A 72,089-nucleotide genomic window follows, 5' to 3' on the forward strand; every position below is an offset into this window, starting at 1 on the left:
TACTTTCTAGCCAGCTTCTCCAAATGTTAACACATTACATAACTATTAGTACAGGTAACGAGACCAGGAAATTAACATTGATACAATACTATGAATTCATCTAAATACCATATTCAAATGTTGCACAGCGTCCCACTGATGTCCTTTCTCTGGTCCAAGATCCAATCCAGGATCTCACATTGCATTTAGCCATCATGACTCCCTCTTTGTCTCCACTCTGGGAAAGATTGTGGCTCTGTCTTTATCTTTCATGAACTTGACATTTTTCAGTCATACTGGCCAGGTATTTTGCAGACTGTTCCCTAATTTGAGTTTGTGTGATGTTTTCTTTTGATTAAATTTAGGGGATACATTTTAGCAGGAGCACTACAGAAGTGATATTGCCTCTTTCTTGGTGCATCTTATCAAAAAGCATGTGATATTGATATATATAGCCCACTCATGTTCATGTCAATGTTGAGCATTTGTTTAAGGTGCTGTCTGCCTGGTTTCTCCATCTCCATCATAAACTTTTTGTTTTATACTTTGTAATAGATACATACCTTGTGAGGAGATCTGTTGGAATTTCATCCTTTAATATTTTCATCTTTTTGTATCTTTTATAATGTATATACTTTATCAGTGCAATACTGTCGGTATATAACTTATAAACAACTGATCAATGCACATATGGAGGGTAAATGCTCTAATAATTTTTGATAAGTTTACCTAGGCAAAAACATTTTGGAATCAACTGTTCTCGACCAATTTATGTTCCTTCCTTACCCTTTAAACATGACACCCCACTCCTTCTTACAAGAAACCTTCTATGGTAGCTGACTCTACCCTGTTATATTTTTTTCCTTGTCTACATTTTATACTGTGCCAAATCTGTAGATGTTTGCAACAGTTTGCTAGTTTTTAAAGCACTCTTCATTTTCTTCTCACACTTCAGTGTCATGCAGCCTATCTAGATTCTAAGCTGGTCAAAGACAGGGATCATATATATTATATTTGTTACTAGGCTAAGTCCTCTGAGGGTAGTAACTGTGCTTGGTTTATTTCTGTACCTTCCATAATATGAACATAATGCCTTGCACATAAAAGCCTCTCAATTAGCCTTTGTTTATTGACTGCGTGAGAGGATAAACATCTGGTACAATGTTTGCATAGTGAGGAAACACAATTACTTTGGTTCAATGACTGTGGCAGATACTCTTGGGTGGCTAACCAAGCCACTATTTCCAACTTCTTTCTCGCCAACTTCCAGTTAGTGTTGGGCCCATGACATAGTTTTAGCTAATGAAACAGAAGAGGAAATCTGATGTGTAGTTCTGGGAACAGCTTTTATTTTTCTCATAAACGTACTGTTGCTTCTTCCTGCTCCCGGCTTAAAATGTCGAGGTAGTGGCTGAGCTGCAGCCTCCTTAAGACCATGAAGGAGAGAGCAAGAGAAAAGCAGAGACTTTGTTCTTTTTGTCTTTACACTGAAGAAGCAAAACCAAGAACAAGCTACTTTTGAACATCTTCTGTGTGAAAAAATAAATCCATATTGGTGTAAGGCATTATATGTGGATTTCTGCCTTCCTGTTCAGCTAAAGTATTTCTGACTTAACCTCAATAGACCAGAAAAGCAGGAATTATTCTTTGATCGATTTGAAAAAGCTTCGTTGAGAATGAGGATTTCATGATCATTTTTTTATAACAGAAGAAATGGCCTGGGGTACTTGAATTAAAAGAAATAGAAATTCCCATAGATATGGTACTGCTTTGGATGTGATCTGGAGAAGGGGATAGAATGAGCAAAATAAAAAGAGCTAATTGCTGGGCTATGCCTATGGGTGGAGGGTTGTGGGGTAGCCAGAGATGGGCCAGACGCAGACCCCCCAGGAGGGCTTTGAGAGCTGGCAGTGTGAGGGAAAACTCATAATGCTACAAGGAAAGGTAGGAATTAGGTAAAGATAATGCAGCAGGCAGATCAGAAACAGGGCTACACTTATGAAAATGGAAAACTGAAGAGGCCACCAGAGATGTGATGAAATGAGGAGCAGCGGGATGTAGCAGATAGCTCAGGATGTGTAGGCTCAGAGGCAGGATTTCAAACCTCACTTCTGCTATATCCTAGCTGAGCATGCTGGCTAGTTCACGCACTTTCACAAGTGCATGTCCTGTGTGACAGTAATAGAAGAGGTTTTATTATTTTGTGAGGCATATACCTCAAGAGAGGTATGAAACAACTGCCCCAATAGGAAATGGTAGAAAGTAGTAAACACATGACATTTGTTGATACCAAACTGTAGTTTGGCTTGAGTGTGATTTTGTGCCACATGTTCTCTATCAATATGGAAGAGAATTCTTTGCTAGGCATTTTGTCCCTTTGACTGAGGCTCAACCAGTGGAAGGGATGGCTTCCAATATGATGGTGGACCTCAAATCTCAGGGTCTCTGATATGCTTGGGTTTCAGTGGTCCCAAATACAAACTTCTGGCACTCCGCTCAATTTCAGAGGCAATGGCAGGAAAGTTTGATGCAAACAATCTTAGCAGTTTAAATCCCTAATAGTTTTCAAGCCAATAGTAGCTAATGAATGTTACATTTTTGTCTTTTCACCTATTTTAATTGGGGGACCTTCTGTAAAATGCTATTTTGGGTTCTAGCACATTCACTAGTAGGGGTTACTACTCAAAGCCAAACTCATTCAGCCAACAGCACTAAAAATACTCTTGGTTTCTGCCAGTCAATTTTCTTCTATTTTCACAATTAGTGGTTCTGCCTGGAAACTGCCTGCCAACATGCAAATCTCATCCAAGGGCTGATGGAAATTTGAGAATGTGCTAAGCTGTGTTAAGGTTTAAGAGCAACATTATTCATTCACTATTTGAAATATTTAAACAAATGTAAATCAAAAAAGGGATGAAATCTCATTACAAGAAATGAATGGCTGCTTTCCACTCTTTCTACAATAGTCTTGATACCATTTACATACCATTTGTAATATTAATATTATTGTAGTAAAATAAATCACATCCTTCACTTTTACATTTTTAATTACATTTTACTGCATTTGTTCTTTTGTTTATAGTTAACTAATACAATATTTATTACATCTTACATATATGGTGGTGTTTCTGTATTTTAATCAGATTTTACACATAATCTTTTCTCTCTCTTTTAGTATCTTTTTTATGGCCCTACACACCACAGGATGTTGTTTTGTGGAAAACCTCATTATTTTTTAATGCATGGCTATTTATTAATGTATTGTGTCTATAACACACTATGCATTTCTTTGAATTGATGAATACATTTACATCCACTTGAAAATAAAAATTCCCTTAAGGGCCAATCTCACATTTCTCTCGCTGTGCTGCCAGAAGCCTATACTGATTGTTTTTCTTATTTTGTTGAGAAGTGGAAAGTGAAAAGGAGAGAAAAAGATGCAGAAAAAAAGAGAGATACAATAATCAGCATTTTAAAATTTCATTTTCTGGAAAACCTTTCTGCTGAGGTAAAAAATTAATGCCTCATTGCAAAATGGAATTTTTAGAGCATGCAAATTAATTTACCCTTTGAAAAATCCTATATTTGATGTTCGTTTTATTTTGAACAATTGACCTGCTGTTTCTCAAGTTATTTTCCATTGTATTTGTTGAATTATCCCCTCTACTGCTCCACTATGTTGCACTTAGAGGATTAGATATTAATTGAATGATGAGTGAAGAACACAGTTAGCTAGAATAGCAGGTACCACTGAAGATAATTTTAAGCTGTAAAAAACAAAAGACTTTTTCTTATTTAAAACTCTGCTACTAACCGTGAGCCTTACTCCCCACAACTCAGAGAGTCTATGTAAGCTGGCAGACTAGGTTAGAGAGAAACAATACTTCCCTCCAGGTGTGAGGAGCTGGACACAGCTGCCCAGTTAATTCATCCACTATTTGCACTATTTGTGAATTTCCCTGGGGCTTGCTGGGTGTGGGCCCTGGGCATTCATCATGCTAAGTACTCTTCCCCTTGATCTTGGAAATCTTGAAGGGACACTTATCTGGATTCATTTTTGGAAATAGTACAGAAAAGTGGCTAGCATAAATGACTAGGAAGACCAGAGGATTTGACCTCAGCAGAAGTCTCCTTTGCTCCAGTGAATGTGAGCCAGGTTTAAAGGGAGGAAAGTGAAAGAATCGGGAGTACGACTGAAGCTCCATTTTCTACAGAAAGCGTTGTTTTGAATGCTGCAGAGAGAAAACATGATACAGGCAGAAAAGTGTCCCTCTGTCATTTTCTCCCTGCTGCCCCACTGTACAGCTTTGCTTGACATCATCAATTACCTGCACACTCACAGTGCTCTTGGAGGCATTTCCACCATGACTCTATATTTTAAATGCTTCTCTGTTTCCAAGAAATACATTTAATTTTCATATGGTTTGAAGAGGCTGCTGAGCAGGAAATTTATTGTGACCTTTAATTTCAAAAAGTAAATGTGTCCATTGTGACTATGTGTTTAGCAAATAGGAATGTGAAATGCTTTCTAAGAGAATATACTAGAAGGAAGTGTTTCCACCTAGTCACAGAGAGACACCACGCTTCTCCATCTTCTGAACAAATCAGACACACGTACCTCCATGTGGGCTGGATGCAGGACCTCTTTGGCAATTAGGGGCACTCTTGATACTCTCTTACAAGCTGTGGGAGATAGTCCAGGAGCAGTTAGGTATCAACAGCTTTTCAGGCATCACACTGACATATAACTGGTTTAGGGATGCTCTCAGAGGTCTAAATTAACACCCTTGTCACCTCTCTGCTCTCCTAGAGCCTAAGCAATGGGGAGATAGTTTTTTATTTTATTTTTTAATGAATGACTAAGCACATATTTAAAGATAATTGTTCCTAGTTTTCTCAAAGATCTAGCAGTAAGCTGGATCTGTGGGTCATATGATATTGTTCATTTGCTATTAAGTCATTCAAATTCTCAGAGCCTTAGTTTCCTCATGCTAAAATGGGAACACAATAATAAAGGCTTCACAAATGTTAACTGCCAGTAACAAACACTTCTGAGACTACCTAAATGCTAAATATCTTCTTTGTTTCTCTCTCTCTCTCTCTCTTTTTTTTTTTGTTGTTATTGTTTTTGACAGCATCTCGCTCTTTTGTCCAAACTGGAGTGCAGTGGTATGATCATGGCACACTGCAGTTGCACATTTTTAAATGTTTAAGAGACAGGGTCTTGCCATGTTGCCCAGCCAGGCTGGTCTCGAACTCCTGGCCTTAAGTGATACTCCTGCCTCAGGCTCCCAAAGTTCTGGGATTACAGGCCTGAACCACTGTGCCTGGCCTTCATTCTGTTTCTTTGTTCCTTCCATTTGTCCTCTGCCCGGCCTCATCCATGTACTCTAGTTTCCTACAAAAATTGTGCCTTGACACTGCTTCTGACACTTCTGCTTCTCCTTTAATGGAATCTCTCGGGTTCTTTGAAGAAGAGCCTAAGCTGTCACTCTCACCTACCTTTTGCTTCTGTTCAACTCACGGGGCTACATGCTTAATATTAATTATTGAAACAAAATGGGCCTTCCTGTAATGTTGATTTGTTCTTTGTGTCTGTTCTCTTCTGTACTCAGAAATTAGCTTTGCATTTTCTAATTTGGTGGTGAATTCTGTACAATTAATCTCTGCAGCATTTCCAACACCAGCTGGCCCATCTTCCTTCCACCCTCTCTGTGGGTTCTGAACATGGGGATCCCTCTCTCTTCTCCCTGTGTGCTGGTGGATGCTACCTGCTCATGGAAGTCTTCCCCATTTTCCAGCCTGGAGTAGAGACTGAGTTATTGTCCCTCAGGGCATGGGATGCTTTTCCTATGGATGCTTTTAATAATCTGTAATTACATACAAATTTGTCTTTTTGTTTAATGGCTTTCCACTGGGAAACATTTCCATGTTGCTGCTGTTGTTGTTGTTGTTCACTGTTAGAAAGGTAGCCTAACTCGTCTTCTCCCCACCAATGGTCCTCATTGGTCTTAAAGCAGATAGTACCATTCTTCACACATAGATACTGGTGCATAAAGCTACCCAAGAAATGAATTAACAAATTGAGTGTATATACATACATAGTTATTATATTGTGTGTGTGTATATATATATATATATATACATATATTTATATAACATTATTCACATGCTTTTGGGAATTAATATTTTGTTTCTCTTTATTTTTCACTGGGACTACTGGAAGATTCCCCAAAGCTCTTTAATGTCTCACAGCAGGCCACTATTTACGTGGCTGTCTGAATCGTGTGCTTAAATAAAAGTTAGGTGATGCAATTTTCTTGCCTCCAAATTTACTAAGCTTCATCTCACTGCTTTCAGATTTAAGTGTTCACTCTTAAACATAAACTTCTAGATCCTCAAAATAGCACTCCTCTTACCTTTCCAGGCTCCTCGCCCTAAGTCAACACCACACAGTGGTCCTCTGGCTGTGAGCACGTGGTTTCAACAGCTCCAGTTCTCTGTGCATGCTGTCCCCTCTTCCCCAGGCTTCCTCTGACTTCTCGTTTCCACTTACTCTTTGATGTGCCTTGAGATTGTACTTCCTCTGTGGGTCTTTTCCCATAGCCTCTCTGTGTGATAACACTGTTGTAGACTTCTGTGATTTAGTGTTTATTGAGCATATATTTTTTTTTTCTGCACAGTGCTGTATGATTGGTATCCCATCAGACAGTAATAGCCATGAAGGCATGGACTAGCCCCTTAGGCTGGCTCCATTGTCTTTGTCACAAAGTACTATGATTATTCAACTCTGTTGAATTATTAATAAACCTAGTAACAGCTGCCTCAAACTTTCTAATATAATGTATTCTGGTATGAGAGTGCTCTTAATAGAGACATTTGGACTCATTTTAAGTGCCTTTGAACAGGTGGAGCAGGTAACAGTTCAGCCAAGTGTATTGACATCATGTAGGCTTTGTACTGTATTCCTTAAATGGAGTTTTGCATTTAGAAATTACCTAGAACCTACCCAGTACTCACATAACCACTGCAAATGAGGAGAAAAACATATCTTTACTGGCAAAGAGAATAATGGCATAGGTCTTCTATAAGGATCCTGATTCCAAAGTGAAATGTGACCGCGAAGCAATGTGTCTAAAGGCCAATGTGCCATTAATCCGTGACCAGTTCTGTTCTTTGTCCCCAGAGGGATCATCAACCATGTTTTACAGGTGGATTTCATAACAATTTTATAAGCATATATGTTTACCATTATGGAGATGATTTCTGCAGGATGGAAGTCTTATTTGGTGATGTCGTATTTCCCCCAACTTTTAAAAATGTGTGAGAACAGGGTTTATGATAGTTTATGTAAAATTATCCCAAGCATACTAAAAGTAAATAATCAAATAGTTTCTTTGCTTTCATAACAAATAGAAGGTTTGATTAATCTGTTCTCTGAGGGATATGCCAAAATGTGAAACCAAAATAACTCATTCCCCTGCACTGTTGGATATTCCCGATTGACTGTTGTGCTTGACTACATCAATTTTACTAATTTTTAAAGATTTGTCTAGACACTAAAGTTTGGCATTTACTAAGAGGTATACTTTCTTCGTCTCTTCTTTCCTGCTTAGGTGTGTTTTACAAGACTTTTGCTACTACCAATGGGTAAAAGTTCCAGAGTTTCTGGCTCCCTTCTAGTTTGTTTACAGCTCACCCATTTGTCAAAATGTGAGACTTAAGAACATCAAGCTTCAAAACTATGTCATTGGTAGTCCAGAAATATTAAAAGTATTAAAAGGCAAAACTGAATTCACTTTATTCCCAGTGATTTTCATTCTTCGGAAATGAATTAACTGAATTTACTATATATAGATGTCATCTTTAAAATATGCTTTGAATGATATATGCAAATGGTAACCAAATTAAGACGATGTTTTATGACAAAAAGTGAAAATCCAAAGTATGTACTAACCGAAACGATATAATTCATTAATTATTTTTACTCTTCCACTCTAAGTACCTTTTGAATTGGTTTTTCTTCATAGGTATCTAGCAAATAAATAAATGTACCAATCCTGCTTGAGAAGAGATAACACTGTCTCTGTACTTACATCCTGGTTTGTCAGATTTCATGAACAGAGCAAAATATTGCTTCCCTCTCTTGTATATTGTATGCTCTACAGAATGAAAACTCACAAATAGCCAAGCAGAGAGAACTTTCCCCATCTGTTTTGAAGTTTTGAAACTTTTGGGTAAGCCATGTGTAAGTGTATGGGGAATATTGTGTGATGTCAAGTTGTTCCTTCTAGGACCACGGAAGTAAGAGATATAAAGTGTAATTGGAGTGCAAATTCTTAGTGCTTGTTTACTTCGTGCTGTTAACTTGATGCTATTCATTTTGTTCTGTACCTGTTTAAATAGCCTTAATATAGTTTATATCTTTTAAAATATTGTAGATTAAGCTTAATAATTCCTATCATAATATACATTATATGCATTTTAAACTGTCTATATTGAAATTATACATAATTTTAATTATGTATTACATATAGTTATAGTATATATTTATAATATGCTATAAATGTAATGTGTAATTAAAATTTAAAATATATAAATTTTATGTAGATTTTAATTTTTTTAAATATGAAGTTTAATTGTGATATAAAGTTTAAAATATAATATAATTTATATTAAGTATTTAAGCAAGTACAGAAAAAAATAATATTTTACACACCTATGTGTAAACTATATTTCTGTGGTTGACTCTGAGGGATAAGTAAAAATAAAAACTTAGGGTTTCAAATAAGTTACTAAAATGTGTGTGTATATGACACAGATATAGATCTATCAATATGCACACACAAGCACGCACACACCCACACATACGCATGCGCAACTTGGACACCCAATCAAATCACACGTCATTTTTCATTCAGCACCTGGCTGACTGCCCTCGTCAGCTCTCACTGCCTCCTCTCTCCTTCCCCAATTACAGTGGCCTCCATGGTTGGTGCTCAGTCATTTCAAGCCTCTCTTACCTCAGGGGCTTTGCACTTGCTTAGGTCATCTTTCCCTAGGTATTCACATGCTCACTTCCTTCAAATCTCTGCCCACATGTCATCTTATTAGCAAGGTTTTTTTCTACCCACTCTATATAAACGAGGACTCCTCACCCTCTCTTCTTTAGCATTTCCTCATCCTGTTTTGTTGTTCTCTATAGCATTTTTCATAATCTGCCATGTTATATATGTATTTTCTCTCCTGCCATATCCATGCTTGAAATGATTACTCCTTCTGATGGAACAGGAAAAAGAAGATCCGTATCATTATGGCATGCTGGTGAATGATGACGAAAATGAGGGGATGTATCTGAGTTGTGTGAAGAGTCTCAACCTCCTCACCCAATTTTCATCATGTACAGCCCAATTCCTGGAAGGTGTTAGGTGCTGAATGAGCTCTTATTAACCAGAACAAATGAGGAGACAACAGGTGACAGGGAGCTCATACCAGCCATGTGGTTGCTGTTTGTCCCCCACCTATTTCATATACCTTAGGTATTTCTTCACGTTAAAAGAAAACCATATTAATTTCGCTCTCATGCATTTACACTTCAGAATCTAATCAGGTTAAATCACAAGGGAATCATAATTGTGCTCCATTACTTAAGATTTGCAAAAACTTTCCCTCAGAAACTTTAGTAAAATATTCATATTCAACTAGAAGATACTTGATATTTTGATAATTTTCTCAAATCATCAAACCTCAAAGGCATTTTTGAAAGTAATTTTTCATTAATTTTAACATGAATATCAAGAAAGCCATGTTGCAAATTCTCATCCTCTTTGGCAATAGGATATTGAATAAGATATTTTATAAGATATTATTAAATATATTATGTATATTTAATAAAAAACTTGTTAGCATAATTAGCATAAAAACAAAACAAAATAAAAATTAACAAATATTACCATTGAAAGATGTGCCCATAAGGTACAATTATGACTTTAAAATAAAATAAAGTCTTTCTGATAAAGAAATGAATGTCCAGGAACGCCTTAATTTTCTAGACTATTTTAAAGATCTAGATAGTCAAATACATTACTAAATTTATATTTCTCTTTCTATAAAACTATAGTTGAGGGAGAAATATCCAATATATAACAAGATAACTATAAATTCTCCAGCTTATGTAGTGTTGCCAAATATTTATGTCTCACATAATAAAAATGACATCTTGCAGTCCACATTTTATCTTTCTAAGAATTGCCAGAGAAAATATTGGAAAGGCATTATGGAAGCATTTTCTTGGGACCTGGCAATGTAGGAGGAGTGAAAGATGGATGGAGCCCAGTTGCCTGGCAGTAGGAAGGTCCAATGTTAGAGATCATGACATCAAGAGACAGACTTACCTGCGTAAAATATGATGAGTTAAGTTTGTACGTGTACTTTATGTGTCGGAGTTAAGTAAAATATCCAAGTGGAGGAATCTAGAATTTAGTTAGAAATGAAATAAGGCTGAGCTTAAATAGAGAATCACTTTATATATATAAGTGATTCACTTATATAGAATGGTAACTGAAGAAGAGTTTGAAGAATAAAAAAAGGGCTAAGGCTAAAGCTTTGTGGAATCTGAAACAGTCCCTTCTCTTTTCTAATTTATTGTGTAAACTGGGTCTTACTATATAATTCAGCTAGAAAATAATTAGTTCAGATAGACATAGAAAATATAGGAATTTTAAAAGGTAACAATTGACTACCTTAAGAATATTGTATGGCATAAGATAAGGCATATATATAATCCATCAATTACCAATTACATGAATATTTAGGGAAATAGGCAGTATTTTAAGTAATTCTTTGCTTTGGAAGTGTTTCCTCCATTCTGACTCTCAACTGTGTGTATACCAGCCAATTCATTTCTTACTTGCAGAGTGTGCATTTAATCAGTGTTTACAAATAAACCACTAGAGACTTAGTTTGAAATGGGAGATTAAATTTTGAAATTTGTTTCAATAAACTGATGAAGATTTAATCATTTTGTTGACTTTTAATGCTGATTTAATGGGAAGATATTTAGATGTTTAGAGAAATACAAAAAATGAGCCTGAGATATATGTTTCTAGGCAAATAAATAAAATATTTACAGCTATTTTGTGAGGACCCTCATATTGACTTCCTTTAACCATATTGTATCTGTAAGAGAAATTCCAATATCATAAAATATAAGGATAATTGTACCTCAGTGATAGCGAGCCCTAAAGTTCATGAGTAGAGAAAGTAGGTGACTACTGTAGTTCCAACTCACTCAGGTTTGTAAAGCACCGTGTTTGTCTACACTAGATTAATTGGAGGCTTCTTCCAGTAGCTTTAAGGACCCTGGGTCTGTAAGTCCTACTCTCAAATTGTCTGAGGACAATCAGTGATTGGCTCATAGATGAGCAAGTGACTCAGACTCAAAGCAGGAGATTTTGGCCAATTCTTCTGGGTAAGAGACTCTTGCTCTTTTTCATTGCATTTGAAAGTGAAAAAAATGTAAGGAGTGAAGGTGCTGTGTGAACTCGTTCTCTTGAAGGGAGAGCTTACTGAAAATGAAGCTTTATGGATGAGGGATACATGGAGTGGAATGAGTTGAATTGGGGCCTGGTAACAGTATGTGAGCCTTGGCCACATTGCCCTGAAACCAGCTCTGTCTTCGATTGTTTTTTTTTTTTTTTTTTTTTTTTCCAGTTTTGGTGCTTAGTTCCTTTTTTAATCCTAAATTCAACTGGTGGGGAGTTTCTTTGTCACTGTAAGTGTGCTCAGCGATAAGATAGTTTCCTGTTGGTGATTTTGTTTTTCTCTAAGAAATTCTTAAATATAACCTCAGAGGAAAGTCACATCTTAAAATCTAGTACCCAAGCTATGACTATACCTTGCTCAATATTCAGGAAGTCTCCTGGGTCAATCTAGTCCTCCCACAGCTCCAAGAAAAATTAGGTGCCTTCTATACTCAAATAGTTTTATGTCCTTTGCTGCTTCAGTTTGGTACCTGACTTGAGACTGCATATGGTGGAAACTGAAACCCCATTGCCTGATGTGTTCTGAGCAGGAGCCTTATTGGACTACATGGTGCTGCACGGTCCAGTCACTGGACATTTTTGTGATGTATGTTGGGATGTCTATCAACCACAAGCATGCATGGCCGAACCATTATGATTTCTCAGAATTCATGTAGCCTGTATTCCCTCTGTCTCTCTCTTGCTTGTTTTTGTTAAGGATGAAGAGTTAAATGTAGACTCCATGTAAAACTCTATTTCCTTCACATTCGTTTTAAGGCCAGAGCAGGTGCACCCCTGTGCAATCTAGTGTTGCATAAGCACTTTGTGAGTGTGTCCTCCCCTGGTCCCAATACCCAAGACTCAGTTTCTACTTGTGCCTGAGAAGATATGGTAAGGACTCTTCATTGTTGGACAGCACTTTACCAAACATTTGCAAGCCTGAATTTGGTCATAGGAAGTAGATGGTTATGCCCTTGATTTATAAATGGGGGTATTGAACCTCAGAGACATTGAGACCAGAAGGCAGGTCTTTTAACATCAAGTCTAGGCTGCTTCCATCATTCACCAATATAGCTTTGGGTGACAAGGGACTCACACAACAATCTGTCTTCAGATGTAAGGACGTGCTCTGCCTTCTCCACGTGGGAGTGTTGGAGAAAATGATTGCATCCTGTGCCTATGCTGTCACCTACACCTTTTCCTTTCCTTTGACTTTGTCCCTCTCACATCACCCCAGTGCAAGAATGTGCGTGCAGTCATGCCCAAAAGCGTGCGTGCACACACACACAAACACACTGACACTATCTCCCTCTCTCACACACACAAACACACGCAGCCTCTCCTTACTTAACTGTCTTTGGACTAGCCCTGTTTGCATTTTGTCTTTCTAACTGGGACCTGCCAAGAACCTTCAAACCAGTGAAAAGGTTATTATACATTTTTGAAGATTTTGTCCATGAAAAGGAACAAATTCTTATGGAAAACTCCATTTCTTCTTTTTTATATGAAGAGAATGGAAGACTGTAGTTGGCTGCTTAAACATATTAGAGTCTGTCATTAGTTAATAAAATATGTCCATGTTTACTGTTATTTGGGAAAATGTGTTGTGCCATACCAAATATTTTGTAGTAATTCCAAGCTGTCAAGATAGAGACGTCCCAAGGAATTATTTTTAGTGTGATTTTAAGCCCTGTGAAATTAGCTCCTTTTTGGACTCCAGTTAGTGCAATACAGCATGAGATCTTTTCCAAAAGCTCACAACTGGTGCACCTCCTGGAGCTTGCATCCTGTGTTCCTGGCTAGTCAGCATGGCACTTGTGGTCAGGTGATAGTGAGGGGAAGCCTCCAGGAACTATTTCTACTAGCTCTGCTGCCCAATAACTAAATTAGTAATGCATAGTGCTTGATCCCTTCATGGAGGGAAAGTCTACCCTAGCCTTTCCTATTGTTTGTTTTTAGAACAACTCCCAAACATGACAGCATTTCCCAGGAAATGTTTCATATTGCGTTGCACAGAGAAATAGCTAACAACGTTCTCACTTCTCATCTCATAATCTTGAGAACTCCTATTTTATGAGATTTTAAAGATTTTTAAACTTGTATTTTATTTCATTTTAGATAATTTTTAAGAATATGTCTTGTGCAAAATAGTGATTGTACTGGAGGAGAAACTTCGTTGGTTGCATTTAAAATTCTAGGAGAAGTTTGATGCTGGCTAAAGTAGGGCAGGGGAGGGCATAGCTGGGATTGCGGGCTTCTTCTTGTAGCTCAAACTATACCTTTGAGTAGATAACACAAATCTATATCTTTATGTGATTGAGGTATTTGTGCTATATTATTAGTTTTTAGAGTATAGCAGAACAATACTTATATGAACCATTTAATGGGAATTAAGTGTTTAAAGATACTCATAAATATCTTTATGCCTCTGAATAGTGTGCTATTGTTCCATGTTGCAGTAGATACTTTAAAACTAAATTTATTAGCTATTCTTACACATTTTCCTATAATGAGTATGCCTTTTCAAGCATGATTTTGATAAATATTTACTCTCTAAGAACGTATCACCCCGAGATTGTAACACACACTAGATTGTTTTGAAGAATTCTTTCAAAACCATCCTTGGTAAAAAGTTAGAAAAGGAAAAAAGTAGTTTTACTCTTGGTTATCATTCAATAGCATCTAAGTGGAATTGACGTGCTACTTTTGAGGATTAGAAAGAAAAAAAAAATGATCCACCTTTTTCTTCTCACTTGCTTTTTCTAAGCAAATACGTATGATGGATTTAATTTATTTTCTTTTCTGCAACCATTAGCTAATGATTCACCAATTTATATATTCTTCCCAGATCTTTCTCAAGCTCCAGTCCTGAATCCAACCTGCCATCTTCCTGTGAATGCTCTTCAAGCCCCTCAGGCCTATGTTGCTCCCAGACCTGCCCCTCCCGTAGCTGGCCTTACACAGTTGGTGGGCACCACCATGCACCCAGTTGGCCAAACCAGGCTTCTGTGGATTTCCTATGATTCCTAAATTTTCTCAAGGGCTTTTTCTGACCACTTATTGCCATCTTTTGGGAAAAGACTGTTAGTCCGGGCTGTTCTGTCATTCATTTTAGAAACAATCTTCATCTATTTTGGACCCAACGATAATGAGTTCTGAAAATTTTCACCCATATATATCAGCCTAGTTATGGCCAGCCAAGTAAAGACATGACATGTGAAAGAACAAGGATGGAACCAAACCACCTTCCCTGTGTTCCTTTCACCCGCATGCACACAGGGGTCTCACGGTGATAACTCAGCCTGTGTTTGAACTCCTGAGACATACACAAGGTGTTAGAGAGAAGGCACACTGTGTCTCTGTCCTCCTGAGTCCTCTTGTTTGAGTGACGGAAATGGGGAGGATAAAGGCTCATTGATCCAAAGGACTTCAGAAGAAGCATTCCATTAAGTGGGAAAAGTGGGGCTTTCTAGGTACATTGGGAAAAGAGTGAATATGCGCCTTTCATCTACCTGATTTCTTGTGCTGCCATTAATTTATTATGGCAATAGTCCAGGTGAAAAATGTTACCAAAGGCAAAGTGGTTTGAGTCCCAGTTTGTTAACAAATAATATAATATTAAAACTGTGTTTCAAATGTGATTCATAAGGTATCAACATTTAAAATATAATTCCTGGGACTTCCGGATTTCTAGAGTAAGTATGTTAAACATTTATATATTTCTCTGATTACAAGAAATTGTAAAATATCCTCAAAGTTTTAATAAATCTTCTTTTCAAATAACTTTGTTTTTCTTGAAATTCAGTCATTATTGTTCTTAGGAGTAACTTGATTTCACCCCACTTTCCTTTTTTATTGTCTCTTAAATTATAGATCAGATAATGCTGTATTTAAGCATTTAATCAGTATAAAAGCTCATAAAGAGTCCTTCTTCTCCTTCACCTCCCATTCTGTCGTAAGCTCACTACCTGCAAGGTGAAGATATGGTAGTTAACAGTGTGGGTTCCTCCAGGCCCTCCCAGCCACTGATACATTGCATTTGATAGAACGTAACGGGAGCTGCCATAAGTCTTACGAACTTTTTCTCTTCAGAACGTGCACCTCGGCCTCCATGCTTCACTGTTACAGAGTATTCTACATATGGGAAATCAAGTCATTTAACAATTCCTCCACTGCTGGTTATTTTAGTAGGGGAAATAGATGGAGACAGTAGTAACCTACCCTGTGTCAAAACTACCTCTAAAGCATCTTTTCATTTTTTTCTCCTCCTTCACAACCCTCCTGCTAGTATAGTTTAGGGTGCTATCTACTCACTTCTGAATTACTCTGACAACCTCTAACCAGTCTATCTCTTTTTCTACAGCTTTAATTCCTCTCTAATTCATTGTCACCTTGCCACCAGTGTGATTCTTTTCAATTGCAAATTTCATTATATTGTTCCCAGATTATACTCTTTCGGTGGTGTAGGATGAAGCCCCTCGCCTTAGCATGGTATGCGTGGATGCCTATGGAAGAATCTTTCTTGTGTCTCCCTTCCCAGTGCCCCTCTTTCCTTTCACCATGTGCATCCTGATGTCATATGGAACTCTTTGTTGTTTTCTGTATATACTCTGACCCTACATCAATGTTGTCAGCTTTGCTGCATTGTAAATCTGGAAAAACTTGCCCCATTTTGCCTGTCTTGTGAACTCCTCTGCACTCAATTCAAATGTCATCCTCACTTGCCTGGTCTTCTTTCACAGTTAGAGACCTCCTCTTCCCTGCTTCTATAAGCTCATGCACATATCTCTACTGTATGTATTTAAATGATTATCTCCTACAGGGACCATGTTTTATTAATTTTGATATCCCCTGGATCTGTCAAAATGCCTGAAAACTAGTAGAGATAAACAAAATAAATATTTACTCAAGGAATGAATGCATGAGTGAATCAGGAGGATCTCTGCTTTGGGCAACTTGATCACCGGAAAATGGAACTGAAAGGAAGGAGAGAGATATACAAAACATATGCAATTAATCAATTTTTTGGTCAACTGATTGAAAATCCACAGTATTTTTGAAAGACCAATAAAAATGGTTGACAGTTTAGACTCAAAACTGTCAACCTGACCCCACTCCTCCCTACCTTCCCATCACCATATCCCCTCCTCTCACAGTCTCACATGGCCTGCTTGACTTCAGGTTTTTCTGGACCACACTCCTCACTGACGTACATCAGCGAGTGTCTGCTTTCTCCTCGCCTTTGGCCTGTGCTTAACATTCTCGTGACTCTTGCCACTTTGCTCAGCCTGACAGTCTGACACCTCCATCGCAATGCTGATATAGATTGAAGAGGGAAGATGTAACATTTGTGGATATTATACCTCAGTTGAGATCCAGGGGAATTGAGATTCAATTTGGATTTTGGATGCTATTGTATATTTTTTTAATGTACAAGCAGATTTGTGTTCCTTCAAATGTACTGTGATATTTGTTGCTGTTTTTAATTTGCAAGGTTAAATTTTCAGAGTCTATTTTATCCAGGGACTTACCTAAAATTCTGGTAATTGATTCCAGATGAAGAATGAGCATGGAAATGTCTCTGTGGCTTGAACTGTGAGACTTCACATAACTGAAGATAAATAAAATGGAATCTAATACAAGAGTCATTTAGTTATGCCTTTCAATTCAGGAATTGTATTCAAACAATGAGGCACAGAAAATAGTTTCTAATTGCTAACTTTAAAAGAAATGATGTACAATTTAGGGCAATATTTTAAAAGTGTAAATGTCTGGATATTATCTGAAGCTTCATGTACATCAAGAGTTATGTGATATTGTTTATTCTAATTGTATTTAATCATATTTCTAGCTCTAAGACTAAGAAAAGAAATTCAGCTTGCAAATTTTTTAATGATAATAAAACCTGTGACTATTGTATGTAGCGAGTATTTTATTTACGTCATTTGATTTAAGCCTTACAACACGTTCTGAGGTAGGCATTATTTTCTTTGCTTTGCTAATGAGAGCATGGGCCTTCAGAGGTGACAGTTACATACCCAGGGTAAATAGCTCTTGAGTGAAAGGGCAGAGCCTTGACACCAGATCTGTCTGACTCAGAAGCCTGAACCATTGTCACTGACCCATACTGCTTGCCACCTGCCCATATGTGTTGCCTCCATGCTTAGAGTTGGAAGCATGTCAGGGTGTATGAATTTAGCTCTCCTGCTTTGGAACTTTGATACATTCTAGCATCAAACTCCTTTGTAGGTTATCTTGTGTACTGAGTCACTAGATCGGTAGACTTAAAGAGATATAGGCTGTTTTGTTTTATTAATGTTCCATTTCTGCACTCACTCATCATTCTGCTTCCATTGTGATAAACAGAGAGGAAAAGAAATAATATCTGAGGCTTGTTTTTGGAGCCAGTTAAAATGCAGATTCCAGGGCCTCATCCCTCCAGATGTGTTTTAGTAAGGCTGAGATGGGGCCCAGTTGTTTAAATTAGCAACAAGCACCTCTGGTGTTTCTGATGTAGGTGCTACATTGAACAGATTCTGAGAACCACTGTTTAGATTCTTGAACAATGCTGTCCAAGAGAAAAATTATGTGGATCATAAATGGGTTATTTAAAATTTTATAGTACTCACACTTAAAAAGCAAAAAGGAACAGGCAAAGTAAATTTGAATTATCCCATGAGTTCAAAATATTATTTAAAGTGGCATCAGTATAAAAGTTATTGAGCTACTTTAAAGTTTCTTCATGCCAAGTCTTTGAAGTATTTTGCAATTAGAGCACTTCCCAATTTGGTCCAGTCACATTTCAAGGGTTCAGTAGCCCCCTGTGGTTGGTGGATGCAATGTAGGAGAGTGCAGGTCTGGAACTAGAGAGAGGAGCATTGTTGAGATTTGGTTTCCATGGCAAATCATGACTGAGGGCCAGATGAGTTAGCAAGCGTGTCTTCAAATCAATTGCTGTGTCAAGCATGGCACACAAAGTGGAACTAAGCATGAAAACAAGTCTATTAGACTTAGGAGTGCCCTCCTGGAGGGGACGAAGAGAGGTAATAAAGCAACAGTATGAAGGAGACAGGGACTTTAGGTAAGGTGAGGGGACTCTCCCATCCTGGAGGCCAGGGCCAGGGTCCTGGGCCACATCCTTAGGTGTACTTTTGCTGGAGGGGAAGGCATGTGCGTAGGGAGAAGGCCTAGATAAATTTAGTCATTTGTACAGTGAGCGTATCAGAAAAGATTGTCTCTAAATCCTCATTACTAAAATGAGATGATTCAGTGACTATGAACTCTATGCTATGTGTACAACTAATGCTAATGTGTCATTTGTCTACCTTGAGAACATTTCTTTTGTATGATTGAGTTCTGCCAGCTCCTGGCCTTTTGAAATGGAAGTTTGAACTTTAACATGCAGTTTCCTTTGCTACAGTACACAGAAATCAAGTTTTATATCCATACCTAATTCTCATTCTTAAAGGGCCAGACCCCATTCCCCAAAAGACAGTTTTAAATTGCACCAAAACAGAAGGCACCATAGCTTTGATACAAAAATATATGGTTGGTTAGCCACAAATTACATAAAAGCATGGCTTTTGAGTTGCATAAGAGGACTCTTTCGTGTTTTGCATTTGAAGTACATGTAAAGTCCCAAACTACCAAAATATGAATAGTTGACAGAGGCATTCTGCAATTTGTGATTAATTAAATCTTTGAGTTCATAATTAGATGATAGCTCAGGTTGTTTAAGGCTGTTGGCATATGCAGTTTCATATATCAACACATTCTAATGGTTCAAATACCTACCATCTTACCTTATACACTGATACAGACACACAGATGCATAACCAATCAATCATGACTAAGCTTGTATTCAATAAGAGTACACAGGTACATTGGCCAAAGAGGGGTGAGGTAAAGCTAGCTAGATGATATAGTACTCGTAAACTATTAGGAGAAATGAAACACAAATTTTAAAAAGAGGCATATTTGCAAAGTCAAGTGTTCAGAAAAGGGAGAGGTTATTCTGGGTCAGATTCATAAGAGTAAGATTCCTAAAACCAGTGGAACTTGAATTGGGGTTTGCTGCCAAGCCTAAAATTTCTGATACTATAGCCATGCATCCACTCTATGATATAGTAGAGTTGATTTCAATAGTTGGGTAGAACTGCTGCAGGCACGGTAGCTGCCATATGCTTTTGGTGTTCCAGTATATTTCCCCCTTTAGCATGTGGTGAATGTCAACTGGCAGGAGTTTTCTTTTCTAGCTCTGGTGAGCTTGGATGCTAGACTCAAGGCCCAGAATAGCCCATGATTTCTCCACACCCAAAAGGGGATAGAGCAAGTGCTCTCCTCTACACAAAGGAAGGATGTGGGCTAGCATGTTCTGTACCAGTAAAGATAGTGGAAGGAAGAAGAGGGGAAATTATAGATTAGAAACTCAAGTTCCACTTTTTGACAAAACTGCAAATCTGTTTATGGTCGTATTAATCTTCATAAGTAGTTGGCTGTAGCCTTCTTGATCTTAATTGTTCCGATGGTCAATAAAAATATAAATTTTACTAATTTCTCAACAATAATGATGCTAATTAAGATGTTTTACAGTTCTAAAGCCCTTTTTATTGGAGCTTTGTACAAACAATGGTTCTGAGAATAATTATTAACTATATGTGGAATTGCTTTGAAATAAAGTTCCTAACACCTATCAGTTACCAAATGGATTGCCAGGGTGCCCTCAAATACCACAGATGTTGTTAAGAAGTTTGAGAAATTCTTTTCTTCACTGCATACAGATATTCCAGTTAGGTCCATGTGTTTATGAAGGAGTGGAAGGCTGTGTATTGGCATGCTTTGAGATGTTTAGGGATAGACACAACTGTTCTTTCTTTAAAACGTCTTCCTCACTGTCTATACCATGGTGTTTGGTGTTTTCTAATTCTTTCCCCTCCTCCTCCTTCCCCTCCTCACCTTCCTCCTCTTTCTCTTCCTCCTCCTCCTCTTACCAGAACCTTGTAAATACCTTTTAAATGTAAATGTTTTCTATGTGGGATAAGACGCATCAGCATTGACAACAAGCATATATTTCAAATCCACGAATCATTACATTAATTATGAGACTGGGTCTAAAAGGCATTGAATTTAGGAAAGAAAGATGCATTTTACAGAAGTTATCAACAGGGGCTAAAACATGGAGTGTGTTCGGGGAGGAGGTGCAGTGTGGGGGCTGTGAATAACTGGGTGGAATTGAAAGTATGAGGTGGTGAGTGTGAGAATTAGAGAGGGATGGTGGGTGGGCAGTTGCCCAAAAGAAGAAAAAATATGCAAAAAAGGGCAAGGTGACAGAAAGAAAATGTTGCTTAAGGACAAAATGCCATTTATCACTTACAGTGTTTCTCTTGTTACCAGGAAGCTGGCGAAGGGTCTTATGACTTATTTATTCACTGTGTCTTCTACAAAGGAATTAAAATTGAGAAGTCTCAGAAGAATATGTACATATTATTTACAAGATGAATGAAGGCAAAGAAAAAAACAAAGGAAGAAAGATAAGAGAAAGGCTAGAAGTAGAAAGCAGATAGAAAAGAGTGCTGAAAATTCTTACATGATTACTAAATTGATTGGTTTACTCTGTTCTGAGCTTCTTGGTGGCAAACACCAAAAGAGGAGTAGGGTCATTTATAAGGTTTATGTCGAAAGAAGAGACAATTTTCCAATGGAGCTATGTAAATTTTTCTCATAAAATCTTATAAAGTGAACACTGAATTAAGTAGCAGTTAAGTAAAGTCCAAGGGTTTAGCATCCAGAATATACAAAGAATTCTTACAAGTCAACAGTATAAAGTCAAACAACCCAATTAAAAATTGGCAAAAGGTTTGAATAGCTATTTCTCCAAATAAGATATACAAATGACCAATATGCATATAAAAGGATCATCATCATTAGTCACTGGAGACATGTAAATCAAAACTACAATGATATACTACTTCACACTTATTAGGATGGCTATAATCAAAAAATCAGAAAATGAATGAATGTTGTCCAGGATTTAAAAAAATTGTAACCCTTGTACGTTGCTGGCAGGAGTGTAACATTGTTTAGCCCCTGTGGAGAATGGGGTGGTGGTCTAGTTCAGAAAGTTAAACGCAGAATTACCATATGAGTCAGCAATTAACTCAGACACCAAAGAACTGAAAATTGGTGTTTTAATAAAAATTTGTACTTGAATTTTCACAGCAGCACTATTCATAACAGCCAAAGGGTAGAAACAATCCAAATGTCCATTAACAAATGAATGGATAAACAAAATGTGGTCTATCCATACAATGCAGAATTATTTGTCATAAAAAGAAATGAGGTTCTGATGCTAAAACATGGGTGAACCTTGAAAACATTAGGCTGGGTGAAAAAAGGTCACATATTGTGTGATTCCATTTATATGAAACATCTAATATAGGTAAATTCATAGATACAGAAAGTAGATTCATGGTTTCTAATCAGTGATTGCTGGAGGGTGAGTAGGGGAAGGGGAATGACTGCTCAATGGACATGGGGTTTCTTTTTGAAATGAGGAAACTGTTTTGGAAATAGATGGTCCTGGACTTCTTTTTGTTGGTAATTTTTAAATCAGCATTTCAATCTCACTGCTCGTTATTGGTATGTTCAGGGTATCTAATTCTTCCTGATTTAAGCTAGGAGGGCTGTATTTTTCCAGGAATTTATCTATCTCTTGTAGGTTTTCTAGTTTATGTGCATAAAGGTGTTCATAGTAGCCTTGAACAATCTTTTGTATTTCAGTGATGTCAGTTGTAATATCTCCTGTTTTGTTTCTTAATGAGGTTATTTGGATTTTCTTTCTTTTTTTCTCGGTTAATCTTGCCGATGGTCCATCAATTTTATATTTCTTTTCAAAGAAACAGGTTTTGTTTCATTTATCTTTTGCATTTTTTGTTTGTTTGTTTAAATTTCATTTAGTTCTGCTCTGATCTTGGTTATTTCCTTTCTTCTGCTGGATTTGGGTTTGGTTTGTTCTTGTTTCTCTAGTTCCTTGAGGTGTGACCTTAGATTGTCTGTTTGTGCTCTTTCAGACTTTTTGATGTAGGCGTTTAGGACTATGAACTTTCCTCTTAGGACTGCCCTTGCTGTACCCCAGAGGTTTTGATAGGTTGTGTCATTATTGCCGTTCAGTTCAAAGTATTTTTAAATTTCCATCTTGATTTCGTTTTTGACCCAATGCTCATTCAGGAGCAGGTTATTTAATTTCCATGTATTTGCATGGTTTTGAAGGTTCCTTTTGGAGTTGATTCTGTTTCATTCCACTGTGGTCTGAAAGAGTGCTTGATATAATTTCAGCTTTCTTAAATTTATTGAGGCTTGTTTTATGGCCTATCATATGGTCTATCTTGGAAAAAATTCCATGTGCTGTTGAATAGAATGTGTATTCTGTGGGTTGTTGGATAAAATGTTCTGTATATATCTTTTAAGTCCATTTGTTCCAAGGTATAGTTTAAATCCATTGTTTCTTTGTTGACTTTTTGTCTTGCTGACCTGTCTAGTGCTGTCAGTGGAGTATTGAAATCCCCCACTATTATTGTGTTGCTGTGTATCTCATTTCTTAGGTCTATTGGTAATTGTTTTATAAATTTGGGAGCTTCAGTGTTAGGTGCATATATGTTTAGGACTGTGATATTTTCCTGTTGGACATAGCCTTTTACCATTATATATAATGTCCCTCTTTGTCTCTTTTAACTGCTGTGGCTTTAAAGTTTGTTTCGTCTGATATAAGAATAGCTATCTCTGCTTGCTTTCGGTGTCCATTTGCATGAAATGTTTTTTCCACCCCTTTACTTTAAGTTTATGTGTGTCCTTATGTGTTAGGTGAGACTCCTGAATGCAGCAGATGGTTGGTGAGTTCTTATCCATTCTGCAGTTCTGTATCTTTTAAATGGAGCATTTGGGCCATTTATATTCAATGTTTGTATAAAAATGTGAGGTACTGTTGCATTCATTGTGCTCTTTTTTGCCTGTGTACTTTGTTTTTTGTTTGTTTTGTTTTTGCTTTTTAACTTGTAGCTTTGTTTCATAGGTCCTGTGTGATTTATGCTTCAAAGAGGTTCTGTTTTGATGTGTTTCCAGGATTTGTTTCAAGATTTAGAGCTCCTTTTAGCAGTTCTTGTACTGCTTGGTAATAGTGAATTCTCTCAGTATTTGTTTGGCTGAAAAAGACTTTCCTTCATATATGATGCTTAGTTTAGGTGGATACAAAATTCTTGGCTAATAACTGTTTTGTTTGAGGAGGCTGAAGATAGGGCCCCAGTACCTTCTAGCTTGTAGGGTTTCTGCTGAGAAATCTGCTGTTAATCCGATAGGTTTTCCTTTATAGGTTACCTGGTACTTCTGTCTCACCACTCTTAAGATTCTTTCCTTCATCTTAACTTTGGATAACCTGATGACAATGTGCCTAGGTGAAGATCTTTTTGCGATGAATTTCCTAGGTGTTCTTTGTGCTTTTTGTATTTAGATGTCTAGATCTCTAGCAATGCCGAGATATTATTCCTCGATTTTCCCCCCAAATACGTTTTCCAAGCTTTCAGAATTCTCTTCTTTCTCAGGAACACCAATTATTCTTAGGTTTGGTCATTTAACATAATCCAAGACTTCTTGGAGGCTTTGTTCATATTTTCTTATTCTTTTCTCTTTGACTTTGTTGGATTGGGCTAATTCAAATACCTTGTCTTTGAGCTCTGAATTTCTTTCTTCTACTTGTTCAATTCTGTTCCTGAGACTTTCCAGAGCATTTCACATTTCTAAAATTGTGTCCAAAGTTTCATGAATTTTTGATTGTTTTTTCTTTAAGCCATCTATTTCCTTGAATATTTCTCCCTTAACTTCTTGTATCATTTTTTTGATTTCCTCGCATTGGGCTTTGTCTTTCTCTGGTCCCTCCTCGGTTAGCTTGATAACTAACCTCCTAAATTCTTTTTCAGGTAAATCAGGGATTTCTTCTTGGTTTGGATCCATTGCTGGTGAACAAGTGTGCTTTTTTGGGGGTATTTTAGAACCTTGTTTTGTCATAGTACCAGGGTTGGTTTTCTGGTTCCTTCTCATTTGGGTAGGCTCTGTCAGAGCAGAGGTCTAGGGCTGAAGGCTGTTTTTAGATTCTTTTGTCCTACGAGGTGTTCCTTTGATGTAGTACTCTCCCCCTTTTCCTAGAGATATGGCTTTCTGTGAGCTGAACTGCAGTGACTGTTGTCTCTCTTCTGGGTCTAGCCACCCAGCGAGTCTACCTGGCTCTGTGCTGATACTGGGAGTTGTCTGCACAGAGTCTTGTGATGTGAACCACCTATGGGTCTCTCAGCCATGGATACCAGTGCCTGTTCTGGTGGAGGTGACGGGGGAGAGGGGGATTCAATGGACTTCATGAGTGTTCTTAGCTTTGGTGGTTTAATGCTCTATTTTTGTGCTGGTTGGCCTCCTGCCAGGAGGTGGCACTTTCCAGAGAGCATCAGCTGTGGTAGTATGGGTAGGAACTGGCAGCGGGCGGGGCCCTAGAACACCCAAGATTATATGCCCTTTGTCTTCTGCTACCAGAGTGAGTAGGGAAGGACCATCAGGTGGGGGCTGGGCTAGGCTTGTCTGAGCTCAGGCTCTCCTTGGGCGGAGAGCTGTAGCTCTCTTGCTGTAGCTGCTATGGGGCTTGGGGGTGAGATTCCCAGGTCACTGGAGTTGTGTACCTAGGAGGATTATGGCTGCCTCGGCTGAGTCATGCAGGTTGTCAGGGAAGTGGGGGAAAGTTGGCAGTCACAGGCCTTACCCAACTCCCACACAAACTGAAGGGTCAGTCTCACTCACACTGTGCTGCCCCCACCCTCCCCCACAACAACCCCCAGTCCGTTTCCAGGCAGAGAGCTATATGGGCTTGAAAACCTGCCCCCGGCTACCCACCTCCCAGCTGCAAAACAAAAGGGCTTGGTTCTTCCCCTGCTGTGGAGTCTGCACACTGGATTTGAGCCCTCCCCCGAATTCTGGCCAGGAGGCTTCTTAACCGGTTCAAATTATTACAAAGTTCAGCTAGAGATTTCCTTCTCCCTGTGGAGTTTTACCCCCTGCTCCTCACCCGATGGATCCTGTGGTGCCAGGCAGGAATGGGCTGCTAGGGGACCCCGCGAGCTCTCAGGGCCTTTCTGCTGCTTTCTCTACCCCTGTATTTCTCTCGGCTCTCCAAATTGACTCAGCTCCAGGTAATGTCAGAAACGTCTCCTGCAAACAGAACTTCGGCTTCTCCAGTGGGGGTGTGTGTTCGGGAGAGGAGGGTCTCCCTTTCCCACTTCCACAGTTGGGGCACTCACAGTATTTGGGGTGTCTCCTGGGTCCTGCAAGAGCAGTCCACTTCCGTCAGAGGGTCTGTGGATTCTCTCAGGATTGCTGGTTTGTTCTTGCAGTCCATCTGGAGCTGAAATTCATAGTAGACAAGCCTCTGCATGCTGCTCTGTCTGGAGCTGCAATCTAGTCCTGCCTCTTGTCTGCCATGATGATCCTCCTCACAAGAGTCTTCTTTTGTATTGAAATTAGATACATTTAAATTTAATTAAGAAAATTGATAAAAATGAGTATCATTAAAATCAGAGTACGAACCTGGTACCTTGCTATGTGATACCACCCTCACTTCCACAGTGTGTCCCCAAGAATCTTTGTGGATTCAGAAACTGGTGAATATGGTCTGAAAACCATTGTTCTAAGTTATGCAAAGCTAGTTTTAAGTGATTAAGGTACACGATGAGAGAGAGACACACTCACATTGGGTAGAACAGGCAGACAAAGTTTTGTTTTTCCTGTTTGACATTAACACTTAATCTGCCAGGATACAATTTACTCATTCTGACCCCATGTAAAAAAAATTATATATTAAAGAAAAAGTTCTAAAGAACTTTCAAAAAGTGGAGATGTCCACTGAACTCTCATCTCTACAGCTGTCGAATGTGGCCACCCATCCAAGCATCTTACATCATCTGTGAAAGCTAAAGATCCCAAGGTCCTGTACTAAGAGATTATGCTTTAGAAAGTCTAAATTTTAATGTAGTTAGATCTTCATTAAAAGAGGTTTACCATTGGGACCATCTTTTAGCCCATAACTTTTTCTTGTTTTTAGATTAATAGTGTAAAAAAATGACCATTTCAACCTGCAAATTATGTTATATTATTCTTAACACATTTCTGTGGAAATTGATCAAAAGTATAGTAATAATTACTTGTAGAACAGTTTTTTTGTAAAAAGACCTATTTGGACTTCATGTAGAATATTGAACTAAAAAACCCCAAACTTGTAACTTTTTAAGCTCTCAACCATAATTCTGTATACATGGTAAACATCTTAGTCTTTATGTTGATTTTTCTGTCTCCCTTTGACTATGAGAAAGGAGAGCTTTGATCCCCCACATACATTTATTGTGGTGCTCAAAGTCCTGGGATGTCAACTCAATCATGGTACAGAAATATAAAAAGATCATAATGATATGACTAGATAGTGACCTACTTAAGGTCCTTGCTTAAATGGAATCTTTTCAATGAGACCTTCCCTGATCCTCCCATTAAAATTCCAAATTCCTTCTCCCCAAACTGCATATCTGCCCTTCCTGCATTACTTTCCCCCACAGTGTTCATTACCACAAGTACATATTATGCTTATTTACTTTTTAAATGACTTCCTCGGCCATCAAAATATAACCTGTATGGTAGCAGAGATTGTTGCTGGAGCTTCTTGAGAAGATCCACACAATGATGGTTCTCCCATCCTATGATTCTGAGATGGAGTTCACATTCTCAGGTAGGAGAGGTTGGAAGGGCTTCTTCATAGCACTGGACGGGAGGTACAGACTGGCTGAAATAAAGGCAGAACCTTTATTCACCTGGGCCCATCCAAGGAAAACAGACTGCATCTTATGAACAAAATGACCTAAAATTTGAAGACTTGTCAGTGAGGCCTTAACTCTCGACATAGATAAGATCTCTCTGTTGGACTCTTCTCTCTCCAACAGTAACTTCCCCTTGCCTGTTGTCTTGGCAGGTTAAACATTCACAATGTTCAGACACATGTGGTTGTGTCTTCAAAACTTCCCTAGGACCAACAGTTAATTGACCACTTCCTTCTCTTTAGGTGCCAGTATTCTGTGTCACAGATCACCCATGAGGGTGTTCTCTGATCATGGATTCACACTGCAGAAGCACAGCTTCTTTTACTGGAACAATCCTGTTGTAAAATCCCAGGTTGAAACAGTTCCTTCTTGTCAGCCTTCCTGGATGAAGGTTTCTGAAGAAACTTTTGAAGGGTGATCTTTCTGTTAACCCATTGACAGGGAAGAAACTTACCAGGATGAGAGGCAGGACTGGCTATGTAAATAACAGCCTGGTAAAAACATAAATATGTGAGACTTCCATTCAAAATGTAGTAAGGATTTCAAGATGACAAAAGCAGAACACTAAAGTGCAGGCCACTGCCCTGCTGGGAGTTAAGGGAGGTGTCAAGGAGGGCTTTCTTGAAGAAGTCATGAGGCCTCTCACAGAAGAGAACTTTCCAAGGAAGAAGAGACAGAAAGTATGAAGACAGAGGCATGGAAGAGCAGGTGGTGCAGAGGCTCTGTCAGCCAGTGTATGACGAGCAGGTCCGAAGGTGTGAAACTCTAGTCAGAGGGTAAAGGGTTTGCAGCAAGGGAGGGACATACCCATTTGCATCTCAGGATTGGGAGAGGGATGGAGAAGGAACTGGAAGAGGAGAGCCTGGTGAGAAGGAGACGTTGGACACGCTGAGGCAGTGTAGGAGGTTGGATAATGGCTCCAAAGACGCCAAATCCCTGAAACCTGTAAATATGACCTTAGACATTAGCGTGCTAGAGTGGCTGGAACAATGTGCCATACACTGGGGGGCTTAAACATCAGAAATGTATTGTCTCACAGCTTTGGGGGTTGAAGGTTGACATCAGGGTGTCAGCAGGAAGGATCTATTCCTGGCCTCTCTTCTTAGCTTGTAAGTGGCCATCTTCCCCCATGTCTCTTCACATCATCTTCCTTCTATGAATGTCTCTATGTGCAAATTTTTATAGGGATATAAGTCCTTATAAAAGGGGGACATTTGCACATAGAGTGGCCCTTGTATTAGAACCACTCTAATGACCTCATTTGAACTTGCTTACCTTCTTAAAAACCCTGTCTCCAAACAAGGACACATTCTGAGGCATCCAGGGTTAGGACTTCAACACATGAATTCTAGGGGAATGAAATACAACACACAACACTTTATATGGCAAAGACATTGCAGATGTGATTAAATTAAGGATCTCAAGATGGGGGGTTATGCTGGATTATCTAGGTAGGACCTAAATGTAATCATAAATGTTTTTATAAGAAAGAGGCAGAGGGAGGTGGAAACACACAGAAGGGCAGAAGATAATGTGACTGCAGGAGAAATGAGAGTGATGCAGCCACGGGCCAAAGGATGCCGGAAGCCCTCAGAGGCTGGAAGGAGCACAGTCCTACTGACACCTGGGTTTTGGCCCAGTGAAGCTAATTTCAGATTTCTGGCCTCCGGAACCCTAACACAGGAAACGCTGTTTGTTGCTTTCATAAAACAGTGTGCAGTTTTAAGCCACCAAGTGTGTGGTAATTTGTTACAGTGGCTATAAAAAACCAATAGAAGCAGGAAAAGCTGATGGATTAAACTAAGCCTATGGCAAACCGAAAGGAATCAAAATCTGTAAGGGAGGAAATCACATGATATGGCTGGCCATGTAACATGGGAGAAGGAGCAGCTCTCTTGGATGGCTACTCGATTTCCATCTTGAATGCCTGTTGTTCCTAAATTCAGGGCATGACAGGAAGAGACAATGGTTTGGGGAATTCAGTCGTGGGTCTAGTTTTAGGGTGATAATGTTTGATTTTCCCATGGTTATTCAAGCTTAGCTGTCTATTTGATCTCATGGCCAAAACACTAAAAAAAGTAAATGTTAGACTAATTATGGAGCAGCTAATCATGTTATAATATCCTCCTTCCCACATTTTGATCATTAAAAAAATTTTGATTTTGGTCAAACTTCTGTGTTTTTATGAATTTAACACAGTCTCTGTGCGTAAAGCACCAGAGTCAAGAGCTTGACCCTTTGCCTTCAGGATAGGCGAGGGGTAAGTTGGCTATGTGTCCTGCTTTGCCCGGGCAGTGCCAGCTTATGCCTGTTGTCTCAAGGACTCATCAGATATAGGCACCCCCCTTTCACTCTGAAACGAATGGTAGGAGAAATATACTATGTGGTCATCTCGACTCCGGGTGGGGGTTGGGTTCTTTCTGTCTTGCACTTCCCAGCCTAAGGTACAAATTAAAGTCCTGAACAAGGGACTTGCCCAGGGAGCTTAACTCATTAACTTGCTTACTTTAATGTAACCTTCACGCTGCGGAGAGGGAGAAAAAGTTCATACTTGGCTATGGAGTATTAGCTCCAGTGCCTGGCAGGGCACAGTAGCTTATGCCTGTAATCCTGGCACTTTGGGAGGCGGGAGGATCCTTTAAGCCCAGGAGTTCAAGATCAGTCTGAGCAACATAGTGAGACCACATTTCTACAAAAAGTAGAAAAATTAGCCAAGTGTAGTGGCACAGGCCTGTGGTCCCAGCTACTCTGGAGGCTGAGGAGGGAGGATTGCTTGAGCCTGGGAAGTTGAGGCTGCAGTGAGCTGAGATCACGCCGCTGCACTCAAGCCTGGGTGACAGAGCAAGACCCTGTCTCAAAAAAAAAAAAAAAAAAAAAAAAAAATAGCTCTAGTGCCCTTCTTTCCTCTAAAAGAGTAAGGAGTGGCTGCTTCATGGGCAAGGTCAGGGCAATTAGGTGCTTAGTGTAAGGCTATGGAAAAAAAAGAAAAGAGATGTTTTTGGAAGCTAGCCAGAATGAGTGCAGGGAAGAATGACTCTGGGCTTTCCTTCTTTTAGGCTGGCTGAAATGCTTTTTCATTTTCTAAATATTTGCCATTATCTTGTCAACGTTTGCATCTCCATTCGTGGGCACTCAGTATTCACTTGCGAATGAGCAGACACCGCCCTCCAAATGCTCATGCTGGAGTTTTCATTTCCTGCCGCCCGCCACTAGCAGCACACCTGAGTGAACTCAGACTTGCTGAGGCTAGAAGATGAAGCATGGACATGGAGGACGTCCCCACGCCATTGCCCTGTCAGTCAGATGTGACACAGTAGACTATTGAGTGCCTGGGATGTTGCCTTGATTGTCTAACTGTGTCCTGGTAGTGAACTTGACAGTCATTTTGCCTGGGGAGTGCTGGTGTGTTCTGGTGCTGGGAGCTTTGTGTTGCGTGGTAGGAGCCTTCTCTTCTGAACATCAAGAGTGTGCATTTCGTGCTCCTAACAAATGGATTTAAAATAGAAACTTCCTTGTATCACATTGGCCTCTTGGGAACTTGTATCACATTGGCCTAAGTGAACTAAAATGTATTGAATGTCAGACACTGCTAGTTATTTCACAGATAATCTAATGAGTGGAACTTGTAAAATATTACCATTCTATTACACAGATGAAGAAACTTGTACTGTAGGGGCTAAGTTCCCAATTTGCAAAGGAAGTTCCCAATTTTACAAAGCAGGGGAAAGGCAGAAGCAGGATGAGAATTCAGGTCTTTTCGTCTCCAGAGCCTGTTCTTGTTTCATTTTATCATACTGCAAGGTGAAATGTAAACACAAACACACCCACTAAATAACAGAACAAATACGCCAACTAAATTACTGGATGATTTTCTACAGCTAACATTTGTACTACCACGGAAGTACGATTCTACCCAAATTTGCAGTACACAAGGTTGGTAATGTCAGGATTCCACCTTTTTAAATGCTAGTCCAGTGGCTAAAATTTCTGTAGAGTTTAGCTGTTACAACTTCCCTCGGCAAATTCTTGTTCAAGCTTTCATGCTCTCACAGAAGATGAAGATGAAGAAGTTAATCTTTATATTTAAATGGTGCTTTGTATTTAAAGTTAAATTGAGGTTTGAGGCCCAGTACAGAATAACACACCATCCTACAGCAATGAGACTTTATTGCTCTATTACAAGCATTATTTCATGTCCTGCTGTTGAAGTCTGTCCCTTTTCAGAGCTTAAAGCAAGCAATGCTGAGTGCTTTGTCATCCATGATATATGCTAAAATCACAGGTGGGGAGATGTGAAGAATTTTTATTCTTACAGTCTTTATGATGTTAATGATTCTCTTGACAAAACCACTTCATTTTATGTAAAATTAAAAATTCATAACCTGTGAAACTCATAAAGACTTTACACCAGCAACCATGGAGTATCACCGAAGTAAGCACGGTCAGTTTTGTTTGTGCTCTTATAGATAAACAGAAAAAAAACTGAAAATTCTTTGACCCTGCTTTTTGCCGTTTGAATGGTCATGGTTGAGTGGAAAATCAATGAAGTGCTGTGAGAATTGCACCTCAGTGTTGCCGACAAGCCACACAAAAATCCAACTTTTCACAGGAGATGAAGATTGCCTTTGCTTCATTTACTCTCTTAAGACACATTAAAATCAAAGCTATCACCCCATTTGGCCATCTGTCAATGCTCCCTACACAGTAAGCGGGTAGACTTTGTTCCTGGAACACCAGAATAGGAGGATGTTTTGTTGTTGTAATAAATGGTTTTAGGCTTACGAGACAGAAATAAATCAATGCAATTTATAAAGTTGGGGTAAAAATGTTAGATGCAGTTTTCTAAACTACAGAGAATTATATATGGATGAACTGCAATAAATAAAGCACAGCTTTAGTAGTTTACAGAAATAAATGATAAAGATGAAATACTTTAATATATAGCCTTTCATTTGGAATCATTTCTTGCTTTCACAACATGCATGCAGCCATCCTTTGCTTATTAAATTGCAAATTTCACATTTGAATATAATATAGTTAATAATGGTTCCCAATTTCCTTCCTAAAGTTCAATTTCAGTTTTGTTTAGAGTAGACCAAAACCCTGAAAACCTAGTTTTCGAAGGCTTTTGGACAATTGTTCTCCTGTTTATTAACAATGCACTGCCTTTTAACAATGGCGTGTAGTTTTAGATTGAACATACTCAATCCAGTTTGCTGACCCTGAACTCAGTTAGATGCGAGTGCTCGCTCTGCAGGTGCTGATTAATAGAACTTGTGTGGCCAACATCTTCAGAGCTGTTCCAGGCAACAGAGATGCCCTGGGCCTAGCTGACAAGCTCATAGAGACGTCTGTTCTTATCACTACCAAACTCCAAGTCTACTTCTGTGGTTTACCATTTGCAGCAGATTAAACTCTTGCCTATATTGGTAGATTTCACTAGGCATAATGAGTTTCTAAGGATAAGCCACTGTTTAGTAATCAGCCAGTCCCAGATTCTTCTAAATGTGGTTTTATGCAGAAATTTGGAATTTAATCAATTGGAAAAAGACAAAAATCAAGAAATCATAAAATGTGTCATATTAGAAAAAAATAACTGAATGATATGAAAATCTAATAAAAGTGGCTTCCTCTCAAAAAGGACACTTTTAATTTTCAAGGCTCAATTTGTATTGATGGAAATCTCATTTGCTCTAATACTATCATTATGTTCCTGGAACAAGTGAAATAATGATAGCAACAATAAAATAGTGATCTGTGGAATGCTAGTTACACTGGTTAATAAGGATTTGGGTTTAGGCAATAGTTTATCTCATTACTTTTTGTCTTTGAAGAGTCACATGATCATTTAGATACTAAACGCCCAGAGAAAGCCTATAATAAAAAATGCATTTAACTTTTTCAACTCTCTTGTTCCCAAATCTACTTGAATGCAGAAACTCTTGTTTGCCTTAATATTTACTTATATTTTGCAGAACAAATTTTTGCAGAATTCATTTTGGAAAATGCAGCCACTGACAACTGGGATAGTTTTCTAAAGGAAATCATTACTGCCATCTTATCACTTTCAAGAATGTCCCTACAATTCATAAAAGTTGGCTTTTTACTGCCCTCCCAAGCATTTTCTTTCTTACGACAAAATAAAGTTACAACAAAATAAAGTGTCTGCCAAAAGTGAATGGAAAGGTAAAACGTGGCATGTGCATGGGATAGAATGAGCTTCCGAGCTCAGAAGTGTGAACTAACTTTGTACACTACAGTGTGGAAGTTCTCAAACATACATTATTAAGTCAAATAAAGTGTGGGAAAAAAGATTTATCACACAATATTATTTAAACAAATTATAAAACAAAAATTTTCAGTAATATGCACATATATAATTGGTATCATATATAATATATATATATATGATGTAACATATACCTAAATAAAGATATGAAAGTTGGTTTAAAAATACATGCATTAAATATTATAGACCTGAGTGCCCACAATAAGAGGAGAATGAGCTAGTAAGAAAAGAGAATGACGGAAAAGTATACAAAAAAGTAAAGCCAAGTGCAATGCAATAAAATAGAATGAAATAAGAGCCTTCCTTGGGCCAGTCATGACAATCTGCCATGATTCAATTCTGAGCACCAAAAAACAGAAAGAAAAAGGGTTCCAGGTCATTGTGATGTATTTGATTTTTGTTCCATAGTAAAAGAAATGCAGGTCCACTTACTTAGTCCAGCTGTAGGATTCCTTGTGTCTGTGTCTTCTCTGAAAGACAGTGGCACATTTTGGGGCTATTCAACCTCTTCATGTGGGAATCAGAGGGGCCAGATGCTCTTGCAGCTTTAGGAATCTTGCTGATTTGGGGTCCAGTACCTGGAAGCTAACCACAGTTAGTCAGAAATTCAGGCCCTTTCCCTGAACACGAGTGCACTATAAGGGTTCTAGTTACAAATACTGGGAAATCACATGGTTAAGACTCAGACCATTTTCCATCAAGGTCGGCTGCCTCTACTAGCCTTTCCTCTCTGGGGCATGCAGTAGGAGCTACAGTTGCTTGTTCCTTCTCTTTGACTTTGTACATCTGTGTCTGAACCTCTCAAACCCTATTCCCATCCATATACATTTCAATATCTTACATCTATATCTATCTATATAACTCTTGGAAAAGTGCCTTATACTTAGCAAGTACTCTAAAGGTTAACAATTATTTGTTTGTTGACTTATTACTTAAACCTGCTGCTACACACTCTTTCCTTTGGGAGCTTTGCATCCTAGGATATTAAATGTAGAAAAAGACTTTCCTGCTTATTCTAGAAACAACCATTTGTACAGGTATCCAACTGTGATTGTCTGAGAGGAGCAGCCCAAGAAAATAAAAATTAAAAATACGAGGCAGTCACGTATACTAAAATATCCTACATGGTTCCTACCATTGTCCCTAATTTTTGACTCCATTGTTGAGATGGCAGCTGAGAACCTCATTGGTCTTTGTTTTCATTATTTCAAGAATGAATCTCATCAAATATTTTCTTCACTCATTTCTTTGCCTAACATTTCCATGCTTGATGAAAAGCACACAGAACTCCTCAGCAATAAAGACCTTGAGCCCCAATACATGGTCACCTTCATTTGCCATGGGAGGAATGGCATGTTTTCCCCACTTACTCTGCTGGAGGCTAAGTACAGAGGCTCTATACAACTTTTCTCAACACACTTATTTTTCTTCTTAGTTATACAGATCCCATTGAATCATCCGACACTCCCTTGTGTCTAAGTGTTTGCCTTTAATCCTCTGCTAGTTAATTATTTGCAACCATTGTGAAATGCTGTAACAGAATGGGGGCATATTTCTCTTTCTTATGTAATTTTTGTTAGAAGTTAATTTAACAGGCTTTAATATTGCCATATGACAACAAGAAATCAATCAATTTTCCTGGGATTCTTTCACCCAGAAATACTTTTTCTTTCTTAAGTTATTGGAGGCCCAGTAAGGGTCAATACAACTGAAAATAAAAGGTCGTGATGCTAATAGCTTGGCGGCTTTTTTTTTTTTTTTTTTAGACAGAGTCTCACTCTGTTGCCCAGGCTGGAGTGCAGTGGCGCGATCTCGGCTCACTGCAACCTCTGCCTCCCGGGTTCAAGCGATTCTCCTGCCTCAGCCTCCTGAGTAGCTGGGATTACAGGAGTGCACCACCACGCCTGGTTAATTTTTGTATTTTTGGTAGAGACAGGGTTTCGCCATGTTGGCCTGGATGGTCTCCAGCTCCTGATCTTGTGATCCACCTGCCTTGGCCTCCCAAAGTGCTGGGATTACAGGCATGTGGCCTTTTACTTAACTGACTGAGGGTCTCTCCATTTTGGACTCCTGTTATGTGAACTTCTGGGCAAGCAGGATTTACTATGGGTATTTCTTGACATAAAGTCAGAAATATTGAAAATGCTCAGAGAAGACCCTTGACTCTGTCTGATTACCAGATTGTTTTCCTATTGATTTTTATCAGATGTAATTTGAAGGGAGTCTTTCTCTTTTTTTTTTTTTTTTTTGCTTGAGACAGAGTGTCTCTCTGTCACCCAGGGTGGAGTACAATGGCATAATTATAGCTCACTGTAGCCTCAAACTCCTGGGCTCAAGTGATCCTCCCATCTCAGCCTCCCAAGTAGTTGCATAGTCCCAACTACTTGGGACTACAGGTGTGCCCGGTTTGAAGGGAAAAAATGTGTCTGGGTGTGCTGCATCTAAATATTCACCATAATTCTTGACATTTTACTATTTTACTTTCATTTGTTCAGGTCCTACGTGGTTTTTTCTCCTCCAAGAGCACCACGGCCGAGGCTGGCTGCCCCAGCTGTGAGTGATTAAAATCTACTTCCCCAGATGCAATGTGGCCCAGGAATCATCAATATCTGAGTCTGACAGTCTACAGGGCTCCTTCCCCCATAGCAGGTACCTTCTGCAAACCCTTACTGCTCATTGCCAGTGTGATCAGGGACCCCATGAGTGCTTGACTGTCCAGGTCCCTGGTGCTGAATTTGTCTTCTGACTAGGATGTTGAATAGTGTTGAATCCCCTTTCTTTTGGGGATTCCTAATTCCTCAGAGATTTGAACCCTACCTTCCATTTGATATTTGATCACTTGGATAGGCTTTACTAGTTTATAATTTTAAACTCATTTGAGTCTGAAAACTATTACCTGCTTTGTCTTTGGCCACATCCTTTCCATTCACTGATATACAGGTAACAATCCTACTTGGGCTGAAATTAACCCAGCCTCTTGGTGTCTTTTGTCCTAGTTAGTTCTCTAGCCCTTTAGTATTAACCTTAGCTTGTTTGCATTACCTATCTTATTTCCAAGGATGTGCTAGTTTGGACACTAAGATTTTATGTCTTTATATATAGTATGTATAGAATATATACTAATACATACATTTTTGTTTTTGAGATAAGGTCTTGCTCTATTACCCAGGCTGCAGTGCAGTGGAGAGATCAGAGCTCATGGCAGCTCCAACCTCCTGGGCTCAAGTGATCCTGCCTCAGCCTCCTGAGTAGCTGGGACTACAGATGCGCATCAAAATGCTTGGCTGATTTTTTTTTTTTTTAGGAGAGATGGGGTTTCATCATGTTGCCCAGGCTGATCTTGAACTCCTGGGCTCAAGTGATCCACCTGCCTCAGCTTTCCAAAATGCTGGGATTACAGGTGTGAGCCACTGTGCCCAGCCTATATACATATTTTTATATATAATATTATATATGTATATATGAAAGTTATACACATAATTTTGCTAATATGATAAAAATGAATCCCCCCCATCAAAAATAAAACCATCATTACCTTGTACATGTGTTTTCTTAGTATCCCTTCCCCTTTATTTGCAATTGGAAGAATGGCATGTTAGTTTCTATTCTTTTCTCCTTAGGCAGCAATATAGCACTGGGAATATATGGGACCTTGCTGGGGCATATGAATAATCAAGATGGTACAAGGTTTTACTTGAACATAGTGACCATATGGATAATCCCCAATCTAATTGACAGACAAGCTGATAATGGTATATTTTATATAAATATTGTTCCAGGAAGTCTAACATAATATTGTATCAGTCACTCTGAAATTGGTAGAAAAATCATCTCTCTCATCACTGAGAGAGGTAGCATACAAGTGCATTTTACAATAAAATGACTTCCTCCCATTTTTCTGGATTGAAAGACTGTATTGTGAATGTGGACAAGATTGTTAATGTAAAGTACAATACTGAGTACACTTTTGGTGTTTGAGGTCCTTAGAACCTTAAAAAGAAAAAATTCATGAAAAAGAGAATTAGGTTGAGACATATATTTTGAGGCTTTGAGTACATTTTGGAAGTGAATATATGTATTCCTAGGCTTTGGATCAGAAAGCTAATGGAAGTTCTTCTCCAAGGTGAAAGAGACAATGCAAGGAAAAGATCCAGCTGTTCTTTGCATCTGCTGGAGACACACATCAGAACAAAGCCAAAAGCAGCAGAGGCTGGTAGGTTATTAATGCCTTTCACACAGGCAGCGTGGAAAGAAAGATGGCCACCCTCAAACACTCATGAATTGGAGGTAGCTTTCATTTTATCCATTCTGCTCTTGAGAAGTTGACATTATAATAATGAAAAACATGTCATGTTGGTGAGATTTGAATCTAGTGTGCACATTTGTTAGCATTGCTGGCTGCATGGGTACTTTTGTTGATAAAGTGAAGTGCTCTATAATATTAAATCATTATTTCATGCCACTTATATTAATGTTCTGAAAGGCATTGCAAATCATATTATACTATTTCTTATAGCTGATTAACTTCATAGAGCTGGTCATGTCCTGTTTGTGGGATAAGATACTGGGAGGTTTTTTTTAGAGGAAAGGAAAGATTATTTGCAGCATATTTATTTTTTCTCATACATTTGAAATCCAATGCATCTTTTCCAAACATGCTAGAATGGATGAAAAATAAAGACATAGAAGGAAGCAAAAATAAGAGCAAGCAGGAGAGATCCCATGGGTTTTCTATGCAGCATTTTATTTTCCCTTTTTTGTCCCCCTATTTATACAAGAGGCCTTTCAGAAAGACCTTGCATGGAACAAAGAAGCATAAAAGAAAAACCTGAGAAAAAGAAAAATGAAGGATTGAAGTAATCTTAATAAGCCCCCAAGAAGAGACAGGGATTTCTTATTGTCTCTCTGACATTATATGGGAGTCCGATGGTGACCTGAGCTCTGCGGAACTCACTTTCTGTACTAGCTCCAGATTAGGCCTACTTATGAAGAGCTGCACAACATGGAACCCACAAAACCCTTTCTCCTGTTGATAACCATGCCTCCTGCAATTTTCTTCAGTCTCTTTAAGAAGTATACAATAAGTTTAGAATACAATAGAGAAACGTTTATGAGTAGTAATTTAGTCAGGAGACCAAATAAGCCTGTTTGCAAATATCCTGGCAATGTAGCCATATGTTACTGGGACCAGTAAATGTAGCTGATGTCTGGGAGAGAGCTCTCCAGATGTTTCTGGCATCCTTAGAGGCAGCTGGAACTGAATGTTGGGAATGTCCCCAAGCATATTGTACCTTCTTAATGTGAAACTTTCAGAGCCAAGTGAATACTAGCAGGAACCACGTTGGGAGCAGGAATTAAATGTTGAAACTACTTTGAAGGTGCTTTTCTTTATTCACCATTTGCTTCACTGGGCAGTCTATTAAAATGTTCTTTGACAAAGTAGAAATGGTAATTCTATTATACTGTCCTATATATTATTGCCAGTAGTGTTTTTATGAACAGTTAATAAGAATTAACTAAAAAGCTTCTGCACAATAAAAGAAAATATCAATAAAGAGACAACCTACAGAATAGGAGAAAATATTTGCCAACTATGTATCCAAAAATGGTCTAATATCCAGAACCTATAAAGAACATAAACAAATCAACAGGCAAAAAACAAATAACCCAATTGAGAAATGAACACAGAACATGAACAGATCCTTCTCAAAAAACAAAAAGAATAAAATATCTAGGAATATAGCTAACCAGGGAGGTGAAAGATTTCCACAATGAGAATTACAAAATGCTGCTCAAGGAAATCAGAAATGACACAAACAAATGGAAAAACATTCCACATTCATGGATAGAAAGAATCAATATTGTTAAAATGGCCATACTGTCCAAAGCAATTTATAGATTCAATGCTATTCCTATCACACTACCAATGACACTCTTCATAGAATTAGAAAAAACTGTTTTAAAATTCACATGGATCCAAATAACCAAGGCAATTCTAAGCAAAAAGAACACAGCTGTAGGCATCACATTACGTGACTTCAAACTATACTACAAGGCTATGGTAACCAAAACAGCATGGTACTGTACGTGAACAGACACATAGACCAATAAAACAAAATAGAGCACTGAAATAATGCCGCACACCTATAATCACCTGATCTTCAACAAAGTTGACAAAAACAAGCAATGAGGAAAGGGCTCTGTATTCAATAAATGGTGATGGGATAACTGGCTAGCCATATGCTGAAGATTGAAACTGGACCCCTTCTTTACAACATAGGTCCAAAAATCAACTCAAATGGATTAAAGACTTACATGTAAAACCGAACCCTATAAAAACTCTGGAAGCTAATCTAGGAAATACATTCTGGACCTAGGACTGCACAAAGATTTCATGACGAAAATGCCAAAAGCAATAGCAATAAAAACAAAAATTGACAAATGGGACATAATTCAACTAAAGAGCTTCTGCACAGCAGAAGAAACTATCAACAGAGTAAACAAACAACATACAGAACAGGAGAACATTTTTGCAAGCTAAACATCTGACAAAGGTGTAATAGAATCTATTGCAGTGAATCTACAAGGAACTTAAAACAAATTTACATGAGAAAAACAACCCCATTAAAAAGTGGGCAAAGGGCATGAACAGACACTTTTCAAAAGAAGGCATACATGCGGCCAACAATCATATGAAAAAAAGCTCAATATTACTGATCATTACAGGAATGCAAATCAAAACCACAATGTGATACCATTTCACACCAGTTAGATGGATATTATTAAAAAGTAAAAAAAGTAATAGATACTGGCAAAGTTCTGGAGAAAAGGGAACGCTTATACACTGCTGTTGGGAGTATAAGTTAGTTTAGCCATTGTAGAAAGCAGTGTGACAATTCCTCAAATTGCTAAACACAGAACTACCATTTGACCCAGCAATCCCATTATTGGGTATATACCAACAGGAATATAAATTATTCTACCATAAAGACATATACATGTGTATATTCATCACAGCACTATTCACAATAGCAAAGACATGGAATCAATCTAAATGCCCATCAATGATAAACTGGGTAAAGAAAATGTGGTACATATACACTATATACACTATGTAGCCATAAAAAGGACAAGATCATGTCCTTTGCAGAACATGGATGGAACTGAGGGTCATTATCCTAAGTGAACTAACACAGGAAGAGAAAATCAAATACTGTGTATTCTCACTTATAAGTGTGAGCTAAACATTGTGTACATATGGAAACAAAGAAGGTTAACAACAGATGTTGGGGCCTACTTAAGGATGGAGGATGGGAGGGGGGAGAGGATCAGAAAAAAATAACCATTAGGCTTTATGTTTAGTATCTGGGTAGTGAAGTAATCTGTACACAAAACCTCTGTGACACACAGTTTACCTATATAACAAGCCTGCACATGTACCCCTGAACCTAAAATAAAAGTAAAACAACAACAACAACAAAGAAGACAGACAAGCAGCCAACAAACATATGAAAAAAACACTTAACATTACTAAATATGAGATAAATGCAAATCAAAATATAATGAGATACTGTCTCACACCAGTCAGAAAGGCTATTACTAAAAAGTCAAAAAAAATAACATTTTGGTGAGACTATGGAGAAAAGGGAATGGTTATACACTGCTGGTGGGAGTATAAATTAGTTTAGCCATTGTAGAAAGCAGTGTGACAATTCCTCAAAGAGCTAAACACAGAACTACCACTTAACCCAGCAGTTCCATTATTGTGTATATACCAATAGGAATATAAATTATTCTACCATAAAGACATATACGTATGTATGTTCATCACAGCACTATTCACAATAGCAAAGACATGGAATCAATCTAAATGCCCATCAATGATAAACTCGTGGTGGGAATGTCAGACCCCCAAATATACATATGTATGTGTGTGTGTGTGTGTGTGTGTGTGTGTGTGTGTGTGTGTATACATATAGTATATGTATATATGTATATGTATATATATATTTTAAAGGAAAATTCTCTCAAGTGATTATGATGTTTAGCAGGTTTGGGAGCTACCCAAAACTGACCACCCTCTTCCCAGATTTCCTTCCATCCAGCCTCTTGAGCATTCATTCCTGGAACCCAGTGCTACACCTGGCACAAAGCACATGCCTAACAAATACCACTGAAGGAATGAAGGAAAAAAAGATTCAGATCGAGTTGACACCAGGCAGATTTTCAGGAAAATAAATCCTAGAACATATGTCAACATCAGCCTAACTGAATCCTCAATTCTATCATTAATGTCACATTATTAATCATTTATAAGAATGACCTAAATTCAGGAAAAATCAATTTATTTGTATTCTGTAAAGTCTAATTATCAGAGGAGATAGTTTATAGTTTCATGGTAATTTCAGATGAGCAACGCTTTACATTTGCACCACCAGGCATGTGCCACCACGACCCACTAATTTTTGTATTTTTAGTAGTTACAGGGTTTCACCATGTTGGCCAAGGTGGTATCGAACTCCTGACCTCAAGTGATCCATCCGCCTTGGCCTCCCAAAGGGCTGGGATTACAGATGTGAGCCACTGTGCCAGGCTTCCCATGTCCCTTTTCAATAAACACTTCCCAAAATATATTGATATTGTCCCACTTCAACCCATTGCCATTATTGCAGCTAATGATATTAATGGTAATTCAAAAATATCATCTAATATTGAACCTATATTTACATTGCAGCAGTTGTCATAAAAGTACTTTTGAGAGTCTTTTTTTTTTCTATTTCTTTTTTGAGACAGAGTCTCACTCTGTCACCCAGGCCAGAGTGCAGTGGCACAATCTCAGCTTGCTGCAGCCTCGACCTCCTGGGTGCAACAGATCCTCCTGCTTCAGCCTCCTGAGTAACTGGGACTACAGGTGTGCAACACCATGCCTGGCTAATTTTTCTATTTTTTGTAGAGATGGGGTTTCACCATGTTGCCCAGGCTGGTCTGGAACTCCTGGGCTCAAGTGATCCATTCGCTTTGGCCTCCCAAAGTGCTTGGTCTACAGGTGTGAGCCACCCCTACGTGGTCCCCTTCAGAATCATTTCTTAAAAAATAAATAAAATCAGAAGTGTTCAAGGATAATGGCTGCTCTAGTTTATTAGCCTATGAATGTATAACGATTTTTTTTTTTTTTTGAGACGGAGTCTTGCTCTGTCTCCCAGGCTGGAGTGCAGTGGTGCGATCTTGGCTCACTGCAAGCTCCTCCTCCCGAGTTCACGCCATTCTCCTTGCCTCAGCCTCCCTAGTAGCTGGGACTACAGGTGCCCGCCACCATGCCCAGCTAATTTTTTGTATTTTTAGTAGAGACAGCGTTTCACCGTGTTAGCCAGGGTCTTGATCTCCTGACCTCGTGATCCGTCAGCATCGGCCTCCCAAAGTGCTGGGATTACAGGAGTGAGCCACCACGCCTGGCCACAATCCATTTTTTTATGCATAAATAGTTCATTGACTTTTTGAAGGATCAGCCCATTGTCTTTTAGAATGTTTTACCTTTGATTTGTCTGACAGTTTCCTCATGGTTTTAACTCAAGCTTGTCCAATCTGCCTTATTTTGTTGTTGTTGTTGTTGTTCTGGTTTTTTGTTTGTTTTAGTCTTTTAGCAGCCTGAAGTCATGGTTTTTAGTTTTTGTCTTTAGTGACAAGTGGAAAAGTGGAATGAGAAAGGGGCTTTACTGGCCCAACGAGAAACAGAAACTAAGAACCTATGACTATTCTCTCCCTTGGACACCCCTGGTTCAACTTACTCCTCTTTCTTCCATATTTCTCTTAGTCTGGAAGTTAGATCTAAATATTTGACTAAATTTAGGTTAAATGCTTTTGGTGGGAATACTCACTGGGGAAGCAGTGGAATCTGTGTTGCATTATTTCAGTAGGTACAGAATGTTTAACTGTGCTCCAAATAATTCTTGATCAGCAGGCAATGGTGCCAGGCAGTGTTACTTATAAAGGAGGGCTGGTGCTCTGGTAGCTTTACTCTGGGCAAACCTTAAAAGCCTCGTTTGCCAAAGATAACTCTCCCATTGTCTCTGGCATAATTTCTGGAATGCTGACATCATTAACCTTTGTTTATGCTGAGCTATTGGAAGCCCTTGATAGAGTTAACCTATTAAAAACCACTCTCTGCCATTTACACTTTATCTTGAACCATATTATTGGATTATACAGCTATTGATCCATCAGGGTACTTGAGGGAAAACAACAGAGAGCACATGAGTCTTAATGGAAAGGAGAAGTACACAACAGTGGAAATTAGAGAGCCTGGCTGGCGATATTACCAGGGTCTCTTAACAGTTGTCTTGCAATGGGACTGGCAGTTTGTGTAGACAAAGACGTTAATTTGAGGGTGGGGGTGGGTAATGAGGGGCAAAAAGAAAAATGTTTTTAAAAATTGGTTTGGAATGATTCTTATCTACCCAAGTATGTTGCAGCCCCAACCTGTTGGTGTGTAACTGTAATGATGAGACCTCCATAAGAGGGTTGCCTCACCTGCAACAGCACAATTGACTTTACCATATCAAGTTCCCCTTTTATTTTTCTTTCTCAGTTTACTAATTAAAACATGAGTTGAGAATAGTTAATAGAAAGACTTAACAATCTTGATTTTTTTTTTCATTTTATAATCCAAAGCTATTGTCCTTTATTTGCTTATTTGTCACCATCTTCTGGATGAAGCCAGAGGCTTGATGGCCTTGGTCACTTCTCTGTTTCCAGAGCTAGAATCAGCCTAGCTCATAGGAGAGGTTCAGTAATATTGTTAAGTGAAGTAATGAATTAACAACTTGGAAATAGGCTGGAACCTTTGTTTTCTATTGGATGTAACTACTTTGCATTACAAATCCTATTAACTGTTTTTGGTGGAGTTTATTGGGTGATGATGTACTGACTAAAAGATTATAAAACATGTTTCCCCAAAGTCACGATCTTGCACTTCTAAAGAAAGCACATACTATTCTCATTTACCTTGAGGGACTGTAGGTATACTCTTGGATTATTTTAGGTATATTTCCTGCAATCATATATTTTGAAAATAAGGAAGGAAATAGAGTTTAAGAGTTAAATTTTCTCTCTGTGATGTTTTGTTTTGGTAACAGTATATATTAAATTGAAGGAATTGTTGGCATATACAGAAACTCGGAGAAACAAATTTTTTCATTTGTTAGATGAAATGCAAGTACACTTGGAAAATAGTCTTCCTGCATTTCCCTCATGAGAAAATAGTGAATGAGTAAAGAATAAAGAGTTATGGATATTGATCTTTGAAACTCTCCCCAAAGCTTCGTGACTACTGATGGGATGACATGAAAAGTCATTTCACTTATAATAAGATACAAAGCTGGCCTGTCTTCTTTTAAAACCTGGCATTTAAAAATACATTTACTTTTATTATGTCCTGGCCTAACCTGCACAGGCTATTGCATATGACATATTACCCGAGCAGATGTTTTAGACAATATGCTGGCAGCCATGCAAGTAAATAATAAAGTTTATAGTTTTGTTTCTTCAATCTCAGAGTCACACAATTGAGAAAGCTTTTTTATCTGGCAATTTATTGCAAATGTTATGTAAACTGCCTATTAATTTTATGCCTACTGTGCAGCAGAACTCTTTAATATGAAGAAATGGGAGGCAATAGACATCTAGATGATTTTCTTCCATAAGACATCTTCTCACCTTAGAAAAATCTTTTGTAGCCAATTTGCTTCTGACCTTATGAATAAGGAAGCTGGTTAGAGGGACATGCAGATGTTTGGGACTTGTATTTCTTGATACTAATGGGGGTGGAGAGGGAAAAATGATAAGAAAGATATGATGATAGGAATTTCTATAATTGTATTATTTTGAGCAGCTACCTAGACTATTCCTAGGTTATAGAAGAAGTGTGAGGTTTTAAAAGAACTGTTGCAGGGAAATGATTGCATTCATTTTACTGTCATGACTTCTACTGCAATTTATATTATGAACTCAAAATAAGCCTGTTTAATATTTCATTAAAATGTATAAAGTATAAACATACAGTATTATGTTACATAATGCATTTGCAAGTTTATGCTCAGATGTGGAAGATTTCTGTATTCATGAAGGAATGACCTTCATACCCCACTGGAGAATCACCAGTTTATGCAATTCTATGACATTTTTATTTTATTTATGTGCCAAATGAAAATATGACATTCCTATCATCTTATTTAACAAATGTATTATCTATCAGAGAGGGCACAAAACCATCTCTGTTTTCACTGGGTGGCTGGCACAAATATTTGTCCCAATGACTTAGCAATGCCACCTTCACCTGTGTACGTGCTCAAGCATTTGCATTTGTGTTTCTGAAATTCACTTTTCCTTATCCAAATGTGTAGAATAATAACTTGAAAAACAGGAAAAAAACCTATGAGTTTTATGCTATGTAATCAATAGGAAACATTCCTAAATAGCAGATAAGTGGAAATTAGGGAGTTGAAAGGAAAATTAATTAATCCCAAATCAATTAATAAAACACCTCCACTGCCACAATAAAATCAGAATGTTTGAACAATTTCTGAGCTTTACATGGATAATTCATCAAGATAAACAGATGTTTATTTAGCACTATGGCTTCCTGTCTCCCAAGCAGTATTGATTCTGTTCTGATCAATCTTTTAGTTTTGAATTTCTAACCAATAGAAAGCCTTGAAAAAAGCAAACCATCTATGTGAATTGGCTGTTTTTGTAGGTGGCAGGACAAAAGTTGCTGATTTGGATTCAGAAAATACTTAGTCATAGATTAAGGGGGAAAAAGAATCAATATTTTAGATTGCTTGGTAGTTTTGACTCTGAGCCTAGTGGGGCCTAGAGTCTCATAGAGTGAATGTATTGAAGGAAATAGAGTAGAGAATAAAGTTTTTATTTTGTTTCTTCAATCTCAGAGTCACACATGTGAAGAAAATGCAAAGGACCTCATGAGAGGCTGTCAGGCTCTGTCTCTCTGGGACCTCTAGATCTCTTCTGAGCATTTGCTTCAGATTTTCACTTCCTTTGAAGATTTTCTCATGATTTCTATTCATTTTTATTTTTCATGATTTCTTCTATTTATTTATTTATTATTTTATAATTATTATTATTATTATACTTTAGGTTTTATGGTACATGTGTGCAATGTGCAGGTTAGTTACATATGTATACATGTGCCATGCTGGTGCGCTGCACCCACTAACTCGTCATCTAGCATTAGGTATATCTCCCAATGCTATCCCTCCCCCCTCCCCCCACCCTGCAACAGTCCCCAAAGTGTGATGTTCCCCTTCCTGTGTCCATGTGTTCTCATTGTTCAATTCCCACCTATGAGTGAGAATATGCGGTGTTTGGTTTTTTGTTCTTGCGACAGTTTGCTGAGAATGATGATTTCCAATTTCATCCATATCCCTACAAAGGACATGAACTCATCATTTTTTATGGCTGCATAGTATTCCATGGTGTATATGTGCCACATTTTCTTAATCCAGTCTATCATTGTTGGACATTTGGGTTGGTTCCAAGTCTTTGCTATTGTGAATAATGCCACAATAAACATACGTGTGCATGTGTCTTTATAGCGGCATGATTTATAGTCCTTTGGGTATATACCCAGTAATGGGATGGCTGGGTCGAATGGAATTTCTAGCTAGATCCCTGAGGAATCACCACACTGACTTCCACAAGGGTTGAACTAGTTTACAGTCCCACCAACAGTGTAAAAATGTTCCTATTTCTCCACATCCTCTCCAGCACCTGTTATTTCCTGACTTTTTAATGATTGCCATTCTAACTGGTGTGAGACGGTATCTCATTGTGGTTTTGATTTGCATTTCTCTGATGGCCAGTGATGGTGAGCATTTCTTCATGTGTTTTTTGGCTGCATAAATGTCTTCTTTTGAGAAGTGTCTGTTCATGTCCTTCATCCACTTTTTGATGGGGTTGTTTGTTTTATTCTTGTAAATTTGTTGGAGTTCATTGTAGATTCTGGATATTAGCCCTTTGTCAGATGAGTAGGTTGTGAAAATTTTCTCCCATTTTGTAGGTTGCCTGTTCACTCTCATGGTAGTTTCTTTTGCTGTGCAGAAGCTCTTTAGTTTAATGAGATCCCATTTGTCAATTTTGGCTTTTGTTGCCATTGCTTTTGGTGTTTTAGACATGAAGTCCTTGCCCATGCCTATGTCCTGAATGGTAATGCCTATGTTTTCTTCTAGGGTTTTTATGGTTTTAGGTCTAACATTTAAGTCTTTAATCCATCTTGAATTGATTTTTGTGTAAGGTGTAAGGAAGGGATCCAGTTTCAGCTTTCTCCATATGGCTAGCCAGTTTTCCCAGCACCATTTATTAAATAGGGAATCCTTTCCCCATTTCTTGTTTTTCTCAGGTTTGTCAAAGATCAGGTAGTTGTAGATATGTGGCGTTATTTCTGACGGCTCTGTTCTGTTCCATTGATCTATATCTCTGTTTTGGTAGCAGTACTATGCTGTTTTGGTTACTGTAGCCTTGTAGTATAGTTTGAAGTCAGGTAGTGTGATGCCTCCAGCTTTGTTCTTTTGGCTTAGGATTGACTTGGCGATGCGGGGTCTTTTTTGGTTCCATATGAACTTTAAAGTAGTTTTTTCCAATTCTGTGAAGAAAGTCATTTGTAGCTTGATGGGGATGGCACTGAATCTGTAAATTACCTTGGGCAGTATGGCCATTTTGACAATATTGATTCTTCCTACCCATGAGCGTGGAATGTTCTTCCATTTGTTTATATCCTCTTTTATTTCCTTGAGCAGTGGTTTGTAGTTCTCCTTGAAGAGGTCCTTCACATCCCTTGTAAGTTGGATTCCTAGGTATTTTATTCTCTTTGAAGCAATTGTGAATGGGAGTTCACTCATGATTTGGCTCTCTGTTTGTCTGTTATTGGTGTATAAGAATGCTTGTGATTTGTGTACATTGATTTTGTATCCTGACACTTTGCTGAAGTTGCTTATCAGCTTAAGGAGATTTTGGGCTGAGACAATGGGGTGTTCTAGATATACAATCATGTTGTCTGCAAACAGGGACAATTTGACTTCCTCTTTTCCTAATTGAATACCCTTTATTTCCTTCTCCTGCCTAATTGCCCTGGCCAGAACTTCCAACACTACGTTGAATAGAAGTGGTGAGAGAGGGCATCCCTGTCTTGTGCCAGTTTTCAAAGGGAATGCTTCCAGTGTTTGCCCATTCAGTATGATATTAGCTGTGGGTTTGTCATAGATAGCTCTTATTATTTTGAGATACGTCCCATCAATACCTAATTTATTGAGAGTTTTTAGCATGAAGGGTTATTGAATTTTGTCAAAGGCCTTTTCTGCATCTATTGAGATAACATGTGGTTTTTGTCTTTGGTTCTGTTTATATGCTGGATTACATTTATTGATTTGCATACGTTGAACCAACCTTGCATCCCAGGGATGAAGCCCACTTGATCATGGTGGATAAGCTTTTTGATGTGCTGCTGGATTCTGTTTGCCAGTATTTTATTGAGGATTTTTGCATCAATGTTCATCAAGGATATTGGTCTAAATTTCTCTCTTTTGGTTGTGTCTCTGCCTGGCTTTGGTATCAGGATGATGCTGGCCTCATAAAATGAGTTAGGGAGGATTCCCTCTTTTTCTATTGATTGGAATAGTTTCAGAAGGAATGGTACCAGCTCCTCCTTGTACCTCTGGTAGAATTCGGCTGTGAACCCATCTGGACCTGGACTTTTTTTGGTTGGTAAGCTATTGATTATTGCCGCAATTTCAGCTCCTATTATTGGTCTATTCAGAGATTCAACTTCTTCCTGATTTAGTCTTGGGAGGGTGTATGTGTTGAGGAATTTATCCATTTCTTCTAGATTTTCTAGTTTATTTGTGTAGAGGTGTTTGTAGTATTCTCTGATGGTAGTTTGTATTTCTGTGGGATTGGTGGTGATATCCCCTTTATCATTTTTTATTGCATCTGTTTGATTCTTCTCTCTTTTTTTCTTTATTAATCTTGCTAGCAGTCTATCAATTTTGTTGATCCTTTCAAAAAACCAGCTCCTGGATTCATTAATTTTTTGAAAGGTTTTTTGTGTCTCTATTTCCTTCAGTTCTGTTCTGATTTTAGTAATTTCTTGCCTTCTGCTAGCTTTTGAATGTGTTTGCTCTTGCTTTTCTAGTTCTTTTAATTGTGATGTTAGGGTGTCAGTTTTGGATCTTTCCTGCTTTCTCTTATGGGCATTTAGTGCTATAAATTTCCCTCTACACACTGCTTTGAATGTGTCCCAGAGATTCTGGTATGTTGTGTCTTTGTTCTCGTTGGTTTCAAAGAACATCTTTATTTCTGCCTTCATTTTGTTATGTACCCAGTAGTCATTCAGGAGCAGGTTGTTCAGTTTCCATGTAGTTGAGCGGTTTTGAGTGAGATTCTTAATCCTGAGTTCTAGCTTGATTGCACTGTGATCTGAGAGATTGTTATAATTTCTGTTCTTTTACATTTATTGAGGAGAGCTTTACTTCCAAGCATGTGGTCAATTTTGGAATAGTTGTGGTGTGGTGCTGAAAAAAATGTATATTCTGTTGATTTGGGGTGGAGAGTTCTGTAGATGTCTATTAGGTCCGCTTGGTGCAGAGCTGAGTTCAATTCCTGGGTATCCTTGTTGACTTTCTGTCTCGTTGATCTGTCTAATGTTGACAGTGGGGTGTTAAAGTCTCCCATTATTAATGTGTGGGAGTCTAAGTCTCTTTGTAGGTCACTCAGGACTTGCTTTATGAATCTGGGTGCTCCTGTATTGGGTGCATATATATTTAGGATAGTTAGCTCTTCTTGTTGAATTGATCCCTTTACCATTATGTAATGGCCTTCTTTGTCTCTTTTGATCTTTGTTGGTTTAAAGTCTGTTTTATCAGAGACTAGGATTGCAACCCCTGCCTTTTTTTGTTTTCCATTTGCTTGGTAGATCTTCCTCCATCCTTTTATTTTGAGCCTATGTGTGTCTGCACGTGAGATGTTTTTCCTGAATACAGCACACTGATGGGTCTTGACTCTTTATCCAATTTGCCAGTCTGTCTTTTAATTGGAGCATTTAGTCCATTTACATTTAAAGTTAATATTGTTATGTGTGAATTTGATCCTTTCATTATGATGTTAGCTGGTTATTTTGCTTGTTAGTTGATGCAGTCTCTTCCTAGTCTTGATGGTCTTTACATTTTGGCATGATTTTGCAGTGGCTGGTACCGGTTGTGCCTTTCCATGTTTAGCGCTTCCTTCAGGAGCTCTTTTAGGGCAGGCCTGGTGGTGACAAAATCTCTCAGCATTTGCTTGTCTGTAAAGTATTTTATTTCTCCTTCACTTATGAAGCTTAGTTTGGCTGGATATGAAATTCTGGGTTGAAAATTCTTTTCTTTAAGAATGTTGAATATTGGCCCCCCCTCTCTTCTGGCTTGTAGGGTTTCTGCCGAGAGATCCGCTGTTAGTCTGATGGGCTTCCCTTTGAGGGTAACCCGACCTTTCTCTCTGGCTGCCCTTAACATTTCTTCCTTCATTTCAACTTTGGTGAATCTGACAATTATGTGTCTTGGAGTTGCTCTTCTCGAGGAGTATCTTTGTGGCGTTCTCTGTATTTCCTGAATCTGAATGTTGGCCTGCCTTGCTAGATTGGGGAAGTTCTCGTGGATAATATCCTGCAGAGTGTTTTCCAACTTGGTTCCATTCTCCCCATCACTTTCAGGTACACCAATCAGACGCAGATTTGGTCTTTTTACATAGTCCCAGATTTCTTGGAGGCTTTGCTCGTTTCTTTTTATTCTTTTTTCTTTAAACTTCCCTTCTCGCTTCATTTCATTCATTTCATCTTCCAGGGCTGATACCCTTTCTTCCATTTGATCGCATTGGCTCCTGAGGCTTCTGCATTCTTCACGTAGTTCTCGAGCCTTGGTTTTCAGCTCCATCAGCTCCTTTAAGCACTTCTCTGTATTGGTTATTCTAGTTATACATTCTTCTAAATTTTTTTCCAAGTTTTCAACTTCTTTGCCTTTGGTTTGAATATCCTCCCGTAGCTCGGAGTAATTTGATCGTCTGAAGCCTTCTTCTCTCAGCTCGTCAAAGTCATTTTCCATCCAGCTTTGTTCCGTTGCTGGTGAGGAACTGCGTTCCTTTGGAGGAGGAGAGGTACTCTGGTTTTTAGAGTTTCCAGTTTTTCTGCTCTGTTTTTTCCCCATCTTTGTGGTTTTATGTACTTTTGGTCTTTGACGATGGTGATGTACAGATGGGTTTTTGGTGTGGATGTCCTTTCTGTTAGTTTTCCTTCTAACAGACAGGACCCTCAGCTGCAGGTCTGTTGGAGTACCCGGCCAACAGTATGAGGTGTCAGTGTGCCCCTGCTGGGGGGTGCCTCCCAGTTAGGCTGCTCGGGGGTCAGGGGTCAGGGACCCACTTGAGGAGGCAGTCTGCCCATTCTCAGGTCTCCAGCTGCATGCTGGGAGAACCACTGCTCTCCTCAAAGCTGTCAGACAGGGACATTTAAGTCTGCAGAGGTTACTGCTGTCTTTTTGTTTGTCTGTGCCCTGCCCCCAGAGGTGGAGCCTACGGAGGCAGGCAGGCCTCCTTGAACTGTGGTGGGCTCCACCCAGTTCAAGCTTCCCGGCTGCTTTGTTTACCTAAGCGAGCCTGGGCAATGGCGGGCGCCCCTCCCCCAGTCTTGCTGCCGACTTGCTGTTTGATCTCAGACGGCTGTGCTAGCAATCAGCGAGACTCCGTGGGCGTAGGACCCTCTGAGCCAGGTGCGGGCTATAATCTCCTGGTGCACCGTTTCCTAAGCCCATTGAAAAGCACAGTATTCGGGTGGGAGTGGCCCGATTTTCCAGGTGCCGTCTGTCACCCCTGGAAAGGGAACTCCCTGACCCCTTGCGCTTCCCGAGTGAGGCAATGCCTCGCCCCTGCTTCGGCTGGTGCATGGTGCACTCACCCACTGACCTGCGCCCACTGTGTGGCACTCCCTAGTGAGATGAACACGGTACCTCAGATGGAAATGCAGAAATCACCTGTCTTCTGCGTCGCTCACGCTGGGAGCTGTGGACCTGAGCTGTTCCTATTCGGCCATCTTGGCTCCTCTTTCTTTTCATGATTTCTATGCTGAAATTTGATCACGTGGGCACTGGTACTATAGTCTCTTCCAGTTTGGCACCAAACAAAGACTAATTGTAGTCTCTCTGTCCCAATTCACAATTCTCACACTCAAGATTCCCAATCCCCACCTCTTCCCTTCCCTTCCTCATCTGGGTCGGGGACACTTTAGCTCCCATCTGGGATGGGCAGGATTTCAGGCTCTCACTACCCTCTAGTAGGTTGTGGGAATTCACTCTTCCAGAAGATGATGCGGGCAGGTTTAGGCATGAAAACCTGTGAGATTTTAAGACACCTCTAGAACATCAAATCATATAACTTTACATCTAGATTGCTTTGTAACCCCCTCCTTAGAGATGCTGCAAGTTATATCTCATATTAAAAATAGAAGGAGGTTAACAATTTTTAAAATTGGTAGCTGACTTTAGCTTCAGGTAAACAGCTCTCTCTTTTTTATTAAAATGAGAGCAAAACTAAATGCAACAAAATATATTCTTTTGATTTTCATGAAATAACGTTCCTGCTAAGTTATTCCTCAGAAAATTGGCTTAGTGTAGTGAAAGCTCCCCCAGTAAAGCTCAATATAATTGTTTGAGAGAAGTATTGTTTTGCTGAATGGTTATAATGCACTCTGGGAGAATAAGCATGATTTAAATACAATTAATCTGACTAACAGCATTTTCCACAAATACTGCAGATGTAGTCTAACCAAATATTAGAGCTCCATTTAAAATATACATATATTATTTCCCCTTTACATTTTTTCCTTTAAACATTTTGAGGTGGAATTTATATAACATAAGATTAACTACTTAATCCCTTTACATTTTCAATAGAGTTTAAATGTGAGGTTTGAAAAATAATAAAATTAAAAAATAACAATCAATGAAAAAGTTTTAAACAAATGGATTCGCTACAGGAGGCTTAAGGCAGACAGACTGCCTCCAGCAGCAACAGCAGGAGAGAGAAGGGAGCAGTGAACCCTTTTCCCCAAACCCGGAGGAGTTCAAGAGATAGATGGCTTCATCCCTAACTGTGTTAGAAGTTGTCCTGTCTCTGGAAGCTGACTCCATATGGTGATCCGTTAACTTACATGCTGGAGGGAAGAAATGGCTGAGACGATTTAAGAAACTGAAAGTTTCATTGTTCCCCGTATATATGGCTTTACAGGAAGCTTTTTTAAAAATTCAGATTATTCAGCCATTGATTTGTAATCCCAGCTCACTGACATTAATACATTGAAATGAATTTGCTTTATACAAGGTTCTTACAGATCATATGTACCATGGTTAAGCTCTCAAACTCAACTATTCATAACACCTTAGCTGAAGTTAACCTTAAAAACATAAATAGATTGCCATTGTTTTCATATCACACTTTAAACAGTAAGAACAACAGCAGACAACAATTCAAGGTCTTAACATAGCTCCCAGCCCAATAAGGCCAACCTCAATTTCCACCACTTTTCTCCTAACTCTTCTTCTCCAGCCACATGGGCCTTTTTCCTAGTCCTAGAAAATACTAAAGATACTCATTTCTACCATCTTCATTTGGATTGTTTGCTCACTTCATTTAGTCTCCTTCCAATGCCACTTGATAAGAGAATTCTTTAGATTAGTCGATTTAAAGCAGCACCCACCCATTATTCTTTTTTTTTTTTTTTGAGACGGAGTCTCGCTCTGTCTCCCAGGCTGGAGTGTGCTATGGCGCCATCTCGGCGCACTGCAAACTCTGCCTCCCGGGTTCATACCATTCTCCTGCCTCAGCCTCGCGAGTAGCTGGGACTACAGGCGCCCGCCATCATGCCCAGCTAATTTTTTTGTATTTTTAGTAGAGACGGGGTTTCACTGTGTTAGCCAGGATGGTCTCAATCTCCTGACCTCGTCATCCGCCTGCCTTGGCCTCCCAAAGTGCTGGGATTACAGGCGTGAGCCACCATGCCCAGCTGATTATTTATATTTTGATAGTGCCTTACTTTTTCTTTATAATACTTATTGCCACCTGATATTACATTATTTATATTTCTATTTTTTTCTCCTCTATTGGAACATAAACACCTTGAGAACAGGGACCTTGTGTTTTGTTCTCTTAATCCACAGTGTCTAGAATAGAATCTGGCACATAGTAGGTACTCCAAGTGTTAGGCTGTAAACTTTGTGTTATCAGTTCATGGCAAGATAAGTACATTATGTGAGAAAAGCATTTGGAAACTTTTGTAGCAATTTGACATTGATACAACATTCAAGCATGGGATTTTGTAGATTACAAAAGTATCAGCCCACGGTGAATTGAGGAAAACAAAACAAAACAAAAAACAACTGGTTCTTCAGCTAGAAAGTTTGAGAAGTACAACCCTCACCCTACCTACCTTCATAAGACACCTCTTAACTTAGATGGTGGAAGGTAAACCCCACAAAAATACAGATTCTACTGGTTTGTGCTATGTAGGAATATGAACTCCAAAGTGCAAAATCTGCTGCTGGATCTTGCCCTATATGTCACTAAAAAAGAACCCCAAGGCATGGTGGTCCTCTTTGTATTTTGGAGACAACATATACCACATGTGGGTGTGCAGCTCTCATCAATGTAACAAGTAACCTGCCAGAGAAGGCTCTGCAGTAGATCCATACTGCAGAGAGAATCCAGCTGAACTTTTATGGCAACTCGGAATTCTTTTTGGAGCATCTAACAATTACCCACTGGAGAATAACAGCACAGAGCTCTAAGGCTTTAAAATAAAATCATGCTGTATTTTCTAGAAACTCAGTTTCTGTTTGAGAAACAACTACTAACTTGCTAAAAGATCCAAATAGAAACAGAACACATGACTTTGGGCCATCAGTGACCAAGTAGGCCAAGCCATCCAGGATGAAGTGAGTGTTATGTAGTTTACCAAGCCATGACATTGGGAGCAGACAGCAGTAATGTATTAATATTGTGATTGGAAAACATACACATATACATTTTCTCAGCAATATATATAGTACAATATGTTAGCAATAATGTGTAATAGACACATAACATATAACAATTAGCTCTAAGTATTATAAAAGAATCTGAAAAGCAATTGAGTGAAAAGAATAACCTCCAAACAGTAACCTAGAATATATATTCACTGAAAGTACCCTACAAAAATTAGGGGAAAATATACATTTTCAGACATATAAAAACTGAGAACATTTATCAGTAGCAAACCCAAATTAAAATAAATAATTTTCTTTAGGTAGAAGGGATGATTTTTTTTTTTTTTTTTGGAGATGGAGTCTCACTCTGTCACCCAGGCTGGAGTGCAGTGGTGAGATCTTGGCTCACTGCAACCTCCACCTCCTGGGTTCAAGCGTTTCTCCTGCCTCAGCCTCCTGAGTAGCTGGGATTACAGGTGCATGACACCACGCCTGGCTAATTTTTGTATTTTTAGTAGAGACGCGATTTTACCATGTTGGTCGGGCTGGTCTCGAACTCCTGACCTCGTGATCCACCCGCCTCGGCCTCCCAAAGTGCTTGGATTATAGGCATGAGCCACTGTGCCCGGCCACAGGGATGATTTTTTATGGCAATTTAGAGACACAGGAAAAAATGATGGCAGAATAAGTTGTAGGTATATAGATAAATGTGAATTATCATTGGCATATATGTAATAATAACAATAATATATTGACTATTAAAATATATAATACACAACATATGACAAAGATGGAGTAAATAATGCTAAGAGTTCTAATATAGTTTAATTATCTAAGAAATGATGAGTATTAATCTATGATAGACATTTGTAAGTTAAAAATGTATGTGATTTTTAGAATAACTATTAGTAAAATAGTAAATTGATGTATAACTAACAAGTTGTAATAAGCAAATTAAATAATAAAATTACTTATATAAAATAATACAAGAAAAAAAGGAAAAGAAGGAATGAATGACTGTTGGAACACATAGAAAGTGACAGCAAATAGTAACATGGTAAACATTCAAATGTCAGCAATCACATTAAATATGTTACTAAATATATTAATTAAATGGCAAAGATTTTCAGATCTAAAAATGGCCTACCATTTGCTGCTTATAAGTGACCCATTTGAATATAGGATGTCAGAAGTAATGAAATTAAATTGACAGATACATTATGTTATGTAAATAGTATCTAAAATATATTAAACTAAAGATTAATGTGTCTTTTTATAATAATAAAAAGGTTTACTAGAAAGATTTAATAATCATAAATGTACACCTAATTTAGAAAATATGTAAAGTAAAAATTGGCAGAGCTAAAATAAGAAGTAAATAAATTCATAATAATAGCAGAAGATTATAACACATCTTTCAGTAACTGGGAGAACAGTCTGACAAAAAAATCAATAATGATGTAGAAGATTTAAATAACAGAACTAACAACATTGATATAAATGATGTATGTGTTAATAGAACATTGCATGTAATGACTGTGAGATATATATGCTTTTCAATTACATATGGAACATTTACAAAAATTGACCATATACCAGGCAATAAAGTAGGTTTCAACAAATTTTGAAAGATTTCAATCATATGTAGTAAGACATATCAAAACTTGTTGGATACAGTTGAAGCCATGATTAGAGCAAAGTACACAGTCATATATCAGAAGGGAAGATATGTTAGAATCAATTTTTATTAGCTATCTAAAGAAGTTAGAACAGCAAGTTAAATCTCAATAGAATTAAAGAAAGGAAATATAGAAAACTATAGAGCCAAATGGCTTCCCCAGGAATTCAATCAAAGACTTGATATTGATCTACAGATTCAGCCCAATACCAATAAATGTTCCAGAAAATACATTAATGAAAATTGGTAAATGTTTCCTGAAATTCATATGGTAATCGAAAAGCCAAAAATGGATGAGAAAATCTTGAAGAAGGATAACTAAATAGAAATACTTACTTCTTTAGATTTCAATACTTATTTTGAAGCTACCTTAATGAAGACAATGTGGTATTGGCACAAAGAAAGACAAAGCAACCAATGGAACAGAATAGAGGGTTCAGATGTATACAAATATATGTGAAGTCACTTGACTTATATTGATGGTAGCTCTGCAGAAAAGCGAGCATGGACAGTCTTTCGATAAATGTGTTGGGTCAATTGGGTATATACATACAGAAAAACAAAACTTGGTTTGAAATTACATCACAGATAAAAATCAATTTCTGGTATATTGTTGCCCTAAATATTGAGAGTATAGCAATAAAGTTTCTAGAAGATAATATAGTGGAATATTTCAAAGTTATGGAAATATGGAATATTTCAAAGTATGCCCTGAATAAGAAAAAGAAATTACTGGCCATAGATGAAAACATTGATAAAAAAGATGATTTTTTTCTACTAAGACTTTTGCAACAAATAAACCCTCAGAAGGCTTGTTCCCAGAATGCATGTAAAACTTCTACAATGCAAATAGAAAAAAACCCAATCAATACAATTTAAAAATAAGCCCGAAACTTCTAGAGACACTTATGAAAAGAAGATATCCAAAGAGATAATAAAGATATCAAGAGGTGCTCAACCTTAGCAGTCATCAGGAAAACATGAATTAAAATTTGAGACACCACTGCACTTCCATCAGTATGACCAATTCTCAGTAAACTATCACAAGAACAAATAACCAAAAACCGCATATTCTCACTCATAGGTGGGAATTGAACAATAAGAACACATGGACACAGGAAGGGGAACATCACACTCTGGGGACAGTTGTGGGGTGGGGGGAGGGAGAGGGATAGCATTGGGAGATATACCTAATGCTAGATGACGAGTTAGTGGGTGCAGCGCACCAGCATGGCACATGTATACATATGTAACTAACCTGCACATTGCGCACATGTACCCTAAAACCTAAAGTATAATAATAAATAAATAAATTAATTAATTAAAAAAAAAAGACTGGCAATATCAAGTGCTAGTGAGGATGTGAAGCTAACTAACTGTGATGCTCTTCTACCGCTGGTGGAACAAAAATTGTATAATGCATTTGAAAAATTGTTAGGCAGTAGTTACTAAATTTGAAGGCACACATGTTCTACAACCTAGCAGTTTTATTCTTAGTTATATTCCCATAAGAAATGCATATATATGTGTACAAAAAGGCATAAATAAAAACAATCATAGTAGTCCCAAACTACAAACATCTCATATGCCCATAAACAGAAAAATGGGAAAATAAATTGCAGTTTATTCATACAAAAGGATACCATACATCAATGAAAATGAACAAACTTATATAAAGTAATACTGATGAATCTCATGAATGTGATGTTGGATGACAAAAATACATAAAATAACTCAAACTGTAGGATTCCTCTTGTAAAATATTTGAGAACAGGTAAAACCAATATCTGGTATTAGACATCAAGATAGGTGTTCCCAGGAAAGAGTGGTCACAAGAGAACTTCTGGAGTGCGGAAGATGTTCTATTTCTTGTCTTTGGGGGTAGTTACATGGATGGGTTCATTTTGTGATAATTCATTGAACTATCCACTTATTATTTGTGCTATTTTCTGTATGTATACTTTAATAGGTATTTTGTGTGTCATACTTAATATATTTTAATAAAAAGCAGAGAACACAGATTATTACTGGATGTACTTATCTATTGACAATGAAACGAGTGTATTAGAGAATAGTCAAAATTCTTCCTAGGAAATAGGATGTAACCACAGATTTGCCCCTTACTTAGCTGAGGCTAGAACACGGACACTTCTGTATCACTATATCCATTTATAAATCTATTTCAATACTTGACAATATGTTTTTCAATTATTTTAAAAAGTACTAACAATCCCTTATTACTTATGTCCATCATGGATTCTGGGTATTTTTTTAGTTTTGCCTCATGATCATATGCTCCTATAGGTTATATATAGTTTTCATACAATACACTTGGTGTAATTAATACACAGATCTTCATCATTTTGTGATTTCACAGAAAATAATCATTAACAATGCCCTGCTCAGTTTAAGCTATGGCATCATATTTGACTTACTCCAGAGTCAGTCTATACTTAAATTTAATAAAATGGCATTATAATTTTTTAAAAATATATGTTTTAAATATGCAAAAGGAAGTAAAATATTAACAATAACACAAAGCAGTCTATGTAAAGTATTTATATTACTTATAATGCTTTAATAAAAAAAGTTTCAATTAGCTCTTCCAATTTTTTCCACTTTACAAAATCTACTAGTTGAGTGGTTAATTGAGTTGGTAGAATGAAGACTGAATTAATTTTATGTCTTGTAAAGCTATTTTCTGTTAGTAGAAAGAAGGTGATCCAGTCAAACTTGTTGTTGGATTTATTACTCTTTGTTAAACTTTTCTAAGTGTCAGCTTTAAAGCATTTGGGATTTCCATTCTAATTCTATGCTTCAAATTAGGAGCATAGAAATGTTATATGAATTTTTCTATCTTCAATTTAATAGATTATGTAGAGTATTCCATTAGCAGAGAAAAAATTTCATGATATCTTTCATGATATCTTTAAGACAAGATTTTCAAAATTTGGAGAGGTTCTAAGCTTGATTTTGGGCTCAGTCAGGACAAACTGGAAAATGCTTTCATTGTGCATATAACAACTTTTAAAACACAGGAAAGATAAACAAATCTTTAACAAAACAGTTCTTTAGTTCTATAAAAACTTCTCTTGGCTAAACTCATTCTATGTTATGAAGTTAGAATACTTCCTACGTTGGGAAACCCTGACCTCAGGAAGCTATCTGTTCCACATTTGGATAGATCCTATTGTTAGCTTTTTCATTTTAAATTCTAAATGCAAAAAGCTATTGTTCACCAACCCTAGGTCCACCTCTAAGACTGCTCCCATTCTTCTTGGCATATTTGACATATTACAAATGTACCTATATGCTTCCTCTCTTATATTCAGGCCACACAACCATAGTTCTTTCTACTCTCCTTAGGTGTTGATTGCTATTCTTCATTATCTTGGTTACCATCATTTAAAAATAGAGGTGGCCCTCATTTGGTGCTATAGGTGGCTATTCTTGTAGCTTAATTGGAAATTCTTATGGAATCTTTCATATAATAAATAAATCCCTTGTATTATACATGTAAACTCTTATTTACAACTGTGACTGATAACTGAGTCTATTGGCTCTGGGCTAGTGTGTTCAACAACAACAAGAATATGTGATCTTCTAATTGATGAGGTTTAAAGACTTTTAATAACATAGAACAACGAATCCACACTCTTCTGAAATGAGCAATGATTTTGGCAAAAGCATATTTTTTCTCATAACAGTGAAAGAGTTCTGGAGGCGAAGCATGGAGGCCCCCAAAGAGATTTTCAATATAGAAAAAGGATGCTGCGATCCCTTCAAGAAGGACACTGGTTGATGTAAATGATATCAACGATTGAGAGAAGCTGCAAGAATTGATAACCCATACATGTATTCCTGCCCCCAGCCCTCAATTTAGTATAGTCTGACCTGTGACCAGAGACAGAATAGGTAATAAATAGGAGATCTAGACTGACAATGTTTACCTTACAATATGGCATGTTGGCTGGGCACGGTGGCTCATGCCTGTAATCTCAGCACTTTGGGAGGCAGAGGCAAGTAGATCACGAGGTCAGGAGATTGAGACCATCCTGGCCAACATGGTGAAACCCCATCTCTACTAAAATACAAAGAATTAGCCGGGCATGGTGGTAAGCACCTGTAGTCCCAGCTACTCAGGAGGCTGAGGCAGGGGAATCGCTTGAGACTAGAGGTGGAGACTGCAGTGAGATGAGATCGTGCCACTGTACTCCAGTCTGGGGACAGAGTGAGACTCCATCTCAAAAAAGTGGCTCACGCCTGTAATCTCAGCACCTTGGGGGGCCGAGGTGGGCGGATCACGACGTCAGGAGATCAAGACCATCCTGGCTAACATGGTGAAACCCCATCTCTACTGACAATACAAAAAAATTAGCCAGGCGTGGTGGCGGGCGCCTGTAGTCACAGCTACTTGGGAGGCTGAGGCAGGAGAATGGCGTGAACCTGGGAGGCAGAGCTTGCAGTGAGCCAAGATTGTGCCACTGCACTCCAGCATGGGTGACAGAGCAAAACTCTGTCTCAAAAAAAAAAAAAGGCATGTGAAATGAAATACAGTACTAAATGCAATCTGAATAGTGTAGAATGATATTGGAATATTATCATTCCTCAAATGAACAATGCATTTGTATTTAATGAGACCTAAGTTTCCATTCAATACAGTATTTGGTAGTGATTTGTATTCTCATATTGAGTTTGTAATCACTTAAAACTTATATCATTATCACTCAAACTTTTGCTTAGCTAGATCTCTACATGTTACTTGTACAATCAATTGAATCAAATTAGAATATAAGATGTTTTCATTTGTTACTTAAAAAGTCATCTCTTTAATTTCCTGTTGTTTCCAAACTAGAGATAATTTGGAACCTTGATTCCACCATCCCACATCATGGCTACTCCTTCTCATTTTGTATTTTTTTTTTTTTGCAAATGTGATAAGCCACATTTCCTCAGCAATGTTTAATAGACTGGCACAGAAATAGTATTGGTGTTATGCAATGGGGAACCACTTTTCAGCGCTAATTCCAAACATAAAGTAATTTCTTCTGCCAGAAAGATTTGAAAACCATCTCCTCCATTGAAACTACAGATAGTGGCAAACATAATAGAGACAACGGCAAGGACAGAAATCCTGCACTCGGGTTAGGCAGAGAGACAACTTGCCACACTCTGATAGGGATTCCCGTCACCTGGTTAAGTCAGCAGCCAGAGTTTTGCAGAACATATTATAGATAAGAAAGCCTTTGATGGAAATCTACTGATAAACATGCAATTCTAAGGGATGAGAAGCATGTTTGTAAATTCTAAGGGATGAGAAGCATGTTTGTAAAGTCTCAAAACTAAGTAGTTATGCTTTTCAAGCTAAGAAGTGACATCCTAGTGAAATCAGCTTGAGACAGGTCTTCAGAAACACACATGTGGCTGGCCAGCAGGTCAGCTGCTCAGGGGGCACTTGGCCAGGTCAGGAAGACATGGAGATGGCAAGTGGTTTTAGAATCCACTCTGTAAACTTTTAATTTAATGGTATAATGTCTGGAAAAATATACATGGTTCTTATGAAGAGCATGATTTTAAAAAATATATACATTTTTGTTAATAACATTAACTAGGTATTACAACCAAGATTCTGGTTCTCAGATGAGAAAGAAACAGACAAGCAGCCCCTTCACAGAATATTGTTTTTCCTAAGATGTATTTCTGGCTTAGAGTTTTCTATGTTTCATACTCACTGAGGTCTTAATACTTCTTAAATAAATAGGCCTGTGCTGGCTTTAGTAAGCACCTCTCTGTGCTAAGTAATCACAAACCATCTGACTAACAGTTTGTTTTAATGTTTAAGATATCTTTAATCTTGATAACTAATATCTGGATGCCATTTTCCTCCTTTTTTTCAATTCAAGGAATATTTTCTTATCTTTACTACCCTGGTACCTCTTCTCCACATATTCTCAAAATTGTTGGTAGTTATTTTTAATGTTATCTGAGTTTTTGTAGTACATTGGGATATACTTTTTCTAGACACTTAAGTTTATTTAAAACAAATAGTTAATTTCTTACAGCCTCCTTATGTAATCTCCTTGGTGTTAGTCCATTCCTAAACATTCTTTACATGTTTTTCATGTTCTTCCTTTCTTTTTCTCTTTTACATTGTCCAGTGTTTACCACTGTGCATCATAAGGAAAAGCTTCTCAATAAATACTTAATAGCTTGTCTTGTCACTCACGACATTACAAAAGCCGCTGTCTTGGAGATGTTGGAGAAATGTCAGATATCTTTGGCTTGTCATTTCACCATCTGTTCTTCACTTTAGATTCTTTTTGGAAACTTTGCCTAAGCACATAGATGATTCATTTTCTTTTCCATAGTGTTGATGACATTTTCCCAAGTGTTAAACCTCATGCTTGTGGTTAATCAATTCTTGGATCCTATCGTCATTCCAGCCTGATGATTCTTGCTATAGAATCCATGTGTCTTTGGTTGAGGCTATAGATTGTGGTCCTCAGATCATTTCCAAGACTTCTGACATTGGCTCACTCACAACTGGGAATTAAAATTTGCCAGTTTTTCTGCTGAAGTGAGAGGGCCTTCTTAATCAGAGAATGTGCCTTTTATCTTTTGTTGAACTAACCAACTGTTGTCAGGACCTCTTTAATAGTTAACTCCTTTTCAGGGATTTATGAGACTTTTGAGCAAAGTAGGCTAATGTTATGCTGAACACTCATAAGGCCAAAATTCCCAACAAGCTTTCATCAACAAGTCATTCATTCCGAAAATTTTGATGAATGGAAAACTCCAGAGAACATTCAACACTGTCTCTATGAAATCATTTAATGCTGAAGTTGGAAAGGAATTTAGTAATAATTTAGCACATCCTCTTCGTTTTACTTATGGGGAAAAATGAGACCCAGAAGAATAAGTGATATGCCCAAAGTAGTTCTATAAGTTGTCAAATGACAACTAGAAGCCAACATTTCTGACAACAATCCTAGGGCAGGGCCCCTTTGGTGGAGCTCTACCATCCATTCTGGCTTTTCTCAAAAACATAGCTTTCAAGAGTTGAAGAAATGGCAGAATAAAGTAGCGTAGAGCTAATGAATGGGTTCTGGCCGCAATGTGAACTTTCATAAGTGAAAAACCTTATGGGCTCAGCAAAGGAAATTTTGCATATTTAACGAAAGTGGTCAGAGGTTTAGTGGGGTTTGCTGGAAATGATGATTGATGTGGTGACTATGATGGGAATGAAAGGTGACGAAAATGGTGATGCTAATAGAGGCAGAATGTGACAGAGTTCTGAGTGATTAGGGTAGAAGTTAGCAAATTTACTCTCTCATCAATAACACAGTGTACCTTCATCTTCCAAATGTGATGAGTTTATAGCCAAAGGGTAGCAGAGAATTTGTTGTTTCTAAAAACATCTTCTGTGAAAATATCTGTATTTCTTAAAGGAAGACTAATTGTAGATAGCATCTCTTGGTCACAGATTTAATCAAATACAGTTTCCTGAATTGGTGCTGTCCGTATTTCTATGTTTCTACTTGGCAGGTGTATGTGAGGACAATGGTGCTTTTTGTGGCAATGTAATTACCAGTAGAATAAATTTTTTTGGACTTGCTGCATTGGCTGTGTTCCTCAAAGCTCATCTTGTGAAGGAGTGACGGGACTGATATTGAATTGTGTGATATTGAATCATTTCAGATTGGCTTTGTTTTCATACATATTTGCTGGATTGTACACCCGTTTCAATCTATGTCAGTTGTCACACCTGCTACTATTTTATTATTTCTCCAACAACTAAGAAATTTGTCCTCCTGTTTTGTACACCTTCCACTGCACGAACACACAGCCTCTGGTAGAGCAGCATGCAGCAACTTTCAGAAGTTTAATTCTTCCTTGAACATGCATAACAAGTCAGCAGCTTTCAAAGACAGTGCTTTGAAAAAAAAAGAGATTACTTTTAATGAAAAGAACTCCACATTTACCATCTATTACAAAATTCAGGCACACAGAGCTTGGAGCAAAAAGACAGGACAGAATAAACCAGCATTGTGTGGAATCATAAAAATGTTAGGAGTACAAAAGACACAAAAGATGCTATATTGAAGAAGGATATAAGGTCACAGAGGAGAAAAAAGTGAACTACAGTGATAAGAGGAGGTGAAACATAATTGTCTGTGTACCTGAGGGTAGGCACCACAGAGGCCTACAACTCAGAATTGCTAACAATTGTCTCTTGAAGAGGAGCACTAATACTTCAGAGTCTCTAGCACTGGAAGTCAGAAAATCAGAGAAATGTAAAGGAAGTAAATTTGTACTGCTGAATATCTTCTGAATAATTATACATGCTGTGTTACAAAAAGAACCATATCTTAACTTGGAAAATATATGGTTTGGGAATGAAATGAACAATTCAGGTAGAGAATACATTTTAAAAAATTGTTGCAAAAGGATAACAAAAGTATTATTATCTCTTTATTCTGGTGGCTACATCTGGCTTTTCCTTGTCCCATTTATATAGCAAAGACAACTTTCCTCCTTTTTGGAATTAATCAATCCATGATAAGTACTTTATTTGTTGAATTTTGTGTGTATTCTGTGGGAGCCATTTTACAACTGTGGGGCTGCATAGTTAGATGAACTCAGCCTCCTAATACTGGGAGTAGGTTTTCATCTTGTTTGTTTGTTTGCCCCAGTGATTTGAACTAATCCTTCTATAGACAGTTGAGGGTTGATACAATGTAAAGCCATACATGTAAGTTGGGGTACAACTATAACCAAACCCTTACCCCTCATGGAGGTTGCAGTTTATGAGAAATATGGGGGAAAAGGGCAAACAAAGAAAAAGTATGATATTTGGGGTAGGTTCTTTTTGTTTGTTTGGCTTTTTTTTTTTTTTGCCAGAGTCTTGTGGTGTCACCCAGGCTGGAGTGCAGTGGTGTGATCTCGGCTCACTGCAACCTCTACCGCCCAGGTTCAAGCAATTCTTCTGCCTCAGCCTCCCACATAGCTGGGATTATAGGCTCCTGTCACTATGCCCGGCTCATTTTTGTATTTTTAGTAGAGACGGGGTTTCACCATATTGACCAGGCTGGTCTCAAACTCCTGGCCTCATATAATCTGCCCACCTCAGCCTCCCAAGTGCTGGGATTACAGGAGTGAGCCACCACGCCCGGCCTAGGGTAGGCTTTCTGGTGGTTAATATTTGACAGAATTCCATACTCTAGTAGTGTTTGCATCTTTCTCCCTACTTGTACCTGCCTATCATTCTGTGACAGTATATTTTTAAAACTCCTCTCCCAGCCAAATATTAACTATGCATTCATCTCAGATCTTCACAGAATCTCTTGTGCTGGGCTATGCATCCATGCTTTCTCTCTCTGCCTTCCTAAGTGGCCGAAAGGAGAAATTCATAGCTCTTTTACAAAACAAAACTGCGGTTGCAGAACCTACTTAGGGGCTGCTCAACACATGGTAAATTCCCACATGAATTTAATGTGAAGAAAAACTGTGGCTGCGTAGATTAACTTGCCTGCTCCTTGTTGTGGAAAAAGAAGTGTGTAACCAGACACATTTTATTTTCTACTTCTCTTGACAAAAATCATAGTGATTAATGTCTTACCCGAATGTTACAATCTGCTCAATTCATTTGCCTGAAAAGCACCTATTCCTCTGCTTTCTTCAGATGGTATCTGTTCTAGTTTATCTTTAAATATATGTTCATGAGGTAGTGGGGGTAATTACATAATTATGTGCAGTCAAGTTCAAGTTTGATTCCATTTTGCTACCATGAGTAGAGGATTCCTGGACAAACTCTTCTCTTGTGTGGGGATTGCGTGCACCTCTTGCATTCATCAGGGTTTCCTAACTATTCCTCTTTTTTGCAGTATCATTTTTTTTTTTCTTTCAGATGAACTTTTGCATCAGCAAACACTTATGCTTTAACATTTCCTGTATTTAAAAAGAATAAAACACTTTTATTTCACCCATTCCCTTCCACCTCATCTTTCTATCTCTTCATAGAAAACTCCTTTACTTCACATTCTTTTCTGGGTCTGCTCCGACAAGGCGTCTTTCCTCACCACCCTACTCAGACTGCTTTGGTCAAGGGCCTGCTCACCCCTCCTTCCCTCTTTCCTTCCCTTCTCTCCTCCTGTCTTTTCTTTTTTCCTCCCTCCTTTCCTTTTTCCTTCCTTCCTTCCTTCTTTCCTTCCTTTCTTTCTTTCATCATGACAATCCTGCATATATTTTGTTAGATTTATTTCTACATATCAATTTATATCCTAAGTATATTCTTTATATTCCCCTCATCTCATGCACAGCTAGAACAGAGGTAACTTAATGCTTTTATGTAATTAAAAGCAGAGATACTGAAATCAGCCCAAGGTAAACATACTAGTTTTAACTCTTTAACCTTGGGCAGTTACTCATCCCCTTCAAACCTCAATAATTTCAGATGTCAAATTGGAATAACAGTACTTATCTCAGAGGGTCATTATAAGTACTAAATGAGATAAAGTATATGAAGAGCTCAGTACAGTAACTGTTATATAATAAATAGTCAACAAATAATTTTTGTTAATATCATTGTTATTATTACAAATATATCCTCTGGTTGTGCCTTTTAGATTCTAGTGGTTGAAGAGCTCTTATTATATCCATTTTATAAGTAAAGAAATTGAAAGTTCATGAGATATTAAATAACCTGCCCATTATTACCCAAGTAGCAAGTGCAAATTGAACCCTATTTATTTCCATATCCCAGACTTTGGCTGTGATATGTGAATTTTAAATTTTTCTCTTAAGAAAAATGAATGGCCTGTATTTTGCTAGTAAAAGTAAGGTGCAGTCAATTATGGAACTTGTATTATCAGAGCGGAGAAAACATGCATGCTCCTTCAGTGACACATAGCTCTTCCTTATACTGAATAATATAAAGAAAGAAATTTCTCATGATGGGCTTTAGTGAATACTAAGTTTTTCAGTAGGCACTGTTGTCAACAACATCCTTTCAGAAAGTATAATAATGGATTTCATACGACCATTCCTATATTATACTTAATACATACATATTATACATAATACGTAATACAATATTCAAATATACTTCGGTTAAGTAAAATCTGAAAAGGAATACACTAATATAGTTTAGCTCTAACACCTAATGGCCAACAAATTATACAATATGTGGAATAATCGTGTGATTTAATAGTTTGGCAGAAGCAAGGAAAGTGAGTGCATTTTGTGTACAGACAACTCATCTATTTTTGCTCTCATGGAAGTATTTTCCTTCCTAATTCATCTTCCACTGTTTCTTACATTAGATTCCCTTTCTCTTTCAGCTCTCCTTAGTTCTACTAATAGAGTCATTTCCTTGTAATTATCTGGAATTATGGAATTCCTTTAAACGGGCAAAATGGAGGTTTCCTTTGGAGGATGAACTCAGTCTGTTTTAGGCTCTTTAATTTTGTGCCCTTTTGCTCCACTTAATTTATCCCTTTCTCTTTTAGTTGCTACAATGTAATCCCAGCTACTCGGGAGGCTGAGGCAGGAGAATTGCTTGAACCTGGGAGGCAGAGGTTGCAGTGAGCTGAGATCGCGCCATTGCACTCCAGCCTGGGCAACAAGAGCAAAACTCCATCTAAAACAAAAACAAAAACAAAAACAAAAAAACAAAAAACCAACCAACCAACTACACAAAAAAGCACATTGTCCTATTTGATTTGTTTTCACCTAGCTCCAATGAACTGATCCAAATTTTGGCGTCTTGTGGGTCTGATTTTTCTTAAATGATAGGATTTAAGGTTTCTTGACTAGGAGATCAGGTACACATTCTTCAAATAATTTTTTCTAAATTGTAATTCTGTTAGGCTTTGAAGGAAGTTGGACTGAACTGACCGAATAGTCAGAATGAAGAAACCTTTAAGAACAGAGTTCAGCATGATGGAGCAATCAAAGCAGGAACAGAAATTTAGGAGATATGTTTAAAGTTATGAGTTATGGAAAAGATATTAGGTTATAAATTGCTAATATGTAAAACTTCTAAATATCCCTCAATCTGCTTTTGGACTTTGTTTCTGCATATTAAGATGATGCTCCTTGAAGTAAAAATAAAGATATCTCGTTAATTTAGCTATTGTTTATAAAGTTGTGTTGTCTTAGACTAGATCGAATTTTTTCCCTAATAAATATTTTCATAAGGGCTCACTGTTTTCTGATATGGTCTTGCTGTGAAATTGTTTCATGGATCGTTTTTTTGAGCCAGATTATAAGCGGAATCTATTTCCTCTGAGCAAAGTGGCTAGGAGAACTCCTCTCAAGCCCATATTCCAGTTAAATGCTCCAAATTACCACTTAATTGCTCTGCCCTGGTGTAACTAGCTTATGCATCCTCCAGGTTCCAAGACAGAAGGAAATAGTGCAGATAACTATAAATTATCCAGTGGGTTTTGAGCCATTTGTATAGCTAATCAAATATTGGACATGTTTAGCATTTACCCAAATATACCTGAATTGACAAAACCCACGTCCTTAATTGGACATGTTTAGCATTTACCCAAATATACCTGAATTGACAAAACCCACGTCCTTAATTGGACATGTTTAGCATTTACCCAAATATACCTGAATTGACAAAACCCACGTCCTTAGAATAGCATATTTTTTCTCATTAAGCAGCATATATAGTGATTAATAAATCTAAATTATGAAGTCAACATATTAATTGCTACTGTACTTGGATGCTTCTAATATAATTTTGTTTTATTCCATTTATTTTGCATACCTTAATGTATTTCATAAAGAAAACACACTGGTGTAATCAGTTTATTAAAGAAATAATGTATACAGAACAAAGTGGAGACGATTGTGGATTACTGGTAGCCAAATTATTATTTGAATATTGAAAGGACTATACCATAAAAATAATAGCTTTAATAATTTAGGACATATTCAAAATTACTTTAGGTGCCTTATCCAGATTTGGAAATGAATGCAAAAGTGACTTATTAAATAACAGTATAACTATATAGCTTGAATGAAATAAAAAAAGACTTTTGAATTATAATACACCACTCATGCAGAATAATTCATGCATAATACAGAATTCCAATTGGGGACTGATTTAATAGTGTTGTTAATGAAGTGCCAAGAAGAGAGTGAGTAATAGGGTGAAATTCCTTTGTAGCAATTTTCAGGAGAGGAATTTTTTTTTTTTTTTTTTTGGTAATAGAACTTTTTAGAAATTTCAGTTGGAGCAATTTCATTTGGGTTGGGAGGGATTGATTGAGAAGACGGGAAAAGATGAGGAGAAAAAAGGGCAAATAAGAGCGAAAACTATCTTTATTCTATGTAAGATTAAAATTTGCTCAAGTAGTATAAAATGAAATTGACTAAATGTAAGTATGAAATGAACCCACCTCATACCTTTTCCAAGCTGAACAAATTCTAACAATAGAAACAATAAAGAGTAAAGATATTTTGTAAATTTATCCAGTTTTAAAGATCTTGTGCTCTTTTGATATATTCTTTAAAAAAGATTACTATCTCCAATGCAACAACTTTGACATGTTATACAATTTAAACCATAAGTAAAATAAAAATGCATTTTGTCACTGTAGTTGAAAATACCATTTTCCAGAAGAATTATAACAAGAAAACATCATTTTAATGGATTGAACTCATTCTGTGGAAGGAGATGTTTTAATTTTGTTACCATCTTTATTTCAGAAAGCAGTCTGTAAAGTTAAACATATGTGATGTCTCACCTCTTCTGGAGACAACACTGACTTATTTGATAGAGTTGCCTGCTTGTTCCAACTGTACACTACTTCCCAAATTTGCTAACTACAGAGCATTTAAAGAACAGAAAAAGTCCCAAAGCAGAAGGCCGGATAGTTTAATAAGGCATAATTTTTATATATTTCAGAAAATGTGAAGCTTCCTACTAAAATTTTATGGCTTCTGAAAGATTTGAAACATTTGAAAATGGTATAGGGATTACCTTTCACCCTCTTATTCCAGCTTAATCCAATCGGGAACACATTTCTTATCTTCTGTCATTTGTTTGGGATTTTCCTTGTTGTGCCCATCTGAGGATATTAGGTTGTCAACTTTCCCCAAAACTATAAAGAACATTTTGAATTCATTTTTTGGAAATAAAAATGCTGCTTCTGTGGTGGGTGTGATGCCTCATGCCTGTAACTTCTGAACTTCGGGAGGCTGAGGAGAGTGGATCCCTTGAGCCCAGGAATTTGAGATCATCCTGGGCAACATGGTAAAACCCTCTCTCTACAAAAAATACAAAAATTTGCCAGGCATAGTGACATGAGCCTGTAGTTCCAGCTACTCTGGAGGTTGAGGCAGGAGGATGGCTTGAACCCAGGAGGTCAAGGCTGCAGTGAGCCGTGATCATGCCACTGCACGTCAGCCTGGGTAACAGCGCAAGACCCTGTCTCAAAAAATAAAAATAAAAATGCTGCTTCTGTTTCTACAAAATTTTGTCTTGGTTGCTCCATTCACATACCCTTTTATTTCTGCCATATGAATATTATAAATTATCACTAATAAGCCTTCTCTGGTATGAAGTTTCAACAGCTCTATCCTGCCTATTGAATGAAGTTTAGACACATTGGGCAAACTGTGTCCTTCAAAATCTGTTTCTTTACTCCTGTTTGATACTAA

This window comes from Pongo pygmaeus, chromosome 7 (genome assembly GCF_028885625.2).
Source record: "Pongo pygmaeus isolate AG05252 chromosome 7, NHGRI_mPonPyg2-v2.0_pri, whole genome shotgun sequence".
In the NCBI taxonomy this organism is placed as follows: Eukaryota; Metazoa; Chordata; class Mammalia; order Primates; family Hominidae; genus Pongo; species Pongo pygmaeus.